The 63,823-nt window shown below is 43.6% G+C and overlaps 3 protein-coding genes across 3 annotated transcripts; 2 read left to right on the top strand and 1 right to left on the bottom strand.

The window, feature by feature from the left end:
• Positions 1 to 4,041: 4,041 nt before the first annotated feature.
• Ddx43 (DEAD-box helicase 43) lies at positions 4,042 to 24,321 on the bottom strand. Its single transcript, XM_027411395.2, has 16 exons — positions 24,075 to 24,321; positions 18,586 to 18,641; positions 17,311 to 17,437; positions 15,451 to 15,582; positions 12,335 to 12,416; positions 11,299 to 11,455; positions 10,995 to 11,113; positions 9,977 to 10,087; positions 9,351 to 9,492; positions 9,000 to 9,100; positions 8,380 to 8,467; positions 7,762 to 7,889; positions 7,504 to 7,613; positions 6,172 to 6,310; positions 4,865 to 4,952; positions 4,042 to 4,155 (listed from the first exon to the last, which is right to left on the bottom strand). The coding sequence occupies exons 1-16, from the start codon at positions 24,319 to 24,321 to the stop codon at positions 4,042 to 4,044; spliced, it is 1,941 nt and encodes a 646-aa protein (XP_027267196.1).
• Positions 24,322 to 45,092: 20,771 nt separating this feature from the next.
• Positions 45,093 to 46,194, top strand: Ooep (oocyte expressed protein). Its single transcript, XM_027411396.2, has 3 exons — positions 45,093 to 45,472; positions 45,630 to 45,815; positions 46,100 to 46,194. The coding sequence occupies exons 1-3, from the start codon at positions 45,283 to 45,285 to the stop codon at positions 46,192 to 46,194; spliced, it is 471 nt and encodes a 156-aa protein (XP_027267197.1). The 5' UTR covers positions 45,093 to 45,282.
• An 8,682-nt stretch (positions 46,195 to 54,876) lies between these two features.
• Positions 54,877 to 55,748, top strand: Dppa5 (developmental pluripotency associated 5). The gene is made up of 3 exons (XM_027411397.2): positions 54,877 to 54,988; positions 55,069 to 55,248; positions 55,669 to 55,748. Exons 1-3 carry the CDS (start codon positions 54,877 to 54,879, stop codon positions 55,746 to 55,748), a joined length of 372 nt encoding a protein of 123 aa, XP_027267198.1.
• Positions 55,749 to 63,823: the final 8,075 nt, after the last annotated feature.

Genomic DNA, 63,823 nt, shown 5'->3' with positions numbered 1-63,823 from the left:
CTTTTAGTACTACCTTAACAAATATCCATGAAAAATTTCAACAAGGTTAAAAACTATTAATTTTTATTAAAGAAAGTACAAAACATTGAATTCTACATTTTGAAAACACTATTATTTTAAGAATCAGCCAAGTCTCTTCATATTGGTGTACAATTCCAATAAAATCTTGAATCCTGAAAAATAAACGAGAGAAAAGTTACTATTTACAATATTTTGTTGTTTCTCTGTGTAGCCCTGGCTGTCTTGGGAGCCTGCTCTGTAGACCACACTGGCCTCAGAGATCTGCCTGCCATAGTGCTTATAAAGGCCTGTGCCACCACTACCCAGCTCAAAAAATTAAAAATCACTTTCAAGTGTGCAGTTCAGTGCAATTTCTATAGCTTTCAACTTGCAAAATTCAAACTCTATATCCATTAATCAGTGATGCCGCTTTGCTTACCTTACCCCCACTCATCTTTGAAAACATTGAGTTTTCTTCTTTGAGAAAGGGTCTCATGTAAGGTCGGGCTGCCCAGAACTCCTGATTCTGTCTCCACTGGAATTTGATATTTTAGATGCCTACTACTGGATTCATATATAGTATTTGTCCACTTGCAATTTTCATTTAAATCATAATATCATCACAATTCACTCTGGTTGCAACGGGCCACATACCCTTTTAAGGTGGCATGTTCCACTGTCGTGTTGCACCATACTCACTTATTCTTGAACCTTTGGGTGTTTAGCTGGAACCTTTGGACTGCCAACCAGCTTCCAAATAGAGATAAGGAGACTTAATAGTAATTATGAATGCGCAGCCTTAGCTTAAGCTTCTCCCACTAGCTCTTTTAACTTTGTTTTTGAAGCTGTTCTGGAACTAGCTCTGTAGACCTGGCTGGCCTCAAGAGATCCTGCTGCCTCTGCCTCCCGAGTGCTGAGATAAAGGCGTGTGCCACTACCAACTGGCCCTTTTAGTTTATCCTGTTTCTATTCATCTACATTTTGCCTCAGGGCCTTTTACCTTTCTTTCATTCCATATGTCCTACTTTCCTCCTTCTGTGTCTGTCTGTCCCTTGGTGTCTCCTTGTTCTTCAAGCCTAAATTCTTTCTACTTACTCTCCCTGCCTGGAAGTTCCACTTATACCTCCTCCCTTGATATTGGTCATTTTTTTTTTTAAGATTGTATATACAGTTTTTTTTTTTTAAGATTTATTATGCTTACTGTTCTGTCTGCATGTATCCCTGCTGGCCAGAAGAAAATTAAAGGTAGGCCATATTTTTTTAAAAGATTTTATTTATTATGTATACAACATTCTGCTTCCATGTATATCTGCACACCAGAAGAGGGCACCAGATCTCATGATGGATGGTTGTGAGCCACCATGTGGTTGCTGGGAATTGAACTCAGGACCTCCGGAAGAGCAGCTAGTGGTCTTAACCTCTGAGCCATCTCTCCAGCCCTCATTCAGCTTTTTATAAGACCAATCAGATGCTTTAGGCAGGCAAGGTAAAACAGCAACACATTAATTGACAAATGCAAGACATCTTTATATAGTTAAATATTCCACAACATAAAGAAATGTAATACATCTTCACATATTAAACAAATATTCCGTAACAAAAATAAATGCAACACAACTTTACATAGTTAATGAAATACAGCACATTGTTGCACAACATTTCCTCCTTTTGTCTAAATAAAGTTTTAGCCTAGAAAATAAATTTATTTTTATGTACAGTGCTCTGCCTGCATTACAGAAGGGGGTATCAGATCCCATTATGGTTGTGAGCTACCATGTGGTTGCTGGGAATTTAACTCAGGACCTCTGGAAGAGCAGCCAGTGTTCTTAACTTCTAAACCACCTCTAGCCCCTAGAAAGTTTTAGCTTTAACACAGTAAAAACAATTAGTCCATTTGCATTTGGCAAATCCAGAGAAAATATTACATTATTTATTCTATCTTGGTGAGTCCAAAGTTATGTACCTAATTTACTTTCTATCCTAATTTTGTATTACCAAACCCAAATTACCTTTTTAGTCCTTAAAACATTCTTAGGGAAACAATTTAAGCTTTTATGTTTCCCAACCTTATAAACTTTACATCTCATATGTAATCTCTTATCTGAATTTGGTAAGAAGGAAAACAGTAACTATCTGTCTTCAACCCTATCAGAGACCTGAGGAGGAAGTAACATTACCTGAGTTAACAGGAAGTGCAGAGCAAGCAACTTCCAAAACTATAGAAATGACAGAAGTAGCTGGCTGCCTGGACAGTCACCAAAGTTCTTCTACAACATTGGGGCATCCATCTTTGACCTACAGGCCTAGAATATCTGACAGACTTGTCTATGAAGCAGGAATTTTTGAAGGACTGTCCCACCTTGTCTTGGCAAAGTTCAGCAGTCTTTTTCCTTTGTGTCCTGCTTGTCCAGTTTGTACAGTATACTGTCAGCAGTCGAGGCAAGTGTAGTTTCTTGCCCAAATGGCTATCTTTGCCACAATGAAGTGAACTCCATATGGAGGTTCTTCAATGCCCATCATCCTTTTATGAAGTAGATTGGTGCTGCCAAGAGCAAATGTATCTCACTGTCATGAAAATCCTTATGTTATTAAATATCCTAAATGCCACATTCTTTAGGTCTCTGAATTTTTGAAGATCACCTATCTAAAATATATGTTTAACCTTGAAATCATACCTAACATGACAAGTTTGATTGTTTTAGACAATTAACTACTAAGGATTAGACTTTATTGTTTTTAAACTATTTTTCCTATGACTGTCTTTACCCATTTTCTTTAAGCACTGACACACACTGTAACCTGTTTAAAAATTTTTTTTGGGGGGGTCTAGACATGTTTTACTGTGCACCTGTAATGTTCTACATGAGCCGAATTATTTAAATGCTAATTGGAAGTTAGGCCATCCAGCTTGTGGTTCTGGCAGTTGTCTCTGCTCCTTCCTCTGGTAGTGAGAGCCAAGCCTTAAACCTGTGGGCCTGGCCAAGAGCTGCATTTAGCCACCCCAGCTCTAAGAAGTCGGTGCCCGAACTGTGGCACATTTTTACTTAGCTTAGGCGTGTTCCACTAACTTTTAACACGTTTCTATTCATCTGTGTTTTGCCTTTTTTCATTCTGTATGTACTACTTTCCTGTTTTCTGTCTCCTAGCATTTCCCCGGTGTCTCCTTTTCATTCTTCCAGTCTAAATTCTTCCTTCTATTTACTCTCCGTGCCCAGAAGTTCCATCTATACCTCCTCCTCGCTGTTGGCCAATCAGCTTTTTTAAGACTAATCAGGTGTCTTAGGCAGGCAAGGTACAACAGCAACACAATTATATAATTAAACACATCTTTACATATTTTGAAACATAAAAATGGAAAAAAATAAAACACATCTTTACATATAGTTAAATATTTTTCAACAGGGTTGCTTCCAAATAGTGCTGTTTTTGAAGTATAATGCCATTAAATAAGGACACACAATTTTGAGGTCCTGCTTCCTATTATTTTGAATATATACTCAGTAGATTTGTGACATAATATAATTGCCAAGGAAGCACTACAGTGAACAAGGGGTCCAATTTTTCCACATCCTTGTCAACACCTGACATTTTTTGTCACTTGATAAATATGTAAGTTACTTCAGGGTTATATGTTCTGTTTTGTACCTGTAACCCTAGCACTTGGGAGGCTAAGACCGAAAGACAGAAGGGTGGCAGGTAGGAGGCCAGCCTGGGTGGCATATGTCTAAAAAGTGTTATTAACTAGACTTTGGTAACAGGTGAAAGAGCAATCTTCACCATTTGTCAGCAGTTCTTAGAGATTCTGTTGATTGTAATACATACACCATTTTAACCTAGTTTTGAAGGATTTGCTTGGTGTGGTAGTACACACCTTTAATCCAGAATTTGGGAGGCAGAAGCAGGTAGATCTTTGAGTTCAGGACCAACCTGTTCTACATAGTGAGTTCTAAGATATCCAGTGATAACATAAAGAGACCCTGTCTCCAAGAACATACAATAAAACAAAAATTTACCTGTGGCACACTAATGCAACACCAGACATTAGTAAAACTTCTGAGGTTTTCCTTGAGGTCTTCCCATTTTTTTTTCCATCTCTCTTTTTAGTTTATTAGCTTTGTACCGCTCAGCCATTAAGACAAGTTCCTCTGGTATACTCTGCAATTAATAAGTGTGTTAATAGGATTCTGAGTTCCTACAACATGCTGAATGACCTTCAAATCCCACAATTACAAGAGATATCTTTCAAAAGAAAAAAGGCAGTTAAATCCTAAGTATATTTCTAAGCTACTGACCAATGTATCCACCATTCTTATTCTTCTACACACTGTTTCTATTGTTTTCTAGCTGCTTAACAGTTCCCTTAACACAATTTTGTTTTATTTTGTGTGTATGACTGTCTATATATCACTTGTGTGCTTGGTGTCTGCAGAGGCTAACAAATGACTGTGAGCCATATGGGGGTGCGATCACATGTATATAAGCTGAATCACAACAGCAGGTTTCCACTACATGACTTTTTCATACATTCATTTTGGTCAACTCTCCAGTGATCTGCCTGTAGACCAGGCTAACCTCGATCTCAGAGACCCGCCTACTTCTGCCTGGGAATTAACCAACAGCCCTTTTTAATGGTACCATTTCTCCTGTATTCTGTCTCACCACTGGGCCTAGAGTGTTCCCACCACTATCTATTGCTCACTCACATCACATCAGGTTTCTCAATCTTTCTCCCATAGCTCACAATCTTTGCCATGGTATAACCCTCTATTAGTGTTTTCTTACATATCTTGCCAAGCTGAGCCTTCAGTAGCTGGCATAGCATATACGTTAACATGTAAATTTCTAATAAGTTCTATATTCTCACCTGATTTGCTCTTTCCAGAATATTAATCAGCTCATTGGCAACCCTCCAATCATTTCTTGTGATAAGGGTAATTGACATGCCTGTTCGCCTTTAAGAGGGAAAAATTTCATGTAATTTTATACCATATACTCAGAATTTGGTTAATATAGAAAACAGAACAAAAACAAGAAACCTCAACCTTTATAACTCATGTGTTAATATCCACATAAACAGCAATTTAGAATCTAAACAAAATTATCCTCTTGCATTACATGGAGTTGGCGATAGAACCCCATGAGATTATCAGTGGATGCTCAAATCTTACAGAAAATGACATCACATTTATGTATTGTCCTGTATAATGTAAATCACACCTAGATTGACTTACTGCATGTGTGCACACACTCTACAAAAGAGTGTATGAAGTGTAAGATGCCCTGAACAGGAGACAGTTGTGAGCTGCCATGTGGATGCTGAGAATTGAATCCAGGCTCTCTAAAAAAAAAAAGCAGCCAGTGCTCTTAACCACTGAGCCATCTATCTAACCCCATACAGGCCCTTTTTAAAGTTGATTTTTAGTTGGTCAGGTCTGAAACACAGAAATTCTGGGCTCAGAAATTTCAGTAACTTTAAAAACAGCCCAAGGGTTCAACAGGGGTAAAAAGGTTATCTTTTCATGTTAATGCAAACTTGAATACTTTTCAATAACAATAAAAGTAATCACTGAGCACAGTTCACTGTTGGAATACTGCAGGCTTAATACTTGGAATATTTGGAAAACTAAGTCCGGAAGATCAGAGTTCAAGGCTTGCTTAGGCACACTTACATACTGTGAGGTAGGGGGTGTGGTGGTGGGGGTACAAAGAGGCACAGGGATGTGGCTTAGTAGACAAATATACACTTCCTAGTATGTGTGAGAAATTCAATTCCCAGTACTGCCAAAAATCTCAAATACACGGGATTTAGAGAGATGGCTCTGCAGTTAAGAGACTTCTTCCGGAGGTCCTGAATTCAATTCCCAGCAACCACTTCGTAGGTCACAACCATCTGTAATGGGATCCTATACTCTTCTTCTCACGTGCACACCAATATTCACACAAAGTGCCCATATACATAAAGAAACACAAGCAACAACACACAGAGAACTTATAGACAACAACAAAAAATTCAAATCAAAAGAAGCTAATCGCAGCAGGATCCAAATAAAAAGGGATAAACAGTCAATAAGGGCCAAGAGAAGAACAGAACAAGGGAATAAAATGGGTTTCTGGGCAAGAACAGTCTGAGTTCCAGAATTGCCTTCTCTCCTGTAGACTCCGCTGGCTTACCCTGCTCGCCCAGTGCGTCCTACTCTGTGTACATATTCTTCAATGTTCCGTGGAAAGTCATAATTGTAGACATGGGTGATATCATGAACATCAAGTCCTCGAGATGCCAAGTCAGTAGCGATAAGTATCCTCACTTTCCCTAAAGAGTAAAGGCAAACACCTTTAGTCTAGTCCAAGGCATGTGAAATTCAATTCTTTTTTGGGGGGGTGGGTTTAGATAGGGTTTCTCTGTGGCTTTGGAGGCTGTCCTGGAACTAGCTCTTATAGACCAGGCTGGTCTTGAACTCACAGATCCACCTGCCTCTGCCTCCCAAGTGCTGGGATTAAAGGCGTGTGCCACCAATGCCCAGCTATTATTATTTAACTAGATGATTATTGCTTATAGATTTTTAAACTATGGGAAAGTCACAACACAACATAACCAAAGTCCAGATACAATGAAATACAGAAAACTAGGTTTATGGAATCGTTCATAATGAGGCACTAACTCTCTTGTAGTTCAAAGTCCGGATACAACGAAATACACAAAACTAGGTTTATGGAATCATAATCTACTGATATGTGTCGGAGAATCAGGTCACTTGATAAGTGATCAGCACTGAAGCAAATAAATAAAGTTAATGATCCTAAGTGTTTATTCTATGACCATCAACCAGCAAACTTCCCCATTTGAAATCAGATACAGAAACAGTCATAATAGTTCTTTCCTGAACTATCTGAACAATGTGGGAAAGAGAATGTTTTGTGGTCTGAATGAAAATGGTCCCCAGAGACTATCTTTAAATGCTTGGTTCCTGTTGGTGTAATTTTAGAGGATTATGTGTGGCCTTGTTGGGAAAATGCGGGAGGGCTTGAAGTTTCAGAGGCCTCCCACCATCTCCAGTGCAGCTCTCTCTGCTTCATGAGCCTGTCCGCTGCCAACGTCTTCATGGTGATGGTGGTGGTGGTAGTGGTGGTAGTGGTGGTGGTGGTGGTGGTGGTGGGTGGTGGGTGGTGGTGGTGGTGGTGGTGGTAGGGGCCCCAAATAAAGCCTTCCTTTTTTGCCTTGTTTCATGGTGTTTTATCACAACCATGGTGAAGTAACTAGGACATGTCAACTAATAGACAGTTCCTACTACAAGTTAATATTTTGACATGTCCATGTATTGGTCTTTGTGGAATTACCTAGCTATGTCTCAAAAGCAAATTAATATTCAGAGTTCTAACAAGTCTATTCTGGATTACAATGTGAGGACAGACGGAGAAATGTGAAATATGAAAAGATTCTATCACTTAGTCAAGCCAAGGTACTGGAATTCCCTGAACTGCAACAGACAGCCAATTATAACTCACCTGTCTTAAAGTTCTCTAATGCTTTCTCTCGGTCACTCTGTTCTCTATTGCCATGCAGAGATTCTACTGATATGTGTCGGAGAATCAGGTCACTTGATAAGTGATCAGCACTGAAGCAAATAAATAAAGTTAATGATCCTAAGTGTTTATTCTATGACCATCAACCAGCAAACTTCCCCATTTGAAATCAGATACAGAAACAGTCATGAGTAAATCAACTGGTTGCTAATGATAATGAAAGCACAAAGAAATACCTACACAGCTTTTCTGCTGACAAAGACAATGACTTTATCTTTAGGTGACATATTCTCTAGGAATGTTTGGATATGAGTTCGTTTCTCTTCTTCTGTGGTGATGATTATATTTTGCTTCACTGTACTTACAGCCTAAATAAACGAGATCATAGTACATTAGCACCGCCCAAGTGGCTAAGAAATGCATTTGTAAACAGAAAAATAGATTGTAGTAGCATATTGAAGTACTCAGTTTTTCCTGAATGTTAATCATTTTACAAAGTATTAGTTTATATTTACTATTTTATTATGTGTGTGTGTACGGAAACATGAGTGCAGGGTCTCTCACTGAACTTGGAGCTCTCTGACTCTCTGGCTAGGCTCACTAGTTGCCTTGTCAGTGGGGATCCTGTCTTTGTGACTGCCACATCTGCCTGGTTTGTCACTTCAATTCTGAGGATCTGAATTCCACGTTTGAGTGGCAAGCACTTTATCCACTAAGCCCTCTCCCCAACCCATATATCAATTATCCCCCCATATATATATAAACTCATGAATGCTAAATATCTACTCCATCACTGAAGTACACCCCACTGCCTTTAACTATTATAAAAAGTTTTAATAGTAATAAAAACAAACTTACAACTAGATCCAAAGTACCAACATAGACAATCATTGGCTCTTTCAAATAAGATTGTGCAAGACGTCGGACAGCATATGGCCAAGTAGCACTGGAAACAAAATAAGATACATGTTACCAAATTTCTTTCAGGGTTTCTCTGTAGCTTTGGAGCATTGTCCTGGAACTCCACTCTATAGACCAAACTGGCATGGAACTTGGATCTGCCTGCCTTTACCTCCCAAGTGCTGGGCTTTAATTTTAAGTCATGCAACCCCCTCTCCCAACAAAATTTCTTTAGGAATGCTTTGAACCATGCTACTCACAAAAGACATCTTTACATTTCTATTCTTTTAAATAAGTGAAACAAATCCTAGTAAGAGTTGGCTAGCTACAATCAAACTAAGTTTTTAAACTAGGTTGTTTTTCATTTACTTTTTTATGTTATCCAAAGGTTAAGGATGCCTATAACAAAAATAACAAACCCACCTTACAAAGGAAAGGTATAACAATCAAGGATATTGTTACATTTAAGAATCTCAAAATACTTTCAAGTAATACTCTGAAAGATAGTTGAGAAAGCAACCTAATAGAACAGGTTTTTAATCTACTGATTTCCATTCTGAATACATAATTAGGCATACCTTGTCATAATAGTCTGCCGGTCGGGGCGTACATCTAACAAAATTTTCATTATCTGGGGTTCAAATCCCATGTCCAACATCTTGTCTGCTTCATCTAAAACCTGTATTCAAAGTGAAGAATGTGGCTAATCTCTAATGCGGCCAATATCTTATTTCCCCTATCACCCAAGAGACCAGAGACCAGAATAAACGGACTCATTTGTTTCATTTGATTCCCAGTCCCTTCTATGACTACTAAACAGGAAACAGTCACAGAATACAGAACACCATAAAACAGCCATCCCCACTCCCATTTCCTACAATTTCTGTTCTTTTTCCTCCCAGTATTCCAAACCCTTACTCCATGATTACCAAATAGGTTACACTTTTCAGGTTGACAAAGTTATTCATTTGTAGGTCATTCAATCTTCCAGGAGTTGCAATAATGATGTCTACACCTTTTGAAACATCTTGGATTTGTCCATCTCTATCACCACCACCATATACACAAACACTGTAAAAAAAAATCGAGAAATTCATGTTTAAGAACATTCCATCATAACTCAAAATGGCAACCTAACCTAAGCATTTTGGTTACAGGATAAGATGAAATAAGAATATCTGATGCTTTTAGGAGTAGCTGTCCTTTGTGTAAACCATCTATACTGCCAGCCTAAAGAACCATGTTTCTACATTTTTTGGCCCTATATGATGGCTATTGTTAATCAAATCAGATTCCGAAGGTGTGAACTAATAATGATGTCAGAAGCCATAATAAAAGGTAAACTCCATCAACAGCAGAAACTTTCATTGTTTTGTGCATTTTGTGCATTTCCAGGGGTGTCAGATCCCTTGAAACTAGAGCTACAAACAGTTGTGAGCTGCCATGTGGGTGCTGGAAATTGAACCACTCCACTGAGCCATCTCATCTCTCCTGCCCTCCCCGCAAATTTAAAGTTACTACAAACATGTAGGTGAATGTAACACTTAAAACTTACCTTTTAAGATCACTATATGAATATTTAGAACATTCAGCTTCTACTTGAAGGGCTAACTCCCGGGTAGGTGTAAGGACTAGCATGCCTGGTCCATTTCTTTGATCTCTAGGTCTTTAAAAGGGAAACAATGACATTAAGTTATTTGTCTTACTTGCATGGCAAGTTCATTAACTATAAAATTTGTAGTGATAAGTGCCAAAGATGCAGAAAAAACATATTTGTACTTTTTGGTTAAGTGTGGATTAAAAGTTTCTGCTGTAGCCAGGTGGTGGTGGTGCACACCTTTAATCCCAGCACTTGGGAGGCATAGGAAGGTGGATCAGCCTGGTCTACAAAGCAGATGTCAGGATAGCCAGGACTGCTGCACAGAGAAACCCTGTCTCAAAACACCAAAAAACAAAAGTTCCTCCGGTACACTCCGGTTTATTACAATGAAGTTACCTAAAAAATAAGCTGCTGGTATAAGTTTCTATAACTTTTTTTTTTAAATCAAAGGGAGAATAACCAAATATGACAAAAGCCAGAAAATAAGCCACATACACCACAATCCATTGTCCTAAATACTTGTTCATTTAACATGATTTATTTTTTCACATTTCACTTGAAATGCTAAACATTTTCTCATTGACTAGAACTACACTGGACAATATATTCATACTATTTTAAATTAAACAACATTATTTAGGACAATTTAATTCCAGTGGCTTTTATTATGACTTTGCCTATTGCTTCCTAAAATGGTTTTATAATTGTATACTTCATCAGCACAGCCATGTGCAGCTTGGGCAAGAAGAGGCATCACTTTGACCAATGCAAGAAATGACAGGAACTAAATTATAGTTTTGGTATAATTTGGTATAATATACATCTATTAAGAAATAGAGCCAGCCGGGGTTGGTGACTCATGCACAGGTGGATCTCTGTGAGACCAGCCTGGTCTACAAGAGCTAGTTCCAGGACAGCCTCCAAAGCCAGAGAAACAACAAAAAACCAAAAACAGAGCCAAAGGAATTCTTACAGTGGTTGAGAGTCTAGATGGATAAATCCAGGCATTAAATAGGACAGTGTCTTCCCTGTTCCAGTTTGTGCTACTCCAATAAGATCTATTCCTTGCAGAACTATTGGCCATGCCTGCGACTGAAAAAGAATGATAAATAATGAAACAATCACAATTCCTCTTGCCATATCTTTTTTATGCTTTTAAACACATTTTAGGATAGCCATTCGCAGTGCTGGCAAGCTATTCCCTGGTGATTTAACTTCTAACAGACATTATCTGGGGGAAAATATTCAATGCAATACTGGCACTAACAAAAGCGTACCTGAATTGGTGTAGGTTTTTGAAAGCCTGCTCTTTTAATGTTTTCCATAACTTCTGGGTAACTTTGAAAGGCATCTTCAAATTTACATACAGGGTTGGGGATAGGACGCTTCTCACCTTCTTTCAAGTCATCACATGTTATATTAAAGTTTTCTTTCCTTTATAGAAAATAAAAGGATTAGTGGATTTCAATTTACAAGAGATAAATATTTCTTACAATCACTTCAGGTAATAGCTAGAAAGCCATCTGCAAGTGATGAAAACCAGACTTTAGAATTTTAAGGTGCTATAGACTAAAAAATGGAGGGCTGGACATGGTGGCACACAATTGGAATGCCAGCACTTGGGATTTGGAGACAGGAGGATAGAAAGTTTTAGTCTAGCCTGGGATATACAGACTTTTTTCAAAACAAGCAAATAAAAAATGAACATACAAAAAGAGAAACAGGAGTCTGTTTCCTTCTTGAGGGTCCAGAGGTAAAGAAAAACCCAAGTATGATTGAATGAGTATGGAAAATGGAACCCAAATATGTACATTATAATACAAAATTAGGTTAACAGTACTAAGATTAGTTATTTGACGAAGGCTTCGCATTAGTCTCTTTTTCTGATTATATATATATTTGCAGAGCCTTATGTGGCCTTGGCTAGCCTCAAACTCCATCCTACCTCAATCTTATGGGGACACTGTCATGCAGGATGAGCTTGACTGTTACATCCCCAGCATATATTGTGTTTACTTTCTCATCTGTTCAGTTGATACATATGGCCTCTGAGGCACAAACAGACCAGTTTCCACCATCAGTCTTGCTGATCTTGAACTCCTACCTCTGCTGGGATTACAGGCACGTGCCACCATGCTCCACATTAGAATTTGACAACAATGCTCTAAAATTCATGTGAGATGCAGCCAAGTTTTCAGTTGAGCAAACATGGAAGTTGGGTATAGTGTTCCAATACAATCATTCAAAATCCTTGCCTAACAAGTCAATAGCTAGAACGAAAGAACATACTGAGGTAATGAAACAATTACCCACCTCCAGTTGTCTATTTGCACTTGTGTCATTGACCTTGTCGTTGGTGACTCTATGTAAAAGTTTTTCTTAATTGGTGGTAAATCTGGGACAAAGATGACAATCCAAACTTTGATAAATAAATAATGAGAATGTACATTTACTAACACATTCAAAAGTATCAAACTAGAATATTAAGTTCTCTATGCGTACAGTTTTAGATAATTCTACATGTTGCCGTCTAGGCTTATGCCAGCCTCAAAGATCTTTTTGGTTTCTCTTTCAACTACATTTTTTTTCACCCAGGAAGGAATCTTTTTTAAAAAAAAATAAGTATTTTGTTACTTTTTATGTATGTGTGTGCATATCTCTGTGAGTATATGCCATCTGTGTGTAGGTGCCTTTGGTGGCCAGAAAAGCCAGTTGGATCCTCTGGAACTGTAGTCTCAGGCAGCTGTGGGCTGGAGAGTATGATTAAAAGAAGCCCAAATTACTGCAACAAATGAATTTACTCTCAAACACTTTAGATTGATTTTAGTTTTTCTTCAAACCTCCATACCATTAGTTTAAAATCTTTAAGATTTATTTAGTTTTGGAAGACAAAATTTCATTATATAGCTCTGGCTGATCTTAAACTTACAGAGATCTGCCTGCCTTTCCCTCCTATGTACTGGGAATAAAGACATCTGCTACCAAGTCAGGATACTTTTTGTTTGTTAATGTATGTCTATGTGTGGTGTGAATTAAACTTGCAGACATTGAATTCTCCCTGGAGCTTTTTCTTAGACAATTGACATAGGTCTTAAAAAAAAAATACTACTGCAAGAACAGTACATATACTCTTAACCACTATGCCATTTTTTCAGTACCGTACCATTAGTGTTTATTTTTGTAATGTTGGTAATCAAACCCAGACTTGTTCAGGAAAATTACTTTAGCACTGATTCACAAATTCCCAGTCCCCATACTAAATGTAGATCCTCATTCTATTTTATGAGGTTGTCTGTGTCTGAGCCTCTGTGAGTGTGGTATACGTGTGTATGCATATATGTTTGCATATGCAAGCCAGATGGGTGTGCTCCTTAGATGTTCTATTTGTTTTGGTTTTTCAAGAAAGGTTTTCTTTGTATAGGCCTAGCTGTCTTGGAACTAGCTTTGTAGACCGGGATTAAAGGTGCACTCTATTTTGAGACAAGGCGTTTCATTGAATTTCAAGCTCACCAACTGGCTAGACTAGCTGGCCAGTGAACTCTTTAGGATCTACTTGTCTCCATTCCCCCAGCCATGAGAGTACAGAGATCTGGAGTGGTCCTCATGCTCATGTGGCCAAGTACTGCCCCTTATGATTTAAAAGCACCACTTAAACCCTTGCACAGTGCCCCGCCCCCCAACATAGCAACTGCCTAAACACTTCACATGCAGAGGTTTATAGTTACCAACACTTTGATTAATTTATCAATGGTGCACTACCTTTTGTGTACATGTGAAGTGTGTGAGTGTTCATATAAACATCTCTGTGTGAGAGTATGCTCCAGCGTGGAGGCCAGAGAGCAGCAGATATCCCCCTCTATCCCTTTCTACCTTATTCTTTTGAGGCAGGTTGTCTTGATGAACATGGAGTTCAAATTTCAGTTAGGCTGGCCACCAATCCTCCTGGCTCCATCTCCCTATCCCCATGCTAGCGTTACAGGCATGCACAGGACCACATCCAGCTTTTTATGTGGGTGGGGTGCTGGAACTAAACCCAGGTCCTCATGGTTGCACAATAAGTACTCGAGCACTGAGCCATCTCTCCAGCCTATACAACCAAATATTAAATAATGATGCCTCATTTTAATAGCCAAGTTTAGTGCTCAATTAGAGCCTATAAGTAGAAATTTTATGAAGCAGTTCTTTTCTCAGAACCACTTTTCACTGGTGTAATTTACATGACCCTGGATATTATGTAAAACAGGTATATATATCAGTCACTGAAAATAAATCATATTTACTTCAAAATTCTTTGGTATACTTAGAATTTTACCATTTATTAAAGATTAAGGTAAAATTGTATTCTAATGAGATATATCTGCTTACTTATTTTTTCTTTAATTCTTTTTTTTTGGGGGGGGGTTGATATAGTTTTTCTGCATAGCCCTGGCTGTCCTGAAACTTGTTCTGTAACCAGGCTGGCCTGGAACTCAAGATCAGCCTGGCCCCAGAGGATTAAAAGCATGTGTCACCACTGCCCGGCTCATATATATATATGAATTAAATCTTAGCTGAATAACACTGCAGGGACTAGAGCATTGTCAGTACTTTTATATTCTAATCATCTATACTTAAGAATGTCACTTCACACAAATACATAGTACAAAATGGTCATTTCATAAATTGCTGGAAATTCTATCCTAATTCCAAGGCAAATTCATTGAATTTTTATTTTTTGAAATAAAATAAAATTATTTTTTGCAAATCAAATAGCAATTTTTTATTTTATTTTTTACTTATTTTTTGAGGCAGGTCCTCGCTATGAAGCCCTGGCTTCCTTTGGAACTAGCTATGTAGACCAGTAGCTATGTAGCCTATGTTGGCCTCAAGCTTAGAGATCTTGTCTCTGGGATTACAGGTACGTGCTAAGATGCCTGGCCAGTAATTTTTAGAATCAAACATCCTAAAACAATAATTCAAAGACATACTGAGGAATGCTTAAAAATACCAACTTTTTCCCCTTATAGTTAAAGCATTGTTTCTGTAAGTTCAGAAAACTTAGCATGTACAGTAAAAGCAATGAAATTCATAACATATAAGAGCATCAAACCTGAGCAGAGGTATTTCAGGGGGCATCTGGTGATGCTATGTGGTATGACAGAATGTAATGCAGAGTGTATGTTGCGTCAGAACCAAGGCTATAGTGAAGGCCTGCATGTGTTGCAACACAAGTGAGCACACCTCAGAGCTATTATGCTTTTAATTTGGAATTAATGTTTTGATCCGGGTGCTCAGAACCCTTGTCCTGTTGCCACATTTTTCATTACCTTTGAATTCAGTTACATGACCCTATGTGTGTCACGACCCACCGGTGAAGAAGCTGGGTAGAGGCATAACTTCAGTAAAGAAAAAAGCATCACTGCATATAAATGATAGGATACAGCACTGACCTGCCCACTTTTTCTTTTCCCATTTCAAAGCATCTTCTCGGATTTGATCCCAATCTATCAATGGCTGATCTTCTGTTACACTGTCACTTTTACTGACATCTTTTCCAACAGAGGGTTGGAATGCAATAATATCTGTTAAAAGATTTTTACAATTAGCTTTGAAGTAAATCCCGATATTACCAATCAGGGAGCACAAAATCCCCAATGCAATATTTTTATTGTGTTATTCATATAAGGATATTAATACTTGAAATATAAAAATCTATAATTTTCAGGGACCATATCTGGGCTCCCCACCCCCATGTCAGTTTCAAGTGGGTATGGTGGTCCTCCTGAAATTACAGAACTAGGGAGGTGGACAGAGGGGTTCTCCAGAGCAGGCTGGCTAGCTGGAGTAGCCCAGTCAATGAAGTCTGGATTCAAATGAATCCAGAAGATAGGTGGAGAGCACTCAGATCTGCTGGCCTGAATACAAGCTAGAGTGCACACACACATAGGCATAAACACACACAGGACCAATGTTTACACTTAATATTAAAATGTGTGTTAAAGAGTCCTTTCATTTTAACTTACCTGTGGCTTAAAGTGAAACCAGACTTAACAGTTAAGTAGTCATGGGTATTATGTATATTTTATTTCATCCATTTATTGCTTACTTGTAGTGTGTGCATGTGTGTGCACTCACACGTGTCCCTGAATATGCCATGGGGCACGTGTCAGATGACATGTAGGAAGTAGTTTTCTCTTTCCACTGTGTGCATTCTGGGGATAGAACTCAGGTCAGTTTATTGGTGTCAAGCACATTTACTAACATTATGTAATTTTAAAAAAGCCATAGTTATCTGGCTTTTTATTTCTTAAATGTATAGATCTGGAAAATCTAAAGCTTTGTTTGAGTAAAGGAATCAAATATGATGTTTATAACACTGAAAAAGACCCAGAAGTGGGTGAAGCACACTTGAATTCCCATATCTCAGGAGGCTGAGGCAAGAGGACTGAGAGTGTGAGGCCACCTTGTCCTACAAATGGAGACTTTGTATCACAGAACAAAACAAAACCAATAAAAAACACTGGTAAAAAGTATCTTTAAAATATGTTAGGGGAGGGGAGAAATCAATGAAATGATTCCTAACGATATTTGGCTACACTTGTAGACTGGAATCTAGCATAATCATCACCAGAAAGGCTTCATCCAGTAAATGATGGGAGAAGATCCACAGCCAAACACTAGGCAGAGCTCAAGGAAGGATTGTAGGAGCCAGAGGAATCAAGGAAACCAGGAGAACACAACTCATCTAAGCAGGACTCATGGAGGCTCACAGCTACTAAGTTGACAATCAGTCTATGTGGGTCTGACCTAAGACCGCTGCATGTTAGTTATGTCACTTGGTGATCTTGTGGGAATGGGGGCTGTCTCTGACTCTTTTGTCTGCTTTTGGGGCCTCTTTTCTCCTACTGGGTTTCCCTGTCAGCCCTGAAATGAGGTTTTGTGCCTGGTCATATTGTAACTTGTTTGGTTGATATTCCTGGGAGGCCTATTTTTCTTAAGGGAAATGGAGGAGGAGTAGATCTGGGGAAGAGGGAAGGAGGGGGAAGGGACTGGGAAAGAGGGAGGGTAAACTGTGGCCAGGCTGTTATATGAAAGAATAGAAAAATTTTCCAATTTATTATTGAAAAAATTTTCTAGAGCAGGCTTGATGTGGTGGTACATACCTTTAATCCCAGCACTTGGGAGGCAAAGGCAGGCAGATCTTTATGGGTTCAAGGTTCTATATAGATTAGATATTCCAGACCAGCTAAGGCTGGAATCTGTCTCAATAACAATAAACAAAAGCACTTAAATGTATAAATATTACTTACCAACTCTGTGTCCTGGAATGTAATTCTGTTGTTTTTTAACAACATTATCTATCACCGTTTTTGCTTTCGTTTGCATGGCTTTATTGCCAAAAATTTTGATTTCTGCCTCTGGATTTCCTTTTATTACCTAGAAGCAAAGGGAGAAGCAAGGATTGAAGTCTCCTCATTCAGCCCAATAATTACTCAACTTCAAATTGTGAGAATATGCAAACACGAGCCAGGTGTTGGTGGCACACACCTTTTTAATCCCAGCATTTGTTTGTGTTGAGTTCTCTCCTATCTTCAGTGGGATCTAGAGATTGAACAAGGCCAGGCTTTAGGGGCTTGACTACTGAGTCATCTACCAGTGCATTCTGAATTTAAGTTTACAGATTGTCATTGTTACCCAGAAAGAGAAAAATCCAGGAGGATACATAGGATCTCACTCAAACTGGACATGGAATAGTAGCAAGGCCATGTTTGCATTTTTTTTAGTTTTTTCTTTCAAGTCAGGGCTTCTCTGTATTGCTTTGGAGCCTGGCCTGGCCCTCGCTCTGTAGACCATGCTGGCCTCAAACTCAGAGATCTGCCTGTCTGTCTCCGGAGTGCTAGGATTAAAAGTGTGTGCCACCAATGCCCTCAAGATTTGTTTTTTTCTTTTTGTTTTTTCTTTTAACGTATTCTGATCATATCCACCTACCATTACTTCCCCCTAACTCCCCTTACAAAGTTTGTTTGTATTTTAGTTTTCTTGTTATTAATTGTTTGGTTTTTTTGTGTGTGTGTGTTGTGTGTAGCTCCTGGCTGTCCTGGAACTTACTCTGTAGACCAGGCTGGTCTTGAAATCAGAGAGCTGTTGCCTCTTGTCATTTGAATGTGGGAATAAAACGCATGTGCAACCACTGCCTGGCTATTTTAGGTTTTCCCAAGTTTTGTGCCTGGTGCCTAGGGAGGTCAGAAGAGCATCTGGAATTGGAATTACAGATGATTGTGAGCTGTCATGTGGGTGCTGAGCAGCTAACCTAGGCCCTCTTCAAGCGCAACAAGTGCTGTTAATCACTCAGTCATTTGTCCAGCCCCGAGTTATTGTTCTTAAATGTTCTAAAGATTTAGTTTTTACTTTCAAGAGTCACAAACCTTATATCTAGAAAAGATAACAATTCAGGCAAATGATAGAGAATAGTCCCATGAAGAGCTCAGGCCATCTACTTCACCATGCAAGGCACCAAGCAAATGCTAGAGTCAGGTGCTCCTTATGAAAAGCTACCTCTCATGGTTCAGGAACAGATGACTTACCTGTATTCTAGTATTTGTTGTATTTTGGATTTCTCTAATTTTTGACCCACCACGACCTGTTTTTAAAAATAAAGAAATACATGATTATGAACTGAAATCAGTAAAAGAGGTCTATGTAGTTCCCTCAAAGGCCTTCCCCAAATCATTCAAGGGAAGGTTCATAGGTTGCAGTAAACACTTTGTTTTGGAAGGTGGAAGAGGATGGCATTTCACATTTTTTTTTTGTTTACTTGTTTGTTTTTTTCCAAGACAGGGGTGTTCTGTATAACAACCCTGGCTGTCCTGGAACTTGCCCTGTAGCTTGTCCCAACCTAGCCTTGAACTCAGACCTGCCTATCTCTGCCTCACAAGCACTAGGATTAAAGGAGTATACCACCACACTCACATTTCACATTTGTGTGGGTAGTAGTAGGCTTCCTCTACCCAGATGGAGACTAAAGAGTCTTTTCCAGCACATACAAAAATTGGATCCAGCAGGGTGTTGGTGGCACGCACCTTAAATCCTAGCACTCGGGAGGCAAGGCAGGTGGATCTCTGAGTTCGAGACCAGCCTGGTTTACAAGAGCTAGTTCCAGGACAGCCTCCAAAGTCACAGAGAAACCCTGTCTCAAAAAACAAAACAAATTATAAAGCCGGTCGGTAGTGGCACACGCCTTTAATCCCAGCACTCAGGAGACAGAGGCAGGTGATCTCTGAGTTGGAGACCAGCCTGGTTTACAAGAGCTAGTTCCAGGAGCTAGTTCCAGGACAGCCTCCAAAGCCACAGAGAAACCCTGCCTCAAAACAAAAAATCAAAAATTGGATACCAAGTGTATTGAAGACAATTGGAGCCACTATTAACAATAGCAAAATCCAGGTCCTTTAAAAGCAGTGACCCATACTATAGCACAGGCTAAACTCACAATATATCTCATACTGGCTTTAAACTCAAGTCAATAATCCTCCTGCCTTTGCCTAAGTGGAGGCATGTCAAGCCCTGAGCCACCATATCTAGCTAAATCATTCAGTTTTAAAAAGTGGGCAAGGAAGGATGAAGAACAGCTGAGCAGTATAGCACCTACCTGAGCAGCAAGCCTAAGACCCTGGGTATAATCTGACTCTGATAAAACAAATTCAAAAGGTGAGGGATTTGAGCAGGCATTTCTTCAGGGACATTTAATTCTACAAGATGTTCAGCATCTCTAAAGTGTGTAACAGACTGTAACTACAAAAAGATTGCCTCGTTTTTTCTTTTCTTTTTCTTTTTTAAAGATTTTCTTTTTAAAAATAGGGTTTCCTAGCTGGGATTTCTATGGCTGTGACAAAACACCATGAGGAAAAACCAAGTTGGGGAGTAAAGAGTTTGTCTGGCTGACACTTCCAGATCATAGTCATCATTGGAGGAAGTCAGAGATGGAACCTGGAGACAGGAGCTGGTGCAGAGGCCATGGAGGGGAGCTGCTTATTGGCTTGGTAGTGCCTTCAGGACCATTTCCACTTGATAATAGATTGTTCCTGTGAGCACCCTACTTTATGGCTTGGTGGCCCATTGTTAAATGTTCAGTTTACACTAAGTTCCAATAGTAGGCCAAGAGCTGTCTGTCTTTCAAAGAGAATAGACTGCAGATGATGGTAGAGCCTTGCTCCAAAATCTCAAAGGTCTTTTCTGTGATTCACATATAGGAGCCTGCTAAAGGTTCCAAACAGCATCCCTATCTGCCACTGACACCTCAAATATCATGAGGTCTGCTGGATTATATGGTCTAACAGTTAAAGTGACCTGCACTACAGGCTGGATATGAAGAGCCTTCTGTTCCAGGCTCCATAGCAGCTTTCTGAGTCACTCAGTATATGGGACCATAGTAACACTCCCAAATGGGGAATGTGCTTTCTCCAGAATCCAAATAGACCCAGTAAAGGCTGTGCTTCTTTCTCGGTGGGAGGAGCCAGCTGCAGTAACTTATTCACCTTGGAAAGAGTATCTCTGCATTCCCTACACCACTGAACGCCTAAGAATTTCACTGAGGTAGAAGGTCCTCAGTGAAATTTGTTAGATTTATTTTCCATCTGCTGATACACAGGTGTTACCAATGGGTTAAGTGGTTGCTACCTCCTGCTCACTTGGTCCAATCAGCATAGTGTCAATGTAGTGCACCAGTGGGACACTTTGTGGAAGGGTAAAACTGTAAAGGCATACTGCTGACCTTGCCAACTGAAAGCAAATTGCTTCTGGTGGTCCTTATGGACAGGTACCCAGAAAAAGGTTGCACACTTATGTACCAGGAGACGAGTTAATTTGCTCAAGTAAGGACACATCTGGCACAGCAGCTGCTCAAGTCACTACCTGACTACCTGGGATTTTGGTAGTCAGCTGTCATTCTCCACAATCCACCTGTCTTCTGCTCTGGCCAGAAGAGTTAAAGGGAGATGTGGTGGGAACCACCCACCCCTGCCTTTTTCAAGTCCTTGATGCTAGCACTAATTTCTGCAATTTCTCCAGGGATGTGATACTGGTTTGTTTCACTGTTTTCTTTGGCAGCGGCAACTCTTAAGGCTTCATTTGCCTTTCCAACCATAATAGCCCTTACTCCACAGGTCAGGGAACCAACGTGAGAATTCTGCCAACTTCTAAGTGTTATCCATCCCAATTATATATTCACCACAGGATGAGTTTGGGGACCTACTGTGAGTCAGACATCAGCCAAAACTCACCTGGCTTCTATAAGCCCCTACTTAAATTGGAGGGCCACAATGTCTCTTGGGATTTCCTGGAATCACCATCAATCCAGAGCCAGTACCCAACAGACCCTGGAAAGTCTGATTGTTTCCTTTCCCCCAGTGTAGAATTAACCTTGCAAAAGGCTGTAGGTCCCTCTGGGGAAGAAATGGAGAAAGGCTAACTGAATGCAAAGTCCAAGAATCTAGTAGTTCTTCAGCCCCACAAGGCTGGGTATATGCTGGAATCCCAATGCCAGTGAAGAAATGGGTCTGCTGACAAGATGAGGGCAAGCAGGCAAAGAACGAACCCTTCCATTGTCCTATATAACCTTCCAGCAGAAGATGTGGCCCAGATTAAAGGGGATCCTTCCTGATTCAGGATCTGGATAACAAGTGTGCCATCCATTTCTGTGCTGTAGTTCATTCCAGATAGTCAACTAAGAACAGGTATCACACAGGGTCTCACTATACAGTCCCAACCTGCCCAGAACTCAATATACTGACCCAGACCTCTACCTGCAAAGGGCTGGGGTTAAAGGCTTTCATCACCATATCCAACTTTATCCTTTGCAGTACTTGGTTTTGAACAAAAAGTTCTGTGCATGGTACAGAGGTGCTCTACCATGGACCCATGCCACCACCCCTAAAATGGCTACTATTTAAAACAAATACACATGCCTTAGTAAGGATTTGGTCAGATTGGAAACCTGGGAACTACTTGTATGACTGGAAAAAACTAACAGACAGAAGCCCTACCAACTAATCCCAAGACTGAGTACATATGTAAAAAGAACTGGAGCCAGGCGTTGATGGATCACGCCTTTAATCCCAGCACTCGAAAGGCAGGCGTTGATGGAACACGCCTTTAATCCCAGCACTCGAAAGGCAGGCAGATCTCTGTGAGTTCAAGGCCAGCCTGGTCTATAGAGCTAGTTCCAGGACAGCCTCCAAAGCCAGAGAAACCCTGACTCGGAAAAACAAACGAACAAACAAACAAACTGGAAGCTTGGTGGTGAGTATCTGCTCACAGAAGCACTGTTCACCAAAGTAAAAAGCTGGAAGCAAGGGAGAGTGGATAGATATAACAATGGAAGAGATATACAACAAGGAACTAACTTTCAGTCTTAAAAAGAAATTCTGTCAGATACTAAGAAACAGAAGATGATTGAGGGCATTATGCTAACCACAGTAAGCCAATCCTAAAATACTGTCTTAATTCTACTTGAGGATCTAAAGTAAAAGGCTCCAACAGCAGAGAATGTGGATATGGAGGTACAAGAACAAGGAGAAAGGAGAAATGGTATCGTTCTAATCATGGATGAGCTGGGATGCAATTTACCATATATCATTAACACTGCACTATTTGTTTATTTTGGTTTTTTGAGACAGGGTTTCTCTGTGTATCCATTAAAGATACTACGTTGGTGGTACACACCTTTAATCCCAGCAATCGGGAGGCAGAGGCAGGCGGATCTCTGAGATCCAGGCCAGCCTGGTCTCCAGAGTGCCAGGATAGGCTCCAAAGCTACACAGAGAAACCATGTCTCTAAAAACCAAAAAAAAAAAAATATATATATATATATATATACTATAAGGGGCTAGAGGTGGCGTTCAGTGCCTGAAGTGAGTGCCCAGCAAGTATGAGGTCGAGGGTCTAGCCTCAGTGCCATATACACTGAGTATGCTGGTGTATGCCTACACTTTTAGCACCTTGGAAATGGAAGCAGCTCTTGTAGACCAGGCTGGTCTGGAACTCAAAGATCCACCTGCTTCTGCCTCTTGAGTGCTGAGACTAAAGGCCAGCGCCACCACTGCCAGGCAAGATTTAACACAAACACAAAGACATACGAATAAACCAAATAGGTTGCAAGGGTAAGAATGCAGCTCAGTACTAAGAGTCTGCACCTAGTTATTTGGGATGCCTTGGGTTCAATACCCAGAATGATAACAAACGAACAAAAACAGTAGCATGCATACCCAACAAGAAATGTGTGTATTCCAATGCCTACACCTATGGCTTCTCGCAGCAGGTCTAACTTCTATTGCAAACCTATTGGCTCTCTGGTGAGGTTCCCGTTCAAATACTGGGTTTTGTTTTTTGTTTTTTTTTTCTTTTGGTTTTTTGAGACATGCATGGTTTCTCTGTGGCTTTGGAAGCTGTCCTGGAACTAGCTCTTGTATCCCAGGCTGGTCTGGAACTAACAGAGATCCGCCTGCCTCTGCCTCCGGAGTATTGGGATTAAAGGCGTGCGCCTCCCACCACCCGGCCAATACTGGGGTTCTTGTTCAGATGTTTTGGGCAAGAACCCTGGTAAAGGAATCTGTCTAGTCAACAGTCTTAAAACACACCCCAAAGTAAGGCTTTTAGAACTAAAAATATTAACTCCAAGGACCCAGGGAACAACAACAACAACAAAACTAACTGGAGCTAGGAATTAACGCCGGATACTAGCCGAGGGAAACATCCTCATCTCTGTAAAATGCATCTCAGAAAAGCTGAAAATTGCACCTGTAATCCATGTGCAGCTTTCCGCAGTTAAATTTACAGCAGGTTAGATTAAGGCAGAGACAAAGCCAAGGCTGACCTGGCACTACCGCATCCTTGTCTATGAAAAGGTCTTCGAGGGTGCGGGAAACCGGAAAGCCCCGCTCGTCAGCACCCCGCTTTGCCGCGGAGGCTGCGCGAGTCTTCCAGGAGGTTCTCTCCCGCACACACCTCTGCCAGCCACAGAACTGCGCCCCGCGCTGCTGTCGCCCCGCCGCAGACAGACCGCCCGCCCGCCCGCGCTCACCTATCACCGCGCCCACCACGTCGTTCTTCACCCCGAAACAGAGCGGCGGTTCGCGGCGGCCGGCAGCGGCCTCGGCGGTGGCACCCCTGGGCTCTCTCCAGCCGCCGCCTGCCCCCTTGCTCCCGACCCGGCCTCTCCGGCTCGGCTCCTCCGCTGCTGTCCGCTCGGCGCCGCGGGACACCGTCGAGCTTCTACGCGGAGCAACGCCCGAGGAGGAAGCGTTGGGTGCTGGTTCCCGCCTAGACATGGTTCTGAGGAGACCCCGCGCGTCGCACGTCGCACGTCGTTCCCGACTCTGCAGCACAGGCCGTGGCGTCGGAGAAGCTCCACTGCCGCCCTCGAGCTCGCCCGCCGAGCCTCTGCGTATTTATTGGCCGCCGCGCTTCGGGGGCGGGGCCTGCCCCGCCTGGCCAATCAGCGCTCGCAACCACGCGGCCTCCCGGACCCGTAGCGCTCCTACTGTCTGGCCTCGACTTCAGCGAATTCCCACCCTGAAGATGTCTCATTCTGGGGCCTCGGAAACGATCCCAACCGTGCCTCGAAATTCACGTTCAAGCCGGGCTGATGGTGCAGGCTTGAGATCCGGGGCAGGAAGGTGACAACGAATTTAAGTCCAGACTGGCAACTTGGTAAGACTATCTTCGAACAAAAATGAATCGATGAAAGCTTTGGATCCAGCGCTTGCCTACCATGGGAGACCTTATGTACAATCCCCCATACCTTAAGTAAGTAAAAGAATAGAAGCAAGGCTGAAGCACACTCCACCTTGCAAGGATTCTGGAGCTAGGTACACTCCTTCAAGACTGGGCTAAACCACAGTGTCCTTGCTGGGATTGGGATCCTCAAATTATCTGAACAGATCTCAGGTCAACCATCCATCAAAGAAAGGACACTTAAGAGTTTTATCACTGTGCTTGTAGGGACTGGGATAAACGTGTACGATTGGGTCCATCCTGGGTGAAATAAATTACAGACAATTAGCAATTAGGTTCCCTGAGGCTAGCCTTTATCCCCCTGCCTCAGGTGCTCAAGTGCTGGGATTACAAATGACTGTCATCATACCCAGATATAGCAACAGTATCTCTTGATAAAGTAATCTCTGGGGAAATTCGAATAATGCTCTATCAAAGCACCTTGGAATTACACAAAAAAAATTGAACAAAATCAAAATAAAATAAACCAATCACAAAACATGTCTTGACTATGCTTGAAGATCTAAAGTAATGAATTCAAACACCACAGAATTGGGTGTGGACACCCAAGGGCAAGGAGACCTGAGGAGTAGAACAACTCTTGAATGTCGGTACACTATCTGATCCTTAATCTGAAATGGGTGGTTAGAGGCTGGGCAGTGGTGACAAGTGCCTTTAATCCCAGCACTGGGAAGGCAGAGGCAGGCGGATCTCTGTGAGTTCGAGACCAGCCCGGTCTACAAGAGCTAGTTCCAGAACAGCCTCTAAAGTCACAGAGAAACCCTGTCTCAAAAAACAAAAACAAACAAATAAACAAATTATAAAATCTGGCAGTGGTGGTGCATGCCTTTAATCCCAGCACTCAGGAGGCAGAGGCAGGTGGATCTCTGTGAATTCAAGACCAGCCTGTTCTACAAGAGCTAGTTCAAGGACAGCCTCTAAAGCCACAGAGAAACCCTGTCTCAAAGCGCCCCCCCCCCCCGCAAAAAAAAGGAAGAAAGGAAGAAATGAGTGGTTAGCAGCCTTTGGAAATGACTTTGGCTGGGTTTGATGTGTTAACATTGACGAGGAATTGTGCATGGGTGCTCATGAGAGGTTTTGTTTAGCAGTTTTCTTGCAATGCCTTTGTCTGGCATTGGTATTTGGGTAATGATGCCTCCATAGAACATTTTCCAGAAATGAGAAGCGGAAAGAATATTTGCTGCCTCCCCCAAGAAGGCCAGACTTGTCCACCAAGATACTGAGCTGTTTCGTGAACTGGATTTTAAGCAATGACCTCTTGGTCCAGTGTCTTCCACTGTAACAGATGTACTACTCTGGGAAAGTACTCTGTACTTTCCCCACCTTAGTGAGGGAAAGACTGCTGAATGAATAGGAAATCTTGAAGATTCCCAGTAGGGAGCAGAGGGGAGGAAAGGAGAAGAAAACCAACGAAATAAACAGTAATTCCAGGTGACAGCATGCTTCCTGCTTTTCTGTACTTTTCACAAAACAGAGCAAATGCACTTTTCCTCCCAGATCTGTGTCACTAAACTTTTTTCAGGAGGCACATTCAGGGTGGGGGTGGGAGTAGGGAACAAGACTCACCTAGTACCAATTTAATCCATGATTTGGGAGGGCTTTCTCTAAGCAAATAGAGAATACTTCAGAGTGAAAGGCTTTTGGGTCCCTCTGCCTTCTACTTTCTCCCTCCAGACAGTGGAAAGGATGAAGACTAAAAGGAGGGGGTGAGATACTCAATTTTTTAATTTTAATTTTTATTTTTTGTTCTTTTTGAGACAGGGTTTCTCTGTATTGTTTTGGAGCCTGTCCTGGAACTAGCTCTGTAGACCAGGCTGGCCTTGAACTCACAGAGATCTGCCTGTCTCTGCCTCTGGAGTGCTGGGATTAAAGATGTGTACCTCCAACGCCCACCCTGAGATACTCAATTTTAACCTACCAAGCCTTCAAAGGAGTTTTCCTTTTTTAGGTGGAAAGTTTGCATCCACTTCTACTTTACTCTGATATTCTCAGAGGGGTCAACTACAGCGATTCCAGCCTCTGCCTGGAAGGTAGAAGTGAAATACACACACACACACAAACACACACACAAACACACACACACACACACACACACACACACACACACACACCTGTATCTCCTTTTCCTCTCCTGCCTCACCTGCCTTTGGCTTCTTTCTTTCAGGGATGCTCAGGGACCAACTTCTCTCAAAAGCCCCTAAGGATGTCAAGGCTTAGAGGCAGCATAGTTGCATACTTGAATCGATTTGCACCAGACTGGCATCTGAGCCACAGCAGGGCCACTGGAGCTGACTATTCCTCTGTTGCTATAGTGGAGAGAGGTGTTGGACTTGGAAGCCCAGCATCCCTGTGGTGTTGACTGTATTGCACTGGCATCTGACAAGAAGGTGCCTGCCCGCAGAGGGCAGCAGAACATCCCCTGATTCTCAGAGTATCCCCTGGAACTAGTCAGAAATCAGTATGAGAATTCAGCCAAAGCCAGACTGGTGACTCCCCCCATACACACACAAAAATACACACAGGTTCTTACCACCTGGAACAGGAGAGCTGCCATATTCTTTTCTTGGGTACATGCTGCTTGCCAGGCTTCTTATTTAATCCTTGAGGTAGCTGAAGCAGGAGAACAGCATGTTCCAGGCCTTTAATATCAATACGCAGGAGACAGAGACAGGAAGATCTTTATGAGTTTGAGGCCAGCCTGGTCTACAGAGTAAGTTCTAGGCCAGCCAGGGCTACACAGAGAAACCCTGTTTCAAAGAACCAAACCAAACCAAAAAGTCTGGAGTTGTGGCTCTGTGGTAGAGTCCCACAAATAGCAAAAGGAAAGCCCAGTGACAACAGCAAGGACAAAGCCTCTTGTAAGGTGAGTGTGAGTCTTTTTTCATGGTTCATGGACTGGGGTGGGAGAAGACCAGTGCTTGGGATCCAGGAGGGTGTGATGCTGAAGACAGGAAGTTCTGCTGTACCACATTGCCTGTCCAGACAGTATATATTTGGGAGGAAAGGGATTGCACAGCCTTGAGCTGTAGCTGCTGTTCAAGGAAAGCCTACTGCTTTATCTGAATGAGGGCAGGCAGATTTAGGGTTAAGACATCACTGCACACAGGTGGAAAGCAGATAAAAATAACAGAAATAAATGCACTGGTCCTGGCTGTGTGGTGGTGGTGCACACTTTTAATCCCAGCACCAGGGAGGCAAAGGCAGGTGGATCTCTGTGGATTGGAGGCCAGCCTGGTCTATAGAGCAAGTTCCATGACAGCCAGAGCTACACATAGAGAAACAAATCCCTGTCTTAACCCCCCACAAAAATGCATTTGCTCCCAAGAAAAAAATGAATTGCTCCAAAGATTTCTAGGCCCATTTCTGAGATTCAAGTGTATTTGACATTTTTGTGTGTTTCTGTTGTGTGGCTGGCTGTACAGACCTCACTAGCCCGTGTCTGTGTGGGAGTGGCATGGGTGTGTTCCAGTGCTCACAAACCCAGGAACATATATATGTCAATGCAATACCATTACAGCAGCCATGCTACCACCAACTTTGGGTTTTTATTGTTCTCTCTTTAGGGATTTTTGTTTTGTTTTGGTTTGGTTTGGTTTTTCAAGACAGTGTTTCTCTGTGTAGCCCTGCCTGTTTCGGAACTCACTCTGTAGAACAAGTTGGCCTCTGCTTCCCAAGTGCTGAGATTAAAGACACATGCCACCATTGCCCTGCTTTCCTTTATTTGTTGTTGTCATTTCTTGTTTTTAGTTTTTTGAGGGTTTTTAGGGTTTCTCTGTGTACTCCTCACTGTCCTGGAACTCACTCTGTAGATCAGGCTGGCCTCAAACTCAGAGAACCACCTGCCTCTGCCTCCCGAGTGCTGGAATTAAAGACATGTGCCACCACTGCCTAGCCAAGCTTGTTCTTAATAGGTATACCCTTGTCTAACACAACAGGCTTTCAGAATGTAGACACTGATATAGTTGAGGTTATTGTACTGAAATTGTCAGTCTCAAAAACTGCAGTTACTCTGGAATGATAGAGATGTTTTGAGGCATTTCACATAATAATGTATGCCTCTGTTAATTTTTAGCACACATGCTTCTGATTTTTGTTGAAAGCTGTATTTTATTCAGTACTGAAAAGTTCAGGCTTTGATGCTGATTGGCTCTACCTCCTTAAGAGACAGACTACCCCCCCCCCCCCCCCCCCCCCCCCCCCCCCCCCCCCCCCCCCGCCCGACAGTCGGGCACGCACAGGAAAACTTGCTAAGTCATCGCCATGTCACCCGCCATGCATTACGGCCTGCTGAGGATTTTGGACATGCGTGGAACCTCAGTGCGAGCATGCGCAATCTTCCCTTTAAAAAGCTCCAACTTCTCTCTCTGCTTCCTCTCTCTTTATGCCGCTCTCTCTCTGCTTCCTCTCTTTACTCTCTCCCCTCTCTCTTCTTTGCTCTCTCTCACCTATGCGCTTTCTCTGCCTCTATGGCTACCGGCCATGGCGGTCAGCCATTACCCCTGTTCTCTTCTCTTAGTCTCCCTGCTCTGCTGGGCCATATAATAAACTAGTCAACATGTCTCATCTTGCAGCTGTCTCTTTTCCTCTTTTTAAATAAAAACATAGCAAGTACAGTACAGACATGTCCTTTCTACATGTGGGAAAGTTCATAAGAATTTTCACTTTCTGTATTTCTTTTTTTGTTTGTTTGTTTTGTTTTGTTTTTCGAGACAGGGTTTCTCTGTGTAGCTTTGGAACCTATCCTGGCACTCTCTGTAGATCAAGCTGGCCTCAAACTCACAGAGATCCGTCTGCCTCTGCCCCCCAAGTGCTGGGATTAAAGGCTTGAGCCATCACTGCCCAGCCAGACTTTCTGTATTTCAATGAACCAGAAACATAGTTACTTGATGCTTTGGGAGTTATCTGAATGCTAAGGATATCAATTATACTTATGTTAGGAGGACCCCATGTCCCTCTTTTTTGTTTGTTTGTTTGTTTTTTTGTTTGTTTTACGAGACAGGGTCTCTCTGTGTAGCTTTGGAGCCTATCCTGGCACTCACTCTGGAGACCATGCTGGCCTGGAACTCATAGAGATCTGCCTGCCTCTGCCTCCTGAGTGCTGGGATTAAAGGCGTGTTCGACCAACACCCAGCCCCCATGTCCCTCTTGAGCTACAATCAAATACTTTGTTTTTGTTTGGTTGTTTGGTTGGTTAATTGGTTAGCCACAGAGTAGTCATTTCAAAACACAAAAGTGGAAAATGTTTCTCTGTGTACCCCTGGTTGTCCTAGAACTCATTCTATAGATCAGGCTGGGTTGGAACTCATAGAGATTCACATGCTTCTGCCTCCCAAGTGCTAGGATTAAATGCTGGCTAGAAATAAGCCAAGCTAAGGCCAGGCATTCATAAGAAAGAATAAGCCTCCATGTGTGTATTTGGAAGCTGGAATGCAGGCCCCCCCAAAAGCAAAAGAGCAAAAAGAGTAAAAGCAACCACCAGGTGTTGGTGGTGCATGCCTTTAATTTCAGCAGGTCTCTGTGAGTTGGAGGCCAAGTTGGTCTCCAGAGCGAGTTCCAGGACAAGCTCCAAAGCTACACAGAGAAACCCTGTCCCAAGACAGGAGGTGGTGGCTCATGCCTTTAGTCCCAGCACTTGGGAGGCAAAGGCAGGTGGATCTCTCAGTTCGAAACCAGCCTGGTCTACAAGAGCTAGTTCTAGGACAGTCTCCAAAGCCACAGAGAAACCCTGTCTCAGCAGAGATGGCTGCTTTTCCAGAGGAGAGTTCCTGAGTTCAGTTCCCAGCAACCACATGGTGGCTCACAACCACCTGTAATGAGATCTGGTGTCCTCTTCTGGCCTGCAGGCATACATGCAGACAGAATACTGTATACGCAAAAAATAGATCTTAAAAAAAGCAACCAACAACTGTTGGTTCCACGGGATCTAACACCTTCTGTTATTTGAAGGTTCTCATACATGTGTTAACACCCACACAGACTCACATACATACATACATACATAAACATAAGATAAAAAATAAAATAAAATTAACTTTAAAAAGCCTAAACAGGGCAATCCTTTAGTGATACTTGCTGGCACTGTAAGTTGAATCCTAGAAGTGTGACCAAAGGGTCAGCTACACTCCTTGGGAAAGTCATGTGACAATTCAGGGGTCACCCCAATTTCAGCCTGACCGATCACTCCTTAACAGCACTCCTATAGAGTCAAAATAAAGGACATCAGTGGTCAACGGAGGCCAGATGCCCACCCTGCCCTATCTCACTGTCAGTTGTTTGGTCAGAAACTGAACAAGCATGTCACACAAAGAACAGAAATACATGCCATAGTAAAGAGAGACTAGGAGAAACAAATGACAGAGTGGCTTGCCAGAGACCTGCTTTGGTGGAGGGGGATGTGGGCGATGACACCATGGGACAGGACAGGAGGACACAAACATGATGTAAGGGTGAATCCAGATGACTGCCAGGAACATTTAATTGTAAAAACACTATACTTTTTTTTTTTTTTTTTTTCCGAGACAGGGTTTCTCTTTTCCCACTGTACTGTAACCAATCTGATTTCTCTGCATTTATTAACTCAACACTTGCCCTTAATGGCCTCAGGCTCTGGATCTGAACTATAGGCATTTTAACCTTGGGATCAGGTGTGTCTAGTAAATCTGTTCATGGTGTAGTTGGGAGGGTACATTGGAAGTTCTGATTCAGCTGTGGCAAGTTTTGTTTTTTTTTCTAAAGAATTATTTTGTTTAGAGAGGCTATTATTGCACACATTTTTTGTTGTTGTTGCTGTTTGTTTTTCGAGACAGGGTTTCTTTGTGACTTTGGAGGCTGTCCTGGAACTAGCTCTTGTAGCCCAGACTGGTCTCAAAGTCACAGAAATCCACCTGCCTCTGCCTTCTGAGTGCTGGAATTAAAGGTGTGAGCCACCAACGCCCGGCCATGATTCTCAATATTAATGCCTTTCCCTTTAGGAAATTTTGTGAGGGCTTTGGTAAAGGATAAAAAATGTGTCCCCAAGCGGTGGTGGCACACGCCTTTAATCCTAGCACTCAGGAGGCAGAGGTAGGAGGATCTCTGTGAGTTCGAGGCTAACTTGGCCTACAGAGCGAGTTCCAGGACAGCCTCCAAAGCCACAGAGAAATTCTGTCTCGGAAAAAAGACAGAGAGAGAGAGAGAGAGAGAGAGAGAGAGAGAGAGAGAGAGAGAATCATTAAACATGAAAGGTACAGAAGTTAGTCTGCAATGTTGAAAAGTTCCAACTTTGTCAAGCAGCAGTAGTCACCATTCGGTCCACACCAGTGGCCACTTATATTTTCCACTCTTCAAGTAATTTATTATTGTGTACAGCACAGGACTGAAGGAACCAGCCCCCTGCTTTAGGCAGCCCCCTGCTTTAGCAGCCACGACAGGCTACAGAAAGACATGTAGGCCTTTGCAGCACATGTCTGACCTTGCTGGGCCTGCCCTGGTCGCTAGGAGGTCAGATACCCTCCACATGGCAAGGAACCAATCAGGAGTTAGCTGACGGGCTCTGGGCATGCTTTACAGCACTTTACGGTAAAAGTGGCAGAGCAGAGCATAAGCAACCGCCCTGGGAAAGCCTATAGACCATAGCAACCAGCTGACCAATCAACACAGGACAGGTTGTCCAAGCCTGGATTACCAATCCTGAGACTAGACACTCCCCTTACACTACCCAGTATCCCCCCCTCCCTTGTGTTTCCCTTGGGTCCTTCTCCAGTCACCCACTTCGATGAATGGTTGGAGGGCCGGAGCCAATGGGGTTAGCTCGTTAAACAACTATAATAAAAGACTCTTCGCTTTTGCATCAAAATGGGTCTCTTGGTGATTTGGGGAGTTCCAGAATTTGAGCACAGCAGGATGAGTGGATCAACTTAGGTAGTCTCGTGCCTGAGAGTAATTTATGTATTCACTATTGAGACAGTCCTGGCTGTCCTGGAGCTCACTATGTAGAACAGGATGGGCCTGGACTAACACAGATCCACTTGCCTCTGCCTCTGGCATGCTGGGATCAAAGGTGTGTAGACCATCACACCCAGCCCCATGTAAATTTTTTTGGGGGGAAGGGTTACATTTTATTTTTATGTATATGGTGTTCTGCCTGTATGTACATCTGTGCACCACACTCATGCCTTTTGCCTTCAGAGACCAGAAGAGAGCATTGTATCTCTTGTAACTGGAGTTATAAATGGTTGTGAACCACAGTGTAGGTGCTGGGAAATTGAACTCAGGTCCTCTGGAACAGCAGCCAGTCCTTTTAACAGCTGAGCCAACCCTCTAGCCTCAGGTCTTCTTTTAAATTACATACACACATGTGTGTGTGCACAAAAGTGCAGATACCTATAGAGGGCAGAAGAGGGCACCAGATTGCCTGGAATTACAGTTAAGGGCAATTGTAAGCTCCCTGATGTAGGTCTGGGATCTAAAATATCCCCTGGGCTGGAGAGATGGCTCAGAGGTTAAGAGCACTGACTGTTCTTCTAGAGGTCCTGAGTTCAATTCCCAGCAACCACATGGTGGCTCACAACCATCCATTATGAGATCTGGTGCCCTCTGCTGGTGTGCAGATATACATGGAAGCAGAATGTTGTATACATAATAAATAAATAAAATCATTTTTAAAAAAAAGTATAGTCCTGGAAAGAGAAGAAAGGAGAAAGTGATATAGAAAAAACACTAAAAAATATCCCCTGATATTTGTTGTTGTTTTGTTTTGTTTTTCAAGACAGGGTTTCTCTGTAGCTTTGGAGCTTTTCCTGGCACTCTCTCTGTAGACCAGGCTAGCCTCAGACTCACAGAGATCCGCCTGTCTCCCGAGTGCTGGGATTAAAGGTGCATGCCACTGATTCCCCCGACTGAGCAGGAAGCATTCCTAGCCACCAAGCCATCTCTCCAGCCCCATAAGCTTCACTTCAATGTCTACCCAGTCAAACACAGATTCTTTCAAATTGCTTTAGGTTCCTACTACGTAGTAAGCCAAAAATTATGTTCATTTCCCTTCAAGTCATTTTTTTTCTTCTCTTTCTCTTCTTTCCCGTGTTTTACCAGCAACACAATCATGCTTGTACATCAACTACATGCATTAACTTTCACGATATAGACTAGGTCTGTATAACTTTGTCCATATCAAACCAAAAGTCCAGGGTAACTGACAAGTGGTACTTTAAGCTGACAATTTTGTTTTCCTAGAGTCACCTCAGGAGGAGGAGGTGATAGCCTCAGTGGAGCAGCATCCAATGACAATGATGGTAAAAGTAAGATGCCCTTTTCCTTTTCTAAGATAGGTTATTTTCATGATTCCAGTGTTTTAGTGGATAACACATTTGAATAGTAAAAATCTTTATGTGCACCGTATGGTGTTGATTTACAAAAAAAAGGGCATAGAATGCTACCAAGTCATGTCTGATTCAAGAAGGTAAAGAAAATGCCAGTGTCAGGGGACAGTGTGCTAGGGAAGTTTTTCTTCTTTATTGCATTGAGTAATTTTCACTCAAAAGGTGACATTATCTACTGTTTGTCTTTTTTATGTAAATGTCACCTCAGCTATCTTCTATAAGGGACCTATCCTTTAGGTAGTTTTAGCATGTTCCCCCAAAGTCAATTTAACAGAAGCTTTATATGTTCAATATGATAGTATTGAGGGGCTGGGATCTTTGGGAAATGAATCTCAGTGAAGATACTTGGGACATGGAGGCATCCATTTCAAAGGGATTAATCCTGGGCTGGAGAGATGACTCAGTGGTTAAGAGCAATGCCTGCTCTTTCTTTCTTTCTTTCTTTCTTTCTTTCTTTCTTTCTTTCTTTCTTTCTTTCTCTATTTATTTATTTCTTGGTTTTTTGAGACAGTGTTTTTCTGTGTAGCTTTGGAGCCTATCCTGGCACTTGCTCTGGAGACCAGGATGGCCTCAAACTCACAGAGATCCACCTGCCTCTGCCTCCCGAGTGCTGGGATTAAAGGCGTGCACCACCAACACCCGGCAGATTTTATGTTTTGGGATGCATCTACATCTGTGTTTCTTCCAGATAGACATCCCAGTGACATAACCCAATGGCCAATGGCAAATTTCTTTTCTTTTCTTTTCTTCTCTTTTCTTTTTCTTTTTTTTTGTTTGTTTTAGTTTTTTTAAGGCAGGTTTTTCTGTGTAGCTCTGGCTGTCCTGGAACTTGCTCTGTAGATCAGGCTGGCCTCCTACTCAAAGATTGGCCTGCCTCTGCCTTCTAGGTGCTGGGATTAAAGGCATGCACCACCACCATCTGGAAATGACAAATTTCTAATTAAAAAAAATAGATTTTAGGCTTGGCCTCCATAATTGACTTCAGGTATGGTGTTTCTATTTCTTTGCAACCCTCTGCAAAGATGGGCAAACCAAGGCACAGTGGTAAGTGATAAAGCTCTTTAGCTATGGAGGGAGAGATTATGATGTTTCAAGACTATGAATATTTCCACAACTGATGCTCTAACATCACAAGATGAAGGGATCTCTAGTTGTTGTGGAAGATTTCCAGCTTTCCAGAGTATACCTGGGGGCACTGGTGGTCCACACCTTTAATCCCAGTACGCTGGAGGCAGAGGCAGGCGTATCTCTGTGAGTTCGAGGCCATCCTGGTCTACAGAGTAAGTTCCAGGACAGCCTCAAAAGCTACAGAGAAACCCTGTCTTGAACCCCCCACCCCCCAAAAAAGAAATACTTTACAGAGTATTCCTGGAAGAATTCAAAGCAACACAGATCATGAACATTGTCATGACTACAACAGTGGTCAAAAATCCAAGGACCTGTGTTCATCTGCCTGTAGACACAAGTTGAAAGATGGAAAATTAATGTGATTTTGAAATTGACTCTTAAGTAGCAGAATGTAGTAGAGTTCAAAATGACTGCCCTTCTAGACATGACTCATTCTAGGGAGACCTTGTGAAGTGTTTATCAAACCACATCACCACAAAAACACAGGGTCACACAATTTAGAGTTCACACAATTTAGAGCTGCAATCACTATCTGGGTAGTTACCTGTGCTCATTCATAAATTCGGGAATACACTAGAAGGGCAAGCTAGACGTGACAAAAATATCCTTTCTCTCACTGAGTCTCAGTGCTGGCTGGTGATTGTGTGTCTAGGGAGCCAAAGCAGTCAATTTTACGAAGTAAAGAGGAGAGTCACTGGGTATCATTATTTCAGAAAAGCCTTCTGCATCTGGTGATTTTTGTATGCTCAGGGCCTAGCTTTGGAGTTTTAGTTAAGAGAAGGTTGGTCTGGTAGGGATGTAGGTCAGTTACTATAGTGCTTCCCTTGCACACCGAAAGCTCTGCCTTTTGTCCCTCAGGACTGCATTAGACTGCTCCTGGAGGCACAGAGGTGTGGGTTCAGCCTTTGGGAGATTGAGATGTGAAGATCTTAAGTTTCATGTCGTCCTTCTCTATATACTGAGTTTATGGGTAGCCTAATGATTTCTTGTAAATGGTCTCAAAAAGGGAGGAGTTAGGCTCCTGGCTACTGTCCTGGTAGAGGAAGTGGATGAAAGAGGAGCCCATAGAGAAGATTTCTCAGAGGTGGACAAGACAGGAGGAAAGATGCTCTCTCAGTGTTAGTGCAGACACTCCGTTCGCCTTAGCCAGGCTAAGCCCAGACTACATAAGCATTTACTGCAGCCACTGACACCCATAAGCAGCATGGAGAGGCACACTTCATTAATTAGCCAAAGAACCAGGCCAATTTTCCTGCCAGTTCCTGTTGAAGGCTTATTTTCCTGCCAGTTCCTGTTGAAGGCTTATTCAGGGTGGGTCATCTGATGGAAAGATTTGTCATGTGACAGCTAGTTAAAATGACTTAGAGACTATTCCATAACATGGGACATGTAGGCACCAGTCTCCTCCAGTATGGTGATCAGAAATACTCGAGAGAGACAAGATCACTGGGCGTTGGTGGCACTCGCCTTTAATCCCAGCACTCGGGAGGCAGAGGCAGGCGCATCTCTGTGAGTTTGAGGCCAGCCTGGTCTCCAGAGCGAGTGCCAGGATAGACTCCAAAGCTACACAGAGAAACCCTGTCTTGAAAAACAAAACAAAGAGAGAGAGAGAGAGAGAGAGAGAGAGAGAGAGAGAGAGAGAGAGAGAGAAGATCATGAAAAGATATGGTGGAGGAAGTCTACCCTTTTGTACATTGCTCAATTTGGAAGCAACTCCTACATTAGAATGGGGATGGAAACAGCATTTCTCACTAAAGTTGTCAGGGAATCCGCTCACAGTGACATGAAAAAGTAAGTTATATGTACCCGCAGATGAAAAGGAAAAGGGACAGACAGCTCTGCCAACCAAAGTGAAGACATTAACATATGTTCCACATGCAATGTATAGCACTGTGCTCAGGCAAAGCATGCAAAGTAAGCAAACACTCTCTCAAGACTGGCTGCCGAGCCTCAAAGCTGAGCACTTACTAGACACTCTAGAACAGTTCTGAAGTAGCCAACCTTTCTCTAAAGACCTCACATTTTGGTTTTTTATATTCAGAATGTTTATAGGCAGGCCTTGTGGAATTTTTTGGTGCCCTAATGCAAAGAACTGACAACAGAGGGAGTGCAGGAACTGGACTGCGTTCACGTGGCTCTAAGTAGATTTGGATGCTGGCCATCAGGCCTCATACATTTAGCTCTTACTGTCACAGTCTGTGTAATGTGTGTCAAGTGGAAACTGAATCCTTGATCTTCCTGAACCCCATTCTGAATTATAAAGCTGTACTTGAAGGGAGTCATGAGAGCAAATGTTTGTCAGGGCAGTTATCAGTTCCACTCTGTTTTCCTGCCATGAAGCTGCCATGACTTTCTCTGTCGTGACTATGTTCCCAGTGTCTGCAATTTTGGGACATTTTTGCTGGAGGCGTGCCAAGTCCCAACAGGGCACCAGTGAAACTTCAGCAAAGAAGCAACCAAAATTGAACAAAATACCTAAAGGTACTGTGCAAATCCAACAATAAGGATAAATTATGAACAGCCGTTATAATTATCATCAATGCTATATGCAAAACTAGGGAGAGGTTTAGAAGAATTTAAAACTATTTTTGGTTCTCAATTCACAGTTTGCCAGTAGAAATTCAATGCCAGAATTTTAAGATGAATTTAAAAGTAAAATTGTCTTGAATAACGCCTCCTGTGTTATTATATATGCTTTGGTTAATTTTCAGAAGCCTAGAGCATCTAAGATGCACTGCAGAGGGCAAAACTGGTGGCAGTCTATTTTCTCATGCTCACCAATGTCACTCCATGAAACATAATACTTTGAGTATTGCTGGTCCATGGTTTGTGAGCAGGTAACCTTGAGAATTTGTATTCGAGACTACATGGCATGAATTGTAACTCAGATTAGTTCTGGGTTAGTTCATCATCTATTAGGCTTAAAGTGATCATTATGAATGATGGGGTACTGGTGGCAGCTGGATGGCAATTATCAAGTGCTCAGTTTTCCCTTCCTTTCATGTTCCTCACTGGGTCTCTGCTTTCACTGAGAAAACTCCGTAAGTTACACAGCCTAGGTTGTAGAGCACAGCCACACACAGCAGCCTGATGTGTGAGCTAAGCAAGCACTGCTTTCAGAGAATATCATGAGTCACAGCATCCATGATTCTCTCTTGCTCTGTGACTTCCAGGTTCCCAGGAAAGTCATATTTAAAAGAAATTTTTATTCAAGAGGAAGAGTTTATAGCCTGTGAACAGGTATGATCAACTTTCACTGTCTGAAGCAGAAATCCTGCTCTCTCTCTCTCTCTCTCTCTCTCTCTCTCTCTCTGTCTCCCTCCCTTTCTCCCCCTCCCCCCTGCTATTTCTGGCTGAGTTTGAATATGCAAACATGACAACATTCATTATAGATACTTGAGTCTGTTTTCTTGAACAGTAAAAGAGCTGGAGAGATGGCTCAGAAGTTAAGAGCACTGGCTGCTTTTCCAGAGGTCCTGAGGTCAATTCCCAGCATTCACATGTTGGCTTACAACTATCTGTAATGAGATCTGGTGCCCTCTTCTGGCCTACAGGCTGACAAGCAGACAGAAGACTGTGTACATAATAAATAAATCTTAAAAAAAAAAAAAAAGAAAAGAAAAAAGAAAAATGAACAGACCCTTAGCAACTGGTACCTTAAGCACAAGGGCATTTGCAAAGGGCAGCATGCAAAGGGCTACACAGTATATGGTAGGCCTGCTCCTCCTTGTATACAATATCTCTTCCTAGTATTCAGCATTATGTAGTAGATGTCCTAATAGGATTTTCTAGTGAAATATCCTATCCTTATTTCCTGAGCCTTGTTTTTTTTTGGCTTTTTGAGACAGGGTTTCTCTGTTGAGCTTTGGAGCCTATCCTGGCACTCGCTCTGGAGACCAGGCTGGTCTCGAACTCACAGAGATCCGCCTGCCTCTGCCTCCCGAGTGCTGGGATTAAAGGCGTGCACCACCAACGCCTCTTCTATTGCCAAGGTTTCTCCTATCTACTCAGTGTTGAGGAAGAGAAACCAAACCATATGTCACTAATTTGGGTGACACGGTCCTTCTAATGTCTCTGTTTCTGTGATTGCAGGAGCCCTGGGAAGAATATCAAATTGTGAGTATGCTAGAATTCCTTGGTGGGGGAAAATGTAGGTGCTGGGTGTGGCACCCTTACTGAATCTTTGAAGGGACACTTACTTGTATGTTCCTGGAAGGGAAAGGATAGTCAATGTGTTGAAAAACAAAATTGATTCTCTAGGCAAAGTTGTATCGTCAAGTTCTCCAGTTGTTGGCAGGAAATGCACTCACCTTGAGTCTATGAAAGGTTGTGTACTTGAAGAATGCAGAGTTCTTGTGCCCCTCGTGGTTCTGAATGTGTGTGTGATGTAGTATAAGGTTACATGTTTTTTTTTAGGAAATATTCCTACTTGTACACAGTAGTTGTTCTCAACCACTTTCTCAAATACCCTGGCAAACATACTTTTCATGAATTTTATATACTTCAACTCATCCAGTGTATGGTTCATATGTACCTAGGAACTGTTACTTCCATTGAAAAGAGCCTCCACTGCTGGGCATGGTGGTGCACATCTTTAATCCCAGCAGAGACAGACAGAGCTCAGTGAGTTCAAGGCTAGCCTGGTCTACATAGTGAGTTCAGGAGAGGCAAGGCAGAAATACCATGTCTCAAAACAAAGTACTCTCCACTGTTCCATGAATCACAAACATGAGAAGAGATTTCCACAGAGGCACGATCATTCAAGTAGAATAAAACACAACTATACTTTGAGCTTTCTGGTCAGTTCACAGATTCTTTTTTGTGGTGATTTGAAAGAAAATGGGCTGTAAAGGGAGTGGCAGTGGATAACATGCACAGAGGATAGCAAGTACTGTGGATAGCAGTAGTTATCTGCAGAAATGTTATCCGCAATGCTATCTGCAGTGTTTGTTATCTGAGGTGCTTGTTATCCACAGTGCTTATATCCATGGTGCTTGTTATTTGTGGTGCTTGGAATCATGCCCTAGGAACTGGTCCCATGTATAAAAGTTGGTGAAATAGTTTAGTACACATGATAACATAATCATGAGCAATGCAATGCTTATATGTGACTTCTTTAAAACCCTAAGGAGAAGCCGAGCATTGGTAGTGGCAGACAGATCTCTGTGAGTTTGAGTCCAGCCTGGTCTACAGAGCTCATTCCAGGACAACAGACTCTAAAGAGACTCTAAAGTCACACAGAGAAACCCTATTTCAAAAAGAAAAACAAACAAACAAACAAACAAAAAACAGGCTTGAAGGTGGCAGCCTACTAAGAATCAGTAAACATGGCCAGAGTGTTGGCACACATTTTTAATCCCAGGACTCACTCAGGAGGCAGAGGCAAGAGGATATCTGTGAGTTGGAGGCTAGCTTGGCCTGCCAATGAGTTCCAGGCTGGCCAGAGCTACAAAGTAAGACACTGGCTCAAAAATCAAACAGCAGCAAAAATGCTAAACGAGCAAAAAGGGTTGATAAATATATATTAAGTTTTAAAAGTAAAATGCTTTATAAAAGCAGCAAATGCATAAGTTATAGCATAAGCCAACATTATACTGTATATAATATTAAAAACAATTTTTGGGGGGGCTGTGTTTTGAGACAGGGTTTCTCTGTAGCTTTGGAGCCTGTCTTGGAACTCTCTGTAGACCAGGCTGGCTTTGAACTCACAGAGATCCACCTGCCTCTGCCTCCTGAGTGCCGGGATTAAAGGCATGTACCACTACTGCCCGGCTCAAAAGCAAATATTTAAATGAGATATTTTGACAGCTATTGAGCAGAACAGAAGAAGGGACTGGACTCTGGCTAGTATAATCATACCTCTGTTTGTACAGCAATTCCCCATACCCCAGTCCTATTCCAACAAATGTACCAGTCTGACTGCTGTGGTCAGTGTTCACTCCAAGCTGTCTGTAAAGTGCACTGTGGCATGAATATACGCAATCATATAACCATGACAGCAGTGTGTCACAGATGGTGAATTTACAATCTGTACTGAGATGTCTGACTGTTCCTAGGTAGGCAAGTGGGCTTATTCAAGTTCAGCACCACACGTAAGAGTAGGTGACTTCTGTTGATATTATATATACCCTATTCCCTAAGTAAGTGGGTTCCTGCATGTGTCATACAGTGAAGGGAACTGTAGGAAGAGATAAGAATGAGAACCCCGTGCAGACTGACTTCATCAACCTGGATCAGACTTCAAGGAGTCTAACACCAGGCAGTTCATTGTCTGTGGCACCCGAGCCACAACTAAGTCCGAGTATTGGGCAAAACCTGGAGATTTAGTTAAACACAGAGATGTCCAGCCACTTGTGCTATGTGTGTCTTTCCATCTTCATTCATCTGCCCATTTTCTAGGGAGAGAGCAGCCTTATATACACTTACAGCACAATGGAAAAACCCAAGATATAAGAGCTCCTGGAGCCAGGCGTTTGTGTCGCACGCCTTTAATCCCAGCACTCGGGAGGCAGAGGCAGGTGGATCTCTGTGAGTTTGAGGCCAGCCTGGTCTCCAGAGCGAGTGCCAGGATAGGCTCCAAAGCTACACAGAGAAACCCTGTCTCAAAAAACAAAACAAAACAAAACAAAAGAGCTCCTGGAAGAAGAGCTCGTGTTTTCTCAGGTGTAGTGGGGCAAGGCTGGGGCTGTAAGCCAGGACTAGAACACAGGATGCACCTGTGGTTATTGGCTGACAAGCAACTCACAGAGACCCTGTAGGGTCTAGGACCCAACAATTGTCAGCATATTTAAGACTCGGTGCAATTTTGGAAAAGGTTTTCAGGCAACAATCAGTCCAATTCCAGGTACACAATAAAGCTTAAGGTATGACTGCATAGAGACCATGTGGCCATGAGGGGTTGTTCTCTAGCTAAAAGGCCTAGAATCTAGTGTGGTCTCTGACAGATAGCATAGAGGTCAGCAGCCATGAAGTACATGAGGGAAGAGTCTCAAATAATCATTCTGGGGGATTTGGGTGAGGTCTGCCACCACAGATAGCAAGGTCACCAAGTCATTAACAAAATCCACTCCTCAGCTTTCTGGATGGAATGCAGGTATTTGATTTTTGTCTTCTCCACTGAGGAGACACCCCTGCATTCCTGGTTCTCTTAGGGCTTCTCTGTGAGCACAAGGACCTCTGGGCCCCCAACATTTTCTCACTTCTAATTTTTAAAAAGAAAAATAGTGGCCATAATAGATGCCAAGATTGAATGCATCAACTCTTTTTTTTTTAAGATTTATTTATTTATTTATTTATTATGTATACAGTGCACCAGATCACATTACAGATGGTTGTGAGCTACCATGTGGTTGCTGGGAATTGAACTCAGAACTTCTGGAAGAACAGTCAGTGCTCTTAACCCCTGAACCATCTCTCAAGCCCCTGAGTGCATCAACTTTTAGCTAGTCAAATAATATAAGCAAGAATAAGATAATTATTAGAATAGCTAGCAGTGGACTGAGGAAAGGGGAAGTCATCCTTAATTCACCCATCTCTTGATTAATTTCTGCTAATATTTTTTGCTGTGAGCAAAATGGGTGTAATACAGCTATGACAAGGCCATCATGCAGTGCTTCTAGACCTAGGGGCTCTCAGGGAAGACCAGTAGGGGTATAGATGAAGAAGGGTTCCATGGGAGGTAACCTCTGAACTGCACCTCTAAGGGCCAGTTACTCCCTAACCAAGGCCTGGCCGTGAGCAGGAACAGAATGTTAGAAAATTCCAGAATGCATAGAAAAGTAAAGCCAAGACAAACTAGCCTCTGGAGGAATGATATTAGGAGACTCATGGCCATAAACAATCATGATGAGACCCTAAAGTGGGTATCATTTAGGGGAGAAAGTATCATGGCTGTAAGTAGCCACAATGTGGCCCTGAAAGGACACAGTCCCTTCAGTTTCATAACACAAAGGTAGTTTCTGACTATCAGGTTTTCAGAGGCTGTGGTCAGGTTCTAAGCCATGTGACCTTCTCAACACTCTGCTGAATACTTGGCTATGCTTTTAAGTCAATAGGAATTCTAGGCCTCTGATGGCTGTGTGCTACTTCTGTTACCCACTTCTGCTCCAGATCCCCTCAAAGCACAGCCAGACATCATCTAACAGAGAACAAAATTGATTGCTCCATGGCAGTATCCCTACCAAGACATCTATCGACCATTATAAACTACATGAAAGAGCAAAGTACATGCTGTACAGATGTAAAAAGTTCAAAATGAAACACCTCATTTTGTAATTAAGAAATTGTAGGTAATTAAGAAATATGAATTAGGAACTGGAGAGATGGTTTAGCAGTTAAGAGCACTACCTGCTCTTCTAGATGACCCAGGTTCAATTCCTAGCACCCACATAGTGGCTCACAACTGTAACTCCTGTTCCAGGGGAACCAACAGACACACGTGCAGGCAAAACACCAATGTACAAAAAAATAAGTGAAACTAAAAGAAATTATATAAATATGAATTACTAGCTAGGTGTGGTGGTGCATGCCTTTAATCCTAGCACTCAGGAGGCAGAGGCAAGCAGATCTCAAGTTGGAGCCCAGCCTGGTCTTCAGAGCAAGTTCCAGGACAACCAGGACTACACAGAGAAACCCTGTCTCAGAAAAAGCAAAGAGTAAAATTTAGAGAAAATAGAATGATGTCTCTCATAATAATCTGGTGCCTGAACTGAAATGCATTTATACTGGTTCCTTCCAGGGATGACAGGGAAAATGAAATTGTTGGAAGTCTTGGTTGTAGTTGCTCAGTTTGGGTTGGGTACAAGGAGCATACATTAGGCTACAGGGAAAATGAGGGCACAATAATCACATGACCTCCACCTGCCTCTTAATCACTCTCAAACCAAGACACCTGGAGGTAAAATGGTGGCACACCTGACTCAGCAGCTCCTGTTAAACAGTAAAAGCATTTTAAATCTTTGGAGGCTGGCATGGGCTTATCGAGTAATATGCAGTAATAAATATTTGGGAAACTAAGATTCCAAAAACTCTGCCTCCAAAACAAAAGGAAATCACAACGCAACTGTCATCCGAATGAGGATGACCAGGGTTCTTATCTTCCTCACATCTTCACAAAACTGATTCCCACAAACAACATGGTAGCTAGTCCCAGCTCCCTGTGGGAGTCTGAAACTACAGAGACAAGGTACATATGGGCTTGGTCTATGTTTGTGAAGTAGCCTCAGCTGGGAGCATCTCAGGAGACTAGCTCAAGTGAATGTATGTACCTATGGGAGCTTCAATGACATCTCTACCTCATGCCCAATAGGGACCCCAGTGTTCCAAGTTTCCAGTGGTCAGGTAGACTTGTCAGCACTGCTAACAGAAGCAGAGTGGAGCTCAGGACAGAGAGGATTCCTCTAGGAATCAGCAAGACATACAAACCTTGCCAGGTATCATTGTATTACGGTTAAAAATGATTTTTTTAACCTTAACCAGAAGATACCTACAGAGAAAATAGCAGTTTAGACTGAAAGAAGAAATTCATGCATACATGACTTAGGAACTTAGAAATAAATGAAATTAGTCAAACTTGTTATGTGTTTCAGTAACCACTTCTGCCATTTAGTTTAAAACATGGCACAATTGCATAAAAGACTTCTAAAGGCAACCACAGTTCAGAGCTGGAGAAGACAGGACACAGCGGGGGTGAGGGGGCATTCTACAAACCCTCCTAGCTCGCCCTGGAGCCCATATGGATCTTTGAAAGTAACACGGAATTAACTAGACCACTGGAGTTGAGTTAAGTCAAGTCACCAAATTAAATTTTCAGAGCCAGCAGTATACTGGGCAGGGCTAGGATGCTGACAGTCTGAAGACCCGACAACCCCGCCCCCTCAGCCATGGCCCCAGCTGTTACTCGCTCTGACTGGGGGCGTGGCACACAAGGGGCGTGGCCGGACCGCACATTGAAAATCTCGGCTGTTAGCCCCGCACCGTAGTATCTCGTGATTGCAGTCTGAGAGTCCCAGTATGGAACCCAATGCTACTGAAGATCACGCGGAGCAGAAGAGTCCAACGCGGAACCGTCCTTCTAAGAAGCAGCTCAGCACCCCTTCTGTGTTACCGCGGCTTCACGTGCGGCCCTGGTGGTTCCCAGAGCAGGAACTCAGCGATCCTCTCGTGCTGTACATAGAGTCCTGGCTGGCAGACGTAATCTTTGGTGAGCCTCTAGGGGTCTGGGTTAGCTCCCTGTATTCTATAGGGGCAGCAAGTCCATACCTCATTCCCCAGCCCAGTATTCCATCAAGTCCATCAGAGCCTGCCCCTTCCCCCGCGAAGTCGTTCTACTTACTGATCAGACTCTTCTACCTTTTTAGGCCCAAACCAATCCTTACTCCCCGAATTAGAGTGGATAAGCCAGGCTTTGGTGACAATGGACATAGTTGACTCTGGCAACTTAGCTGAAATCACCATTTTTGGACGACCCGCCGTAAAGAATCGATTGAAAATCATTCTCTTGAACCTGGTAGCATGGCACAAAGAAAACCGCCACATTGTAAGAGGTAAGGGCCTTTGAAGACCCTTTGAAGCCACAGGACGATTCCCAGCTTCTGGAAACTTTCTCACAACTTCAAGTTTCCAAACACCAGGCAACCGTAGTGTCCCTGGGGATCCCTTTCGGAGGAGACCCTTGAGAATGAAAGCACAGGCTGGATACACCCGGGGCCATCACCTTAGGTATCACTCTTCCCAGATTCCAGGTCCAGGACCAGAGCCGCCTCCCTTCCCAATCAGGGGGAGTAGATTCCATTTCCCCTCTTGACTGGTAGTGTTGTCCCTCTTTCAGCTATGAAGATGAAAGAACGTGAGGAATTATTGAAGTCCTCTCCCTCCAACTCAAACAACCTGCCTGAGCCAGTGCAGAAGGCACCTGCTGACTGACAGGCAGCCCGACTTCAGCCCCTGGAGGTGAAGAGCAACATGACAGATTCTTATAGTCACTATACTTGTTTTCTTTCTTGCCTTTGTGGATACCTGTTGGTTTTCCTTTGCAAATAGCAGTTTGTAGAACTATTCTACAATGTAGAAATGACTTTTTTCATCACATACAATAAATTTAAAAGCATCATAGCTATCAGTTGATGTGAGGTGTGTATAGGTTGTACTCCTGCAATTTCTAATACACAACTTCAGTCAGGCCCTCGAGGATAACTTTATTAAGTGCAGTGGTATTTTGCCTGTAGGTATGTCTGTGGGAGAGGTGGAGTTACAGACAGGCGTGAGTTGCCATGTGGATGCTGGGACTTGAACCCAGGTCCTCTCAGTGCTCTTAACAACTGAGCTATATCTTCCCCAGCCCCCAACCCCTTTGTACACACCCCACCCCTCAGGACAGGATTTCTCTGTTTAACAGTCCTGGCACTCTGATTTGTAGACCAGGCTGGCCTTGCAGAGATCCACCTGCCTGTGTCTCCCGAGTGCTAGGATTAAAGGCGTGTGCCACCACTGCCAGACCCCTTTGTACTTTTTTTTTTTTTAAATTTTAAGATTTTTATTTATTATGTATACAGTCTTCTGCCTGCATGACCAGCAGAGGGCACCAGATCTCATTCAAGGTGGTTGTGAGCCACCATGTGGTTTGCTGGGAATTGAACTCAGGACCTCTGGAAGAATAGCCAGTGCTCTTAACTGCTGAGCATCTCTCCAGCCCCCCCCCCTTTGTACTTTTTACCTGGCTGATTTTTTTTTTAAACAACCTGCTGGCTGTTCTCCTCCTTCCCCTCTTCCCTACCCCACTTCCCATGCACTCCTCAGTTTCTCTTCAGAGAAGGGCAGGCCTCCCATGGATACCAATCAAACATGGCATATCAAGTTGAAGGCTGGATGAGGCAACCCAGTATAAGCAATACGGTCCCAAAAGTGGACACAAGTCAGAGACAAGCCCTGCTCGCACTCTTGGGAGTGTATAAGAAGACCAAGCTGCACAACAGTAACATACATGGTCCCTCTGCAGTGCCCAGGTCAGTTCCGTGCAGGCTCCCTGATTGTCTGTTCAGTCTCTGAGCCCCTATGAGCCCAGGTTAGTTGATTCTGTGGGTTTTGTGTCTTTGACCCCTCTGACCCCCACAATCCTCCTGTTCTACAGGAGTCCCAATTACTTAGTTGATTTAAGGCAGTGGTTCTCAACCTGTGCGTGGAAACCTCTTTGGGGGTTGAATATCAGATAATTTGCAACATCAGATATGTTTAGACTCTTAACTGTAGCAAAATTAATTACGAAGTAGCAACAAAATCATTTTATGGTTGGAGGTCAACACAACATGAACTCTGTATTAAAGGGTTGCAGCATCAGGAAGGTTGAGAACCACTGATTTAAGGTGTGCAAGAATTCACTTTGGGAGTCCTCAAAACAATGTCCCAGGGATTCCTGGGGATTTGCATCTCTAACAATCTCAGTCTGTTGAAACACCCCTTTAGGCCAATCATCTGTAGCTGCTGGAGGGAGGGGGCAGGCTGGCCTGCCGAGTTGCCAAGAGTAGTCCTTGAACCTATCAAGCCACTCCTAGGAGTTGTAGTAAGAGCTCCAGGTTGCAGCTTTCTTGTCATCCATGTTGGGTAGCCATGCTGCAGATGCTTTTGAGTCACCACTGCTCCTGTAAGCCACCCTCACCCAGACTCCTGTAACTCCAATTAAAGTCATTGGTTCACCAGTCAGGATTTGGATGCAGTAATAACTTTGGTCTGTTGTGGGTTCCCTTACTTCGGTGAGTAGACTGTTCTGTGTCACCCTAGGATAAGTCTTTGTCACAACATCCTGATGTCTGGGATATGATACATACGTTCTTCATGGACCATGACACTGTGATGGTCAGTCTGTAGGACCACACCTACCCTTCCTGTCACCACTTTAAGGAAGTGGGATTCCTGGTACAGAAAGTACATGAGGCCTGGCTTGGGGACACAGGCCTGTAACCTTGGAAGCAGAGGCAAGCAGATCTGAGTTCAAGCCCAGACACAAACCTAGTAACCAACAACTTCATATTGGAATTAAAGATGAATTTCTGTTTAAGCCACCTACTTTGTGTTATTTTGTTGTGGTAACCCAAAGGTTTTTTTGTTTGTTTTTCCAGACAGGGTTTCTCTCTGTAGCTTTGGATCCTGTTCTGGAACTAGCTCTTGGAGACCAGGCTGCTCTCAAACTCAGAGATCCGCCTGCCTCTGCCTCCTGAGTGCTGGGATTAAAGGCGTGTGCCACCAACGCCGGGCTTCAACACTATGATCTAGGTAGGACATGGATGCCCTGCTTTTTAAGTCAGTGCTGGAAAACAAACTTGGTTCCTTGAGTTTTAGCAAGTGCTATACCTACTAGCTGTATCCCAGCCTCATTCTGTTAGTCTCCCACAGCCTAGATGGGGATGCTGGATTGAAACATATCCACTCTGGAACTTAATATAATTGATATATGGCAAAGAATGACTTTACGTTCCTGATCCTCCAGATTCCACCACCCCAGACTGGGATGAGAAGTGTGCATCACCATGCCTGTTCTACCCTGAGGATATTTAAGTAGAGTGAGGCTGGGCCAAGTTGGTACATGCTTTTAATCTCAGCACTCGGGAAGCAGAGACAGGTGGATCTCTGTGAGTTCAAGGCCAGCCGGGTCTACAGAGTGAGTTCCAAACAGCTAGGGTTACAAAGAGAAACTCTGGCTGGGTGGTGGTGGCACATGCCTTTAGTCCCAGCACATTGGAGGTAGAGGTAGGTAGGCAGATCTCTGTGGATCTTTGAGTTGGAGGCCAGCCTGGTCTACAGAGTGAGCTCCAGGACAGCAAAGTCTACACTGAGAAACCCTGTCTGGAAAAACCAAAGAGTGCTCTATCGTTCTCTTCTTCACTTCTGAAGATCCATGTTAGTTACATATTAGCTTTATGCCAAGCACCTAAACTGGATGCTTTGAATGCAAACACCTGACTCAGCTCCCAGAGCTGGGACAGCAGCACCAGGATAAGATATGGACAAAAGCAACAATTCCATGATGCAGGCCTAGCTGTGTCTGCCCTTCCATTTGCTCTTTCTGCTTTATGTGTGCTGTGTGTGGAGTGAGGAGTTTGCCTAGGCCACAAACCTGTGCAGAAGTCTGAGAGCAGCTCTGTAGTTGGTTTCCTCTTTCCTCATACCTTCTATGTGCTCTTGGGCTCATATTTGGTCATCAAGCTAAGGAGGCAAGCTCTTCACTGCAGAGCCATCCTGCCAGACCCTCTTTTTGTTTGAGCATGTACAAAGATTTTATTTGACCAAAAAACTTGTTGAGGAACAAGTAAGACAATATAACGGGTCTGAAGGATGATACAAAGGACAGAGAAGGAAGGACACAGGCTATCACACATGCTGAAATGGGTTTGCTAAACAAATTGACCAACTACACATACACACTTCTGCTACATTTTCCATGTAAATTAACAGCTGCAAAGCCCTTTTAAGCCCAGTTGTTTCTCGGCCATTATGCTGATTGCAACCAGATTTTGAACTCAAAACAACTCAAGACACCTTCAAGACACCTGAGTAGAATAACAGCTCAGAAAAGGTTTCCAAGGAGTAACTCAGTGCTGCTCTGTCCAGAAGCCAAGCGCACTGGGCTCTAGAAGTATCCGGAAAGCCTCTGAGCTGCAGGGTTCCTGGGTAGGGTTTTAATGGTGATGGCTAGGTCCTACCTGCCCCAGGGAAGACAGAAGCAAAGTTCAAGAGCTCTTGGCTGCTGCAGGGGGAATGATGTTCCCTTCCTTTCTTTCTTGCAGGTAACAACATTTGCCATTTAAGCCTTTTTTTTTTTTTAAAGATTTTATTATGTATACATTTTGCTTCCATATATATATCTGCACACCAGAAGAGGAAACCAGATCTCATTACAGGTGGTTGTGAGCCATCATGTGGTTGCTGGGAATTGAACTCAGGTCCTTTGGAAGGGCAGTCAGGGCATTAACCTCTGAGCCATCTCTCCATTCCCCCATTTGCCATTCTTTTTTTTTTTTTTTCCGAGACAGGGTTTCTCTGTGTAGCTTTGGAGCCTATCCTGGCACTTGCTCTGGAGACCAGGATGGGCTCGAACTCACAGAGATCCACCTGCCTCTGCCTCCCGAGTGCTGGGATTAAAGGCGTGTGCCACCAACGCCCAGCCTCCATTTGCCATTCTTGTTTGAACATTTTCAGCTCATGTTTCCAAACATTTAGCACAAGGTGTGTGTGGGGGGGAATGGGGATTCAAAACAGCGGACTCCACTTTTCCCAATGTCTAGGGCAGAAACAGAAGTACTAGGAATGGCCGCTGGAGATTCCCATAGGTCAAAAAAGAGCTGGGTTCCATTCTCATGGATTCCCTGGAAAACTTGCTGAGTGGCAGCCTCTGGGAACTACAAGGAGTGTGTTTGGTGACTTCAAGGACTGCTGTGACTGTCTCAGGGTTTCTTTTGCTGTTACAGGACTGCAGATGCCTTTAATCTCAGCACTCGGTAGGCAGAGGCAGGTGGATCTCTGTGAGTTTGAGGCCAGCCTGGTCTACAGAGTGAGTGCCAGGATAGGCTCCAAAGCAATACAGAGAAACCATGTCTCTCTGGAGAAACTCACCAGGACCAAACCAACTTGAGCAGATACCCTGGGAAGCCAGGAGCTGATACAGAGACCACGGAGGAGTGCTACTTACTGCTTTACTCTCCGTGGCTTAGCTTTTTATACATCACTCCATGATCACCTGCCCATGGCTGACACCACCCACATGGGCTGGGCTCTCCCACATCAATCCCTAATTAAGAAAACGCACTACAGACTTGCCTACAGGAAATCTTTTTTTTTTTTTTTTTTTTTTTTTAAAGATTTTATTTATTATGTATACAGTCTTCTGCCTGCATGACCAGCAGAGGGCACCAGATCTCATTCAAGGCGGTTGTGAGCCACCATGTGGTTGCTGGGAATTGAACTCAGGAAGAACAGTCAGTGCTCTTAACTGCTGAGCCATCTCTCCAGCCCGCCTACAGGAAATCTTACGGAGGCATAAACTGAGAGTTTTCCGGGATGACTCCAGATTGTGTCCAGTTGACATAAAACTATGCAGGATGATGGGAGAGCTCTGTCTCAGCCTAGTGAGCCAGGGGAGTATTGTGAGGGATGGGAAGATGTCTCAGAACTTAGCAGTACTTGCTTTGTCTTGTAGAGTACCCAGGTTCAGTTCCCAACAATTTCACGGCCACTCAAAAACAAACTCCAGTTCTGGGGGATCTAATGCTCTCTTCTGGCCTCTGTGGCCACAGGCATGAAAGTGGTGAACAGAAATACATGCAGGCCACACTCAAGGGCATGGGGGAAAGAAAAGCGGTGTTGGTTGGCCCCACCTGTGTCAGCATTCCTTGCCACAAAAAGTTTCCCCTGTTAGCTCCAGGAGTAAGAATCAAGGATTCCCAAGCACAGCCATTTATCTTTCTAGATCCTTCCCCCAACTCAGTCTTTTCCTAAGAGGTTATTTCCAAATGAGCCAGGATTGGCTGGTGCTTTGACCTGGGTAGTTTGTAGACATGGTCAGTTAGCTAAGCTCAATGTATCTTGTGGTAATGAGGCAGCCCTGGTACCAAAGTTTCAGGCTTCATGGTTCCTGTACTCACCTTGAAGCATCGTATGGGTAACACCAGCCATACAGGATATCCTCTGCCTTTATCTGAACAGGAAAGAGGGAGGACAGAAGAGTGGGTGGCTCCACAGAACTTGGGGAGCCGAGAGAGGGGATGGCATGAAAATTGGGCCCCAGTCACTGGAGAGGCTTTCATGGGGTGACATGCCCCAGTGGTCTCAGTAGATGTATTGTCAGGGGCCTCTGCCTTCCCTTTCTTGTCTAGTCAGCAAGCATTATATCCACCAGTTAGGCCTCTAGATGACCCGCTTTTGGACTCTTTGGGTACTAAGTATATAACCTGTCAGACAACAGGCAAAAGTCTCCCAGCACCTGAAATAATGTCCCTTCTTATTGCTGAAGTTAGCTGTTTGAGGCCTCTTGAGAATGGCCCTGTGCTGGAGCAAAAGCAGAGAGGCTAAGATTGGTGGCCCTGGCCTGTAATTCTAATCCCAGCACTGGGGAGGTGGAGGTAGGAAGATCTTTAGCTACAGAGGGAATCAGGCCAGCCAGCACAGCAGCATGAGTTACATGAGCTCCTGTTAAAACCACACACACACACACACACACCAAAAAGAATGAAGTCTGGCGGTGGTGATGCTCGCCTTTGATCCCAGCACTCCGGAGGCAGAGGTAGGTGGGTTTCTGTGAGTTCGAGACCAGCCTGGTCTGCAAGAGCTAGTTCCAGGACAGCCTCCAAAGCCATAGAGAAACCCTGTCTCAAAAAACTAAAAATAAATAAAATAAAAATAAAAAAGGATGAAAACTACAGGAGAGTTGAGAGTATAGATACTTGGTTTTGTGTTGGAGCTGGAGAGATGGCAGCAGTTTGGAGGGCTTCCTGCTCTTTCAGATGATCCAAAGTTTGGTCCTTAGTGCCTGTGTAATCCTCTGAGTCCATCTCCAGGGAGTCTGACCTCTGGCATCCCTAATTACCTAAACCCACATGCGCATACCCCCACACAGCATTCCTAGCCACCGAGCCCCCTCTTTTTTGTTGTTGACAGGGGAGCTCACAGCACAGCCCAGTCTAGCTTTGAACTCAGGCTCTTCCTATCTCAGCCTCTTGAGCGCTTATTCCAGCCACTCCGCAGAAATTTCTACACAACTTTGTACTGTAGTCCATATTTGTTTTCCCCATTGCGTTGAAATAGTCTCAAGTCAAGAATACTTGCACAGCATTTTACTGTCCTTTTTGTCTACCAATAAAAGGTCCCTCTGACTTCCTTTGTTACATCACAATTGATAAACCAGTTTTCCCTTTGTCTCACTGTCTCTATTGTAAAGCAATGTCCTACTTCCAGACTCTTTCTTTTTTGTTTTTTGTTTTTTTTGAGACAGGTTTTCTCTGTCACTTTAAAGGCTGTCCTGGAAGGAGCACTTGTAGACCAGGCTGGCCTTGAGCTCACAGAGATCCGCCTGCTTCTGCCTCCTGAGTGCTGGGATTAAAGGGGTGCATGCCTGGCAACTTCCAGACTTTTTCAATATCTAGTCTTCACTCACCTTCATCCAATAGTTTTTAGCTATTGGCTTTTTATTTATTTATTTATTTATTTATTTATTTATTTTAGTTTCTCCAGACAGGGTTTCTCTGTATTGCTTTGGAGCCTGTCCTGGAACTCACTTGGTATACCAGGCTGGCTTGGAACTCAGAGATCCAACTGCCTCTGCCTCCCGTGTGCTTGGATTAAAGGCGTGCACCACCAAAGCCGGGCTCATTTTCTAACTTGTTAATGCTAGTGGTTTCAGTAAAGGCCAAACCAAGCTGGGGGGTGGAGGAGCACACCTTTGACCACAGGTAGAGTCAGGCAGATCTTTTGAATTCTCCAGCCAGCCTGGTCTACAGAGTGAATTCCAGGATAGCCAGGGCTACATAGAGAAACCGTGTCTCAAAAAAAAAAAAAAAAAAAAAATCACACAGAAAACCCCAAAACAAACAAATAATGAAAACTTTGCTTTAAGCTGTTACTAATAGCCAACTGGAAGGACTTTACATGTTACCAGGCTGTGCTGGACCTGGGAAAACCCAGCTTTATCTTCATCATAAGCCATAAAACACTGAGGTTGCCTCCTCCAGTGAACCCACTACGTGGATTCAAATTTGTTTTATTATTTATTTATTTATTTTGTTTTTTCGAGACAGGGTTTCTCTGTGTAGCTTTGGAGCCTATCCTGGCACTCCCTCTAGAGACCAGGCTGGCCTTGAACTCATAGAGATCCACCTGCCTCTGCCTCCCGAGTGCTGGGATTAAAGGCGTGTGCCACCAACACCCGGCTCAAATTTGTTTGAAATACTGGTTTAAATAATGAATGAGCTACGTTTATCCAGAGGGTAGTCTGAAGCCTAGACCAATTTGGGGTGGAGTGGCCAGGCAAGGAACTGGTGAGGGGAGCTTTGAAATCCAGGTCAGTGGAAAACACCCAAACCTTCAAGGAGGATCGTGGGGGCACTTTAAAGGCACTGTGAAAACAATGAATTCCCAAATTTTGTTTTCATGATTATGACAAGAATTGTAGTTGACTTCTTGGAAGTTGCTCAGGTACCACACAAAATGACACTCCAGGATCTGATTCCTTTGGGATGGGGAAAACCATAGTCTTAGAAGTCTTCGACCTTCCAGCGTGGATCACTACTTTTCAGGGTTCAGGCCCAATCAATTATTTCCCAGAGGAAGGCCATAAGCACTGACTCCTATTCCCAAGCCCCCTGGATTTGGAAGAACAAGGTAGTACAGCTTGGGACAGATGGACAGGGCAGGGTGGTGGCCTGGCGTGGTCTTCCAGGGCCACAGCCTAAGGGTGCAAACAGGGAATCTGAGATTGGGCCCCGAACGGGGCGGGCCCTAGTGGGTGTGGTCTAGCCAGCCTCCACCCCACAGGTGCTAAGCTTCTTGAGTGCTGGAGCTGTGGGCCACAAGGTTAAATCTGAACTAGTCTTCATTGGGACAGGTTGCTTGCGAGGAACTGAGATGGCGACCTACCCAACTCGTCAAGATATCCCGCCGTGGGTGAAAATTCCCGAAGATCTGAGAGATCCAGAAGTATTCCAAGTACAGACGCTGTTGCTAAAATATCTATTTGGTGAGTGGCAAGTCTTGACCCGGCTGCTCAGCTCAGGCCTAGCTCCCTGGCCTGGAGAGCTCATTTCCTTCTTCCAACAGGCCCACAGGGATCTCGAATCCCTCACATAGAGCAGGTGAGCCAGGCCATGTTCGAGCTGAAGACTCTGGAATCTTCCGAACTCACTGAGGTCTTAGTTTATGGCTCTGACGACCACAAGCTTCGGGCCAAATGGATGCTTCAGTCCATGGCTGAAAGGTGCCGCCTGCGCCAGGAGAGAGGTGAGTCTGAACCACGGCTTGGTGGTGTAGCCTCACCCCTCCACCACGCTTCCCTCCCCTCTCGCCTCTTCACTGCCTGCATGCTTCTAAAGGTGGCTTGCTTTAGAAATTACCCGGGACCCCCTTGGCCCCTGGGTTGTCTCTGAGAATCTTTTGGTGGTTCGGGGCCCCAGAGATGAGTCTAAGGTAAGAAGGAGTTGGGACTGGTCCCTCTAGGCAGGGTTATTCCACCCCCCTCCCCCACACCCCATCATCTCCAGGTGTCTAGGAGAATGTTAGAACTGGCCCAGTGGTGTCTGCTTCCAGACCCAGAATGCTGGACTTAATTAAAAGTCCACAAAAAGATGCTGAAAGACAGAGAATCCTGAGGGCTCTATTGTTCTACAACACTTAATTCTCCCGTTGGTGTTTCTCATGCAGAAATGCTCAGGCTGGAGGAAGCCATGAAGACCCTGGAACTAGGCCAGTGTTGGAATGAAGCCAGTTTCCAGCCGATGTGACAGATAAGATGTGGAGCAATTCTGGTGTGGTTTTTACCTTTGTTATAGCCTTTACAGTCTAATGAGATATTTCTGGATCCGTGATGAGAGGTTGCTAATAAATAACAAAATGTAAATAGTTTCTTGGCACTGTTATCTAACGAATTGAAAGTCACAATTTTCTATCAGATGCATCTCGAAGGTGTGATTCTTTTGTTTGTTTGTTTTCTTTATAAATTTTATTTAAATTGGAAACAATTGTATACATTTTATTTAAATAGAAACGATTTTGTACATTTGATTTAAATTAGAAACGATCTAATTTCCTTCTTCCTCCCATCAAAATCTGTCAAATCCTTTGGGGCAGGGCCTAGGCCCTCCCCCTTTGGCAACTCTTGTAACTCAGTTTGTCCAACAAGCCATACCTATTCTGAAAAGGCCACACCTCCTAGTAGTGCCTCTCTAATGACCAAACAGTCAAATATGAGCCAATGGAGGCCATTGCTGATCAGACCATCACAAAGACATTACCAGAAAGTCTCAGTTTAACACCAAAGAAGACAGCCTTATATCTTTGTACATGGAATGCTCTAAATTCTGTGGGAACTCCTTTGACCATAAGGTCAGGTAGGTGCAGCTGGGGTTGTTTTTTTAATTCTTTCATTGCTACTCATATTTACATATCCATTCTACCATTCCATTGCCCTCCCATCCTCCCATGTTCCCCACCAACCCCCTCCCCAGCCCACCCCCAACTCCTCCCCGGGGATAGTGAGGCCTCCCACCTGGGACCTTCAAAGTCTGTCAAATTGTTTGGGGAGGACCTAGGCCCTCCTTGCTGTATCTGGGTTACAATAGTATCCCTTCATAGAGAATGGGCTCCCAAAGCCCATTGTGCTCTAGGATAAAGACTGGTTCCACAGTTAGAGGTCCCATAGACTGACTGTCTTGGCCTGAAGATGTGATTCTTATGGCTTGTCACTGCACTGAAATCCTAGGGAAGTAGGTACCATACTGTCTGGAACTCACCTGGAATATCATTAAGAACAATAGCTGTAAGCCTGGCTGTGGTGGTGTAGGCCTTTAATCCCAGCTCTATGAAGGCTGAGGCAGGCAGATCTCTGAACTCTAGGCCATCATGGTCTAAAGACTGAGTGCCAGGACAGGTTCCAAAGCTACACAGAGAACCCTATCTCGAAAAACAAAACAAAAAGTTCTAAAATGCACTAATGTAAAATAATACTTGAATGCCCTCCATCATTTTTTTTAAATGATTTCAATTAGATTTTTTTTGGGGGGCGGGGTTGTTGTTGGTTTTTTGTTTTTCAAGACAGGGTTTCTCTGTACTGCTTTGGAGCCTGTCCTGGAACTTGCTCTGTAGAGTAGGCTGGGCTCAAAAGTCAGAGATCCACCTGCCTCTGCCTCCAGAGTGCTGGGATCAAAGGCGTGTGCCACCACCGCCCAGCCACACCATCATTAAAAACATGGAAGATCCTAGGCCTGGCCCAGGATGATGTGGTAGACTTTGGGGAGCCCCTTTTGAGGGCCTTACCCTGCCTGGGGAGTGAAGGGGGGATGGCTGGGGGCAGGTGGGAATGTTGGGGGGGAGGGGAGGGAGAGGGAGAAGGGATTGACATCTAAAGCAAGCTTGTTCCTAATTTGAACTAATAAAATAAAAAAACATGGAAGATGTTTTTGTATCCTTGTAAATGCCTTGACAGAACATAGCTTGTGGGATCGTTTAGCTTCTGCATTCAACCTGTTGTGAAATACTATCTAACCTGTAATATGGGTTATAGATTGTTGCATAAGGCACCAAAGGGAAAGTGGAACTTCTGATGGCTGAAGAGCCACCAAAGTGGGTGTTGCAGTTCACCCTGTAGCAACTAATTTGAGCGTTAAACTGAAATAATCCCACTGAGATTTCTGGCTCCATGGCCTTAGGTAAGTTGTTTAAATCCCCCCCATATTCAGGGTCTCTAGGCACTTGGGAGACAGGAGGATTTGGAGTTCGTGGCCTGTCTCAGCTAAAAAGCAAGTTCTAGGCCAATTTGGGCTACAACCCCATCTCAAAATAAGTATCCGTCCACATATCTATGTATATGTAGGGTACTTCAAAACAAGTACCATATGTAATAATAAATATTAACTTGCAGAGATTGGTAGTGATGGAAGATAAACCTAGTGTGTCCATGGGACAACTGCTTTCCCTTTGTGATCAGTTAAGGACAACATTGTTGTCCTGCCAGTAGCTGAGGGTGACCTTCAACTCATGATCCTTTGCCCCCACTTCCCAAGTGCTGGCTTATATGTGTGCCACCACACCCACCCAGTGCCAAGAAGTTGTCATTGAATTTTTCCATACAGTTGAAAGATCCAAACTCCATTTTTCCCTGTTAGGCCCTAAGTAACCTCACCTGTGTGTACTAGGCTTTATTTCTGCTCCAGCTTATCCTTACTTCCCTCCAGATACCAAGTTTGTTACTTGAGCTTTTGCTTTTTGTTGTTTTTGTTTTTTAGGCAGGGTCTGACCATGTAGTCCTGGTTGGCTTGGGAACTCCTTATATGGTAGATCAGGCTGTCCTTGGAATCACAGAGGGCCCTCCTGCCCTTGCTTCCTGTGTTCTGGGAACAGGGAACACCAGAAGTTAGTTTAGCTCTTCAGTGATACAGCCTTATCTCTACTGGAAGCCCCTCCCCTAAGGCTGGCTTTATTTTTCTTCTCTCCTTCACAAACCTGACAGTGTTAGCATTTCATTTTTACCTTTTCTTCACTAGAGTATGAGTTTAAGGTAATTAAAAAAAAAGAGGCAATAGGGCTGGGCGTGGTGGCGCACGCCTTTAATCCCAGCACTGGGGGGGGGGGGCAGAGGCAGGCGGGATCTCTGTGAGTTCGAGATCATCCTGGTCTACAAGAGCTAGTTCCAGGACAGCCTCCAAAATCACAGAGAAAACCAAGAGGCAATAGAATATGGTATAAAATAATTAAGGATGGTGATAAGACACACAGGCAGTCTTTTTTTGGGGGGTTGGGGGAATTTTTGAGACAGGGCTTCTCTGTAACTGGAACTCTCTTTGTACAGGCTGACCATGAACTCCTCACTGAGATCGGCCTGCCTGTGGCTCTGCTGGAATTAAAGGCCACCACCGCCCTGCAAGACTGCCTGTCGTTAAATCTTGCAGCATTGTGTTTCAGTCTTCAGTCTGTGAGGATAAAGGTTGCAGAGAGGAACAAGTGAGTGACAGCTGTGCTGAGCCTCTGTCAAATTAGGATATCTGATTCAATGGTGATCAGATCTCCATATACACACACATCTGCATATATGACATTTATATCACTATTGAGAGCTATACATCACCATATACATACTTATATGCAAATATCTACATATACACATTTGACCTTTGAGATAAATTCACACACACGCAACCTTTGAGATGTATATATATATCACTATACATATATGCTCCACATATGTACACATCAACATCAGATACTTATACATATAAATTTGTTCCTTTTGAGGCAGGTTCTTACTGTAGCACAGATCTCAAACATCCATCCTCCTGCCTCAGCCTCCTGACTATTGGGGTTATAGGAATTCAATAAATATTTTTTCTTTTTAATTGCATTTTTAGTAGGTGTATACAGGTTTTGTGCGTGCATATAGATACATCATGTATTCGCATTGTCAGAAGAGGGTGCTGGAAGTGCTTACCATGTGGGTGCTGGGAACTGAATCCAAGTCCTCTACATAAGCACAAGTACCCTTAACCACTGACTCATTTCTCCAACTCCATGATAAATGTTGTATTTGGGTTTTTTTTGTTGTTGTTGTTTTCTTTTCTTCCTAGACAAGGTTTCTTTGTGTAGCCCTGACTGTCCTGGAACTCACTCTGTAGATCAGGCTGGCCTCGAACACACAGAGATTGCCCTTCTCTGTCTCCCAAATGCTAGGATTAAAGGTGTGTGCCACCACAGACTGGCCACAATAAATATTGCTAGTCTACAATATATTATTATTATTATTATTATTATTATAGACTGTTCTTGTTCCAGTGCCTGAATGGGCTAGACTTCTCCCATCTTGGGTCTGAAGGAGGGACTGTAGCCTGAACACCTCCTCCAAGGTTCCTATCATGGAATATTCAAGGACAATATCACAGATAATGCTTCATACGGTTTTTGGGTGTCATTAGATGCCATACATCCTGTGGGTCCCCAGAAAGACAGATGCATATTTGGCTTTCGAAGGTACCAATCATTCACTACATTAGCATTTTGAATTTTATCCCTGAGAATTCTGGTTTGAGATTGAAGGAATCAGCTCCCTGTTTTGGCAGCCGTAACAGCCTAACGCGCATGTGCTTGCTTGGCCTTGCCTTGGTCACTAGGAGGTCAGATGCCTGCTTGTGGCAAGGAACCAATCAGAAGTTAGCTAGCAGGGCTGTGCTTTACAGCTCTGGGTGTGCTTTATGGACAAGTGCACAGCAGTGGCATACAGAGCATAACAACCGCCCTGGGAGGGCCTATGGACCATAACAACCAGTTGACCAACACAAGGCAGGTCCTCCAAGACTGGAGGTGCACCAGTCCTGAGTCTGTGCGTACCCCTAGACACTCCCCTTATGCTGCCCTATACGATCTCTGTTCCGTGGTTTCTCAGGCCGGAGCTAATGGGGTTAGCTCGTTAAACAACTGCAATAAAAAGACTCATTGCTTTTGGGTCGAAATGGGCCTCTTGGTGATTTGGGGGTTCAGAATTTGGGCACAACAAGATTTATGGAGCATTCAGATATTATGCAGGAAATCAAAACTTTGGGTTTTGAATTTTTTGTTTGTTTTTTCAAGACAGGGTTTCTCTGTGGCTTTGGAGGCAGTCCTGGAACTAGCTCTTATAGGCCAGGCTGGTCTCGAATTCACAGAGATCCGCCTGCCTCTGGCTCCTGAGTGCTGGGATTAAAGGCGTGTGCCACCAACGTCCAGCGTTTTGATTGTCTTTTAATTTAGGTTTTTAAATTTTAGTTTATGTGTGTGAGTGTTTTTTTGTGCATATATGCCTGTGCTCCATTTGTTTCTGCTGCTGGAGAGGTCAGAAAAAGGCATCAGATTCTCTGGAACTGGAGTTATGAGCCACCTTGTGGGTGCTGGGAAACAAACCCAGGTCCTCTGTAAGCACAAGTGCTCTTAATTACTGGGCCATCTCTCTAGTTCCTGTTTAAACTAGGCCTAGTGGTACCTGCCTGCAAGCCCAGTGCTTGAAAGGTAGGGGCAGGAGGATCAGGAGTTTGAGGTCATTGTCAGCTAATTTTGGAGGTTAGCTTGGCTACAGGAGACCCAGATTTCAAACAAACATAAACAGGCGTGGTGTGTGGGTGAGGGGTGGGGGATGGGAATGTAGAGCTAACCCAGCATCCAGGAAGCTGTGAATTTGATTCTGCAGCACTTGTGATATTTCACAAGGTGGCACATGATACTCTTAACTCTGGGAACTGGAGGTACGGATCAAAAAGTCAGGGTCATCCTTAGCTATATAGTGAGTTCAAGGCCAGCCTGGGCTACACTGTAGCTGCTAACTGAGAATTAGAGACCAATCAAACTGACCCTCCCACACACTACTTAGTTTTAAATTTACATACATTTGTTGTTTTTCTTCTTTTGGTTTTTCAAGACAGGGTTTCTCTGGGTAGCTTTGTAGACCAGGCTGACCTCAACTCACAGATCTGCTTTCCTCTACCTCCCAAATGCTGGTAGTAAAGGTATGTGCCACCAGCACCTGTCTCCTGTTTGGTTTTTTGAGAGGGTCTCACAGTGTATGTAGCCCAGTCTGACCTTGAACTTGTGGCAATCCTCCTACCCAAGACTCCTTCATGCTGGGATTATAGGCATGATCTATCATTCAATTCCTCAATTATAAATGTAGATTATATTCTTCTTTCCATTCTGTCAGATAGTCCATTTAATAAGTTCTCTCATAGGGCCAGTGGATATTCTCCAAGGCTTTTGTTTTTCGAGACAGGGTTTTTCTGTAGCTTTGGAGCCTGTCCTGGAACACTCTCTGTAGACCAGGTTGGCTGTGAACTCAAAGAGATCCACCTGCCTCTGCCTCCTGAGTGCTGGGATTAAAGGCACGTGCCACCAAAGTTTTGTCAACATGTCTGAAGGCTAAATTCCCAGGGGCAAATTGCTATTAGTCTAAAGGGAGTCAGGAACAAACAAGGCACAAACCAAAAAGCCTCACACACTTGCCAGCTGTTATCACTTCTTCAGTGACAGTGGCAACAGGCTCACTCCCAGAAACAATACAAGAGAGATCACTGTTAACTCACTGACCCACCCAGGCACACTTTTTCTCTCTTCTCTTTCAACTGGTAGGTGTAGTATTTTCTTCAGTGCTTCCTCTAGCATGGTGGAAAGTAGCAGTTGACAATGGAAGTGTTTGAGTGGTGCCGGCCAGTGGTGGCTGGTGGTGGCGCACGCCTTTAATCCCAGCACTCTGGAGGCAGAGGCAGGTGGAGAGAGTTCCAGGACAGGCTCCAAAGCTACAGAAAAACCCTGTCTCAAAAAAACAAAAAACAGACCGGGCGTTGGTGGCACACGCCTTTAATCCCAGCACTCGGGAGGCAGAGGCAGGTGGATCTCTGTGAGTTCGAGACCAGCCTGGTCTACAAGAGCTAGTTCCAGGACAGCCTCCAAAGCCACAGAGAAACCTTGTCTCAAAAAACAAAAAAACAAACAAACAAACAAAAAAACCCAAACAAACAAACAAACAAAAAACCAAGTTCAAAGGAAGAGCCTGGGAAGTAATGGTTAATTTATTATTTGAAATGGCTCTTCTTAATTTCTAGGTGGTAAAGAACTATCATTATGGAAGGCAAGAAATGAAACAACATCCCCTCCCTCCCCCCTTTCATTGTTGTGGAAATGAAAGGGGTCAAACCCTACTGTGGGCAAGAGTTGTTTGTGGGAGAAGTACAATGGGAAGCTGACAGGGCTGCGGGGTGGGGGGGTGGGGACTGCAGTGTTGCATCTATCATCAACACCTTGGGCAAAAGGGGGCTGGGCTTTGCAGGGCTTTGTACGATGAAGACCCCCCCCCCCGCCAAAAAACACCCAAACCCACAAAAAGCTCAATACTACCTTCCCTAATAAAAGCCAAAGAAACCGGGTAGTGGTGGCTCTCGCTTTGGCACTCGGGAGGCAGAGGCAGGTGGATCTCTTTGAGTTCGAGGCTAGACTGGTCTACAGGAAGAAACACTCCTTACCAGGGTCCAGTTCTCCCTGGCTCTCTCTATCTGGGAAGTTGACTGAGACAAACTTTAGCCTCTTCAGATGAGGAGGGGGGGGGGTCTCTGCCTTCTAGTAGGTTCTAGCCTGGTAGGAATCATATGGATCCCCAGGATCTGTGAAATTACTTCAGTGATAAATGCAACAAACAGCCTGGAATTGGACCTGGGAGGAAAGTGCCCCAAGGCTGAAGATGTTACCTCTGGGTGAGCCCTAAGAACCAACTATCCAAAGAGAAAGGAGAGCACCATCTGCTGGAGACCTAGGAAATAAGGGCAGCACCACTTGACTGGGGCTAGGAGGGAAACTTCCTAATGAAGGGACCAGCTCCCCCTTTCGGCAGCCATAACAGCCGGACACGTGCTTGTCTGACCTTGTCTTGGTCACAAGGAGGTTAGGTGCCTGCCTCGTGGTAAGGAACCAATCAGAAGTTAGCTGGTGGTGCTATGCTTTATGGCTCTGGGTGTGCTTTATGGACAAGCGCATAGCAATGACGGGCAGATCATAGCAACCACCCTGGGAGGGCCCTGGAGGCACACCAATCCTGAGCCTGTGCATACCCCTAGACACTCCCCTTACACTTCCCTGTAAAATCTCTATGCTGCCTCTTCGAACTGTCTTTTCTAGCCGTCCGCCATGATGGGTGGGTGAAAGACCGGAGCTAACATGGGGTTAGCTCGTTAAACAACAATAAAGCCTCGTGCAGTTTGTATCAAGCGTTCAACTCAGCCTGGTGATTGGGGTGACCGAGGTCCTGGGCTAAGATCCTGGAAGCCTGAGCTTTCTGGGGGTCTAATACTAAGAGATG

The sequence above is a fragment of the Cricetulus griseus genome, chromosome 4, assembly GCF_003668045.3.
Source record: "Cricetulus griseus strain 17A/GY chromosome 4, alternate assembly CriGri-PICRH-1.0, whole genome shotgun sequence".
NCBI classification, from domain to species: domain Eukaryota; kingdom Metazoa; phylum Chordata; class Mammalia; order Rodentia; family Cricetidae; genus Cricetulus; species Cricetulus griseus.
Note: the sequence above shows the minus strand (reverse complement) of the source record. Positions and strands in the feature narration are given on the sequence as shown.

Coding starts and splice junctions, on each gene's coding strand:
- Ddx43 (XM_027411395.2), bottom strand. CDS start 24,321: ATGTCTAGGCGGGAACCAGCACCCAACGCTTCCTCCTCGGGCGTTGCT. Junction 15,583..17,310: donor CATTCCAGGACACAGAGTTG/GTAAGTAATATT, acceptor ATCTTTTAACAG/ATATTATTGCATTCCAACCC. Junction 4,156..4,864: donor TTCTGGAAAGAGCAAATCAG/GTGAGAATATAG, acceptor TATTAATTGCAG/AGTATACCAGAGGAACTTGT.
- Ooep (XM_027411396.2), top strand. CDS start 45,283: ATGGAACCCAATGCTACTGAAGATCACGCGGAGCAGAAGAGTCCAACG. Junction 45,473..45,629: donor GCTGGCAGACGTAATCTTTG/GTGAGCCTCTAG, acceptor CTACCTTTTTAG/GCCCAAACCAATCCTTACTC. Junction 45,816..46,099: donor AAACCGCCACATTGTAAGAG/GTAAGGGCCTTT, acceptor TCCCTCTTTCAG/CTATGAAGATGAAAGAACGT.
- Dppa5 (XM_027411397.2), top strand. CDS start 54,877: ATGGCGACCTACCCAACTCGTCAAGATATCCCGCCGTGGGTGAAAATT. Junction 54,989..55,068: donor GTTGCTAAAATATCTATTTG/GTGAGTGGCAAG, acceptor TTCTTCCAACAG/GCCCACAGGGATCTCGAATC. Junction 55,249..55,668: donor CCGCCTGCGCCAGGAGAGAG/GTGAGTCTGAAC, acceptor TTTCTCATGCAG/AAATGCTCAGGCTGGAGGAA.